Source organism: Perissodus microlepis, chromosome 9 (assembly GCF_051167445.1).
Source record: "Perissodus microlepis isolate ML-2025 ecotype Zambia chromosome 9, ASM5116744v1, whole genome shotgun sequence".
In the NCBI taxonomy this organism is placed as follows: Eukaryota; Metazoa; Chordata; class Actinopteri; order Cichliformes; family Cichlidae; genus Perissodus; species Perissodus microlepis.
In genome coordinates this window covers 29,436,786-29,504,383 of record NC_140469.1, presented here as the reverse complement: position 1 = coordinate 29,504,383, position 67,598 = coordinate 29,436,786, and the positions used below count along the sequence as shown (strand labels likewise).

General features: G+C 40.1%; 3 protein-coding genes, 1 long non-coding RNA gene and 1 pseudogene across 5 annotated transcripts in view; 4 read left to right on the top strand and 1 right to left on the bottom strand.

Moving 5' to 3' along the window:
- Positions 1-10,009: 10,009 nt before the first annotated feature.
- On the top strand, positions 10,010-17,844 carry LOC146380757 (uncharacterized). Its single transcript, XR_014801367.1, has 5 exons — positions 10,010-10,170; positions 13,452-13,604; positions 14,020-14,124; positions 15,535-15,603; positions 15,710-17,844. It is a non-coding gene; the product is annotated as an uncharacterized LOC146380757 (long non-coding RNA).
- Positions 16,785-29,158, bottom strand: LOC146380756 (uncharacterized). Its single transcript, XM_084940117.1, has 4 exons — positions 28,931-29,158; positions 26,764-26,869; positions 22,954-23,634; positions 16,785-21,232 (listed from the first exon to the last, which is right to left on the bottom strand). Exons 2-4 carry the CDS (start codon positions 26,779-26,781, stop codon positions 20,603-20,605), a joined length of 1,329 nt encoding a protein of 442 aa, XP_084796243.1. The 5' UTR covers positions 26,782-26,869; positions 28,931-29,158; the 3' UTR covers positions 16,785-20,602.
- Positions 29,159-44,756: 15,598 nt separating this feature from the next.
- On the top strand, positions 44,757-48,808 carry LOC146380755 (uncharacterized; annotated as a pseudogene). The gene is made up of 3 exons (XR_014801351.1): positions 44,757-45,568; positions 45,839-47,358; positions 47,720-48,808. The product of XR_014801351.1 is annotated as an uncharacterized LOC146380755 (transcript).
- A 5,864-nt stretch (positions 48,809-54,672) lies between these two features.
- On the top strand, positions 54,673-57,633 carry LOC146380754 (uncharacterized). Its single transcript, XM_084939956.1, has 2 exons — positions 54,673-55,347; positions 56,950-57,633. Exons 1-2 carry the CDS (start codon positions 54,673-54,675, stop codon positions 57,631-57,633), a joined length of 1,359 nt encoding a protein of 452 aa, XP_084796082.1.
- A 9,960-nt stretch (positions 57,634-67,593) lies between these two features.
- LOC146380753 (uncharacterized) overlaps positions 67,594-67,598 on the top strand; it is a 3,010-nt gene continuing 3,005 nt past the window's right edge. Inside the window, exon 1 of the mRNA XM_084940121.1 lies at positions 67,594-67,598. This exon is cut by the window's right edge and continues 279 nt beyond it. The gene's annotated coding sequence lies outside the window, so the exon portion shown is untranslated.

Below are 67,598 nucleotides of genomic sequence, written 5' to 3'. Positions count from 1 at the left end.
CAGTAAACTTTGTGCTTCAGCAAAATATTCCATCTTTTATTGTTTGTGTTGCTCAGAATAAATCTATTTAGAAGTCAGTTTATGATGCGAAACACACAGAGAAAGGACTGCTGTGTTTAATGTAATAAGCACACAGGTTTACAGCTGGTTTTGCAGCGTTGCATGTGTTTGGTTGACTTTTAGCTTTCTGTCAGTTCGTGTCATCGGGTTTGTTCTACACACTGCCAATAAAAGCCAGACGCTGGCCTAGATAATTCTGACAGATTGTCAATTTCACGCACATCTTTAAATCCTCCTCTGCTCAGCAGCCTCTGAACACAAGGAAACCTTCCTGTACTTCACACTGCTGTGGATTTTCCACAGTGAATCTGTGTCCTTTTGTTTATGAGATATTCACACCAGAAGCGAATATTCATCACGGCTGCGCAGCGCGTGAGTAACGGGTTAGCGTGACAATGACATCAACCGATTCGGCAGTTTCTTTTCAGGTGAAAGTAGAAAAAAAGAGCGGATGGAGCCCGAGCTGAATATTTCATCCTGTGTTGTTTAAAAGCAGAGGCGTTTTTGTTGAGAGATTTGAATGAATTTACAGCGCAGTGTGTGGCTCTCTCTCCCTCTCTCTGCTGATGGGAGTCAATGGAGCTCACCATGCACTCTTTGTCTCTCGCTTTCTGTCATGTGACAGTAGCCATTCAAATATATTTATATATTATTTATATACCTCTATCATTTTGACTTGATTACGCCAAAAGACATCATTGTGAAGTTTGCAGACGACACTACAGTGGTGGGTCTTATCACCAAAGGTGATGAGACGGCCTACAGGGAGGAGGTCATGGCCCTGACCCACTGGTGTCAAGACAACCATCTCACCTTCAACATCGCAAAGACAAAGGAGCTGATAGTGGACTTCCGGAGGTGAAGAGAAGTACATACCCCCATCACCATCAACGGCGCTGCTGTGGAGAGAGTGAGCAGCTTCCGCTTCCTTGGTGTACCTCTGGCTGAGGATCTTACGTGGTCAGTACACATAAACAAAACAGTGAAGAAGGCGCAACAGCGCCTCTTCTTTCTCAGGAGACTGAAAAGATTCGGCATGAGCCTCCGCATCCTCAGGACCTTATATCGCTGTGCCATTGAGAGCATCCTCACTGGATGCATCACCACCTGGTATGGCAACAGCACCGCTTACAACCGCAAAGCTCTCCAGAGAGTAGTGCGGTGCTCTGAACGGATAATTGGAGGTGAGCTTCCCTCCCTCCAGGACATCTACAGGAAGCGGTGCCTGAGGAAAGCGGGGAGCATCATCAAGGACTCCAGTCACCCCAGCCATAAACTGTTCAGACTACTTCCATCAGGAAGGAGGTTCTGCAGCATCCGGTCCCGTACCAGCAGACTGAGAGACAGCTTTTTCCATCAGGCCATCAGACTGCTGAACACTTCATAGACACCTCACCTTCACTACTGGAACTTCAACATTATGCACTCCATACTGTAAATAAATGCCACTTGTTTTCCACAATATCCAACTACCAACCACTGTATATTTTATATATTTATTTTGTTGTTTTACTCTATTTAATTTGTAAAATATGTATACACACACACATATATACACACACACGTAGACATACATATTTAGTATACACATTCGGTAATATGCATACACTCTTATATCGTACATATATTTATTCATATAATTCTCAGATTTAGCCATTCTTATATTTTGCTTGTTCTTATGTTATTGTATTTTTGCACACCTCTGTTGCTTGTAAAGCTCGCACACAAGAATTTCACTCACATGTACTGTACCAGTTTACCTGCACATGTGATGTGACAATCACAAGTGATTTGATTTGATTTGATATATGACCAGGACAATCTCTGAAAAATATTCAAATAGTTCACAGAATTTCTGCTTGAATTCTCATCTGTACTGAACCTCGCCTTACTGTAAACATTGTTTTTGACAGCCTTGATTTTGTTTCAACCTTCAGGTTTAAAACTAGTTTGAAGGAGTTTGAAGTTTCGGTTTGTTCCATGACTGCATTTCACTCACTGCATCTGTTTGTATCTCTGTCACTGCAGGACCAACATGGACCGAGAATACAGCGCTCTCAGGAGGCCGACAAACCTCACAGAAGAAAGGGAGAGAAAACATACACCTGTGAGGAGTGTGGGAAGGATTTTACTGTAAAGTCTAACCTAAGAAGACATCAATTGATCCACACTGGAGAGAAACCGTTCGGCTGTGACTTGTGTGGAAAATCTTTTAGTTTGAGGAATACCTTAAAGACACACAAACGCCTAGCCTCACAGAGTTCATATGTTCAATGGCTGCAAATTCTTTGGTCTAGCTTGTTTTACCACTTCTTCTCACTAAATTCATAAATGCTTCTGTTTAGCCCCTTTTCCATTAGTACCCACTCGGGTCAGCTCGCCATGGTTGTTATGGGTTTCCATAGCCTTAGTACCTGGTTCTAGGTACTATTTTAGTACCTACTCTTCCGAGGTTCCAAGGAATTCATGGCGATATAAAAATGTGATGTCAACAGACTGTATGCCATTGATTGGCTGCTTAGTGGCATCACTCGATGGACACCATATATAAACCTCCTCATATCCACTAATTGTGTTATTGGAAGCTCAGCAGGGTTGCTATAACGATGACTATGCACTCGATTGTAATGCAAACTAGTAGGCATACCGCCTTGAGTCACATTGAACCATCTCAAGTAGGTACTAATGGAAAAGGGGCTTTTGTGTGTCTGCCTCTAACCGCAGGAACGAAAAGGCAAAAATGAGCCGAGATATGAAACACATCAGGAGGCTGAAAAACCTAATCCAAGGACATCAAAAGGAGAGAAATCACACAGTTGTGGTCAGTGTGGGAAGACTTTTCCTACTGCAAAACAACTCAGAAGTCACCAACAAACCCACAGTGGAGAGAAACCGTTCAGCTGTGAGCAGTGTGGAAAGGCTTTCACATGGATGGTTAACTTTAAAAAACACCAACATATTCATACTGGAATTAAACCATACAAGTGTGACCAGTGTGGGAAGTCTGTCACTCGGGCAGATTACCTGAAGACACATCAGCTCATCCATAGTGGCATTAAACCTTTCAAGTGTGAGCACTGTGGGAAGGCTTTTAATCGTAAGGGAGCCTTGATGGCTTATTGGCGCACCCACTCTGAAAGTAAACCATACCGCTGTGACTTATGTGGAAAAAAGTTCAGCCAGAAACAGACCCTTAGATTACACAAACGCCTGCACACTGGAGAGGATGTGTACTGCTGTGTTCAGTGTGGCAGACTATTTGCACAGTACTCGGGCTTAAAAGCCCACAAAGTTACCCATACTGGGGTTAAATCACACCACTGTGAACAATGTGGAGAGGCCTACAGATATGTGGGAGGATTAATAGCCCACAGACCAGTGTTGGGACTAACGCGTTATTAAGTAACGCGTTACAGCAACTACGTTATTATTGTGGTAATGAGCACGGTAACTAGTTATTATGCCAAAATCGGGAACACGTTACTCGTTACTGGGATTTAGATAGGCCCGTTATTCGTTACTTCGTGTGGTGGCTATCGCGGAGCTTCCACAGATTCAGTAACATTAGCAAGTGGTGGAGGCCAGCAGGTGGATGAGAGAAAGGGGAGGCAGGAGGAGAGACCCGAAGCGGCCGCCCGTCCGAGTATCAGGTGAACTGAACTTCAGGTAAGAAGTTATAACCTGCAGTCCATCTGGGTCAGATATAAACCAAGTTTAGGTGGAGTTTATTTTCGTTGTGCTGACTTTTTCGTACTGCGTGCTAGCTAGCATTATGGGGTTTCTATACAGCTGGGTGGGTGCTATGTTACTGATGTTGAACTTTATTTTGTTCATACGGTTAATTATTAGAGTTGCCAACCGTCCTGTAAAAAACGGAATCGTCTCATATTCAGAGAAATCATTACGCGTTTCGTATTTAGGTGAAAAGGAACAGTTTGTCCCGGACTTCAGCTACAATGAAAAAGACACAAAGCTGGAGTTATTCTGTGTCTTTGCTGCACAGCTGCCTCTTCTTTTCTCATTCTCTCCCCTCCCTCTCCTGTTGCTACTTTAATCATGAAACTGATCAATGATCAGCTGATCGGCTTTTCCCTCTTGTTTATTTATCGTCCGCTTTGCGCCAGAAAGAGGAAACCACCGGATGTCACGTTAAACAACAGCAGCACGTTTGATCAGCTGTTGTTAGAATTTATTTAATATTACTTTCTAGTATCAGCTGATGTTTGCTGGAGCCACAGCTGTAAAGCTGAATATGTGGTGGTTTTGTCCCAGTCCAGCCCTGTATGCAACTCATCTGCAGTCTGGTGTTACCTACATCTTCCTATTCGGAAGGCAGAATTTCTGAGTTCTGAGTACAATCAAAAGCACCACGACTGCAGTTTTTGTGTTGGATGTAAAAAGCACACATGGCGCTGTAACGTAGGCTAGAATCATGGCGGTGGTCAACGACGGTCCAGGCGTGGGATTTCTCTCGTGGAAATATGCACATTATTTTTTCCTTTCTATTGGTAGGTGGCACAGTGCACTTGTGGCAAGTAAGCAAGCTAGAAGACTGGCACTCTTGCTGGGTATCCAGTTAGCAACACATTAACAAGAGAAGTCTGAGTAAAACCAAAGTTACTTTCCCTAGTAACTAGTTACTTTGAAAGTAACGAGTAACTTGAAGTAACTGAGTTACTTTTGATGGAAGTAACTAGTAATGTAACTAAGTTACTAATTTAAAGTGACTTACCCAACACTGCCACAGACCAAGCCACACAGGGGAGAGACCGTACCAATGTGACCAGTGTGAGAAGAGTTTTAAAACGTCAGGTGCTCTACAACAACACCAAGACATTCACAACATAAGTCACTAAACTGCAGTCACTATCAGGTATGTATTGTATTTACTATGGAATCTAATTTAATATTTTAAAGAGGAATAGTTAATGCTGTGAAATTATATTGATTTAATATTTTTGTCCATACTACAGTTTACTTTTAATTTTAGCTCACTAAATACTATTCTACTAGCATGTCAAAAGACGTATTTTTCTTAAGCTTAATAATTCAGTACCAGTGTAGTATGGAAGGCCACAAGTGCCATAATTAATTAAATACTTAATTAAAGTACAGTGGTGTGAAAAACCCACATGGGTCTGTGTGAAAGTGATTGCCCCCTTGAGGTAATAACAGGTTGGGCCACCCCTGGCAGCAACAACTGCAACAAGCGCTTGCGATAACTCTCAATGAGTCTCTTACAGTGCCCACTGTTCTTTGCAGAATTATTGTAATTCAGCCATACTGAAGGGTTTTGAGCATGAACCACATTTTTACATTCAAGCCACAGCATCTCAGACGAATTCAGGTCAGGACTTTTACTAGGCCACTGCAAGTCTTCAGTTCGTTTTTCTTGAGCCATTCAGAGGCGGACTTGCTGGTGTATTTGGATCATTGTCCTGGCACAGAACATGAAGTGCACTTCAGCATGAGGTCACGAACAGATGGTCGGACATTCTCCTTCAGGAATTTATAATAGATGGCAGAATTCATGGCTCCAGGCACGTGCAGACGGGGGGGCTGGAGGGGCTTGAGCACCCGCCCCTTTCCTGATGGGTGTCCAAAGTGCCCTTTTGTTGAATTGAATTGAATTGAATTGAATGAATGCTTTATGGGCCATATGCAGGTTGCCCCGCAGAGGAATAGGACCCCCCCGACTTACACACACAACAAAGACATCACATGGGAATACAGTCGAAGATCGGCAGCGTTGCAGAGAAAACACTGAAAAATTACACAACAATGGGAAAAGTACAAGAGGAAAAAAAGAGACCTCTTCTCACGCTGGGCACCTATGGGAGGACAGCATGAGAACAGGAAACAAAAAAAACTCCTCTGCACAGAGAGTACATTAATGTCCACATCACAACATTAGAGCACGTGACAAGCCACAGGGGTTGGATAGGGGGGTGGGGGGTAATCCGAAGGAACACAGCAGTCGTCCTACACAGCGCTACCATTTCAGCGCGGCACGCAGACCCGCCGTCTTCCCCCATAGGAAACAAGCATCGAAGGCGTTTGGAAAGGGAGGGGGATGAGTGCGTGCTTATCAGTGTAAGTGTATGTGTGTGCGTGTCCAGAGTCCAGCTGAGACAGTGTCCTTCGCTCTATCAGGCTAAGTAAACAGTCTGCCAGCCAACCTAGGTGGCCTTGCATGGGATGGGAAGAATAGTCATCACACAGTCGTTATCAGGGAGTTGTTTTGGTGGGCTCCAGCCTTGGGCCTGAGCAGCTGGCGCCGTGGTGTCCATATGTTGAATATTGTTGATTTCTCCTTTATGCGAACAGCTTCGAATTTAGCACTCTGACACTGGTCTCTCGATCTCCCGTTGGAGAGCCGCGAGCCTCCCCATGATGGTATCAAACTTCTGTTCCGTGGTGTTGTCATTCTTTTGATTCTGAGACCCCACAACTGCAGTGATCCGTTCTGCGATGTGATCCAACTTTCGCTCAAGGGTGTCATTGTGAGCAGGCCCCTCTCTGATGTATCCCATCATACGCTCAATGGTGTTAGTTTGAGTCTTCACGGCAGCTGTAAGCGTCTCCAAGGTGTTAACCATGCTGCGTTCGGTGTGAGAGGTCGCGCCTCGTCCCATCGCTTCAATTCCAGCGGTCAGCCTTGGGGGGGTTTGAACAGCTGGTTCCGCTCTCTTATTTCTCCAATAAGTCAGGGCCAAGCCAGCTCCGATCAGCAAGAACCCTGTTATCATGGTTCCGAATCATGGTTGAGGCAACTTTTAAATTTTTTTTAAATTTGTTTATTTATTTATTTTTATGTGTGTGGGCGTGCGGAGTCCTGTCTGTGCCCCTCAACAATAATATATACTATTAATCACAGTTTTGCTAAATAAAAGGATCTGGCTTGCATCAGTCACATGATCACATTTAACCAATGATCGCCCTTGACGGCAGAACGCGCTGGTTACGAGCTGGGAACGAGCTCACAAAGAGCACGCGCATTTTTTGTAGTCCGGAGCTGTAGGAGAAACACAAGTTAACTCAGAGACAGACTGATGCGACAAAACCAGTAAGTAGGTGAACAGGTAAGTTGTCTTGTGGCAACTGACGAACTGAAACAAATGAGCGTGCTGTGTGTACAACAGCGCGACAAACATTACCTGTCCTTTTATTAACTGCACAAGTAGTGCTGGTCATAGCTGCTGGCTATCTGTGTAAGGCTGTCATGGGTCTGTCCACCGTTTTAGGGAACATTTAGTTTTAAAGTAAGTTACAGAGCTTTTCCTGCCTTTCTGGGGGGCTTATATTTCACTAAAAAACTATCTAATATGCATGTCCACATAATTATGCATTATTATAATATTTTAAAAAAAACACGCTGTGTTTTAAAGAACATACATTAAGAAGCAGATTATATTAGATTTATATTTTAAATAAGACAAAATTAGGATTTTACAGCAGTAAAATTATTGTATCTCTACAGTTTAAAAACGTAATAAGCTTTGCCCCTGCACAGAGTGGATAGTGAAACAAATGGAATCATCATAAATACATTATTTCATATTTATTACTTCCCCCTCCTCATTGCTTTATTATTGTAGCTCTAGTAATAAATAATAATGTAAGGATTCTGGATCAGCACAGTGATGCCCATAGTATATACAGTATTCTGAAGAAGGTCTAAAATGTGTGTGCGTGCATGTGTGTGTTTTATGTATATGGATTTTTTTAATTATTACTCATGATATAACATTGTCCAGACATGCCTGGTAAGGACATGAGGAGGAAACAGTAGGAGCTGTGTGAGGCTACTAAAGGCAGTGCAATAACATTTTTCTGTCATCATTTTATTATAGATTAAGTGCAAGAGTTGTTAGGTGTGGATAATTAGATTATAGCTTATTGCAATAGCAAGTTGTGCCTTGTTGTCAGATAGACAGCAAGTGGAGAGTGATATATGAAAAGATGGGATGGAAGGAAGAAGAGAAGCAAAGAGTGATTCACAGGCAGAGTCTAGTTTATTTCTCACAGTTTTTGTTGCCTTATGGTTCCAAGCGCTGTCACCAATCTTTGCATTTTGTTATTATCTCATGACACTTGTTTAATCAGCTACCATCTCTCCTATGGACTTTTTAATGTCTACAGTCTCAGATCAGCACAGCCCTGCCCTCCAGCACTATCAGCAGCAGGAACAGCAGCAACCCCTCAACAGCAACATTGTACCCATCAGGTAAAACATAGGCTATGTTTGCTTTGCCTTGTCGCCACCTCACAACAGTGATATAGTATGATGCAATGCCATATTAGATTCTTGATGAATGTGTGTTGTTGTTATTCAGCCTGGTTCAATGTGCCCCTTTTTAACTTTGAGCACCCGCCCCTTTAAACGTCTCTGCACGGCCCTGCATGGCTCCATTTACCAGCTCGAGTCTCTTAGTTACTGAGGCAGCAACACAGCTCCAGAACGTCACATTACCACCACAATATTTTACTGTTGGTATCATGTTCATTTTCTGAAATGCTGTGTTACTTTTACACCAGATGTAATGAGACACACATCATCCCAAATCAATTTCTGTCTTGCCAGTCCAATGTAGATTGACAAGTTTTCATGAACTTGAATATAATTTTAACTGTGTGTGTGTGTGTGTGTGTGTGTGTGTGTGTGTGTGTGTGTGTGTGTGTGTGTGTGTGTGTGTGTGAGAGAGAGAGAGAGAGAGAGAAGCAGGATGCTAGTGCTAATGACTTTGAACTGAATGAGACCAGGGCAAATAAATTTGGTGGATCATGAGATGAAATATTTTTTTGTATATTATATCTTATTATTTTACTAATAAATACCAACAAGTAAGGAAAATGTTCCAGTGGAGCCTTATAATTGAAGAGCTCTTTCCAGTGTCTTCCCCACAGTGAGGGGAAGCGGCTCAGTCACAAAAACTTTATTGGTGTGTCCCTGTTTAAAGAAGAAAAAGTATAATATATGTGCCGTGAAATCATAAGAGACAGTTGGAAGCTGAATTTAATGTGCAGCCTTTGAGTGAAGCTGTGAGAGCACTAACTCAGAGCTTTCCTCGGCCACTTTGGCTGTGAGATCACCATTTGGGTTAAACAACAATCTATAGTAATGTTTTGCACTGTTTCTTTATGTACAAAGTTTCTGCAAAGACCCAAACTATGTACGAACTGGGATTTTCCTGTGGACTACAGATTCTCCCGAAGTCACTTCTGCCATGTCGGCAGAACAGATACAGAGGGAAGGGGGCAAGGGCTTGAAGGAAATGCATTATTCTAATTGGATTCCAGCTGTTGGTTATCTAACTCCTTCTCGAAATATTTGTTGCCTGTTTGGACAAATATTTGTGGGTTTTGAAGAATCCTGTATTTGTGTGATTGAAAACACAATGCAATCTTTTGTACAGGCTGTGGGTAAAACAATGTGTGTTGAGTCCAGACTCTGTGACGCACTAAACAGATGAAACGTCAGCACTTCCTGTGACGATGAATAAGATGTTTGATATTCTTGATATAAGTTTCCTTACTTGTTCTTTTTCATTTCCCAGAGAGAAACTGTCCACTGGAATTTCTTATGTTTATTTAATGTATTGATTGATTTATTGTGCATGAGTGTATTGTGTTTTTGTTCCACGTATTTTGGCACAGATTTATGGTTGTATTTTCACATCTGTTGTTTCAAAGTTTCAAAGAAAAGGTTTGGGTCTCCAAAACCTGGAAATTCTACTTTTCATTTTATAAAAAAAGAAAAACAATTCTACAAAGTTTTGTTAGGCGTGTGACAGATCATTTTTCTCTCTCTCTGATGTAACAAATGGAAAGTTCTCTTAACGTCAGCATACCTGTTTTCATTGGCACAGACTGAGGCCTATCAGAGGAGGAGACTTGGCTGATTTCCACATTGAAATTCTACCTTCTGTACAAGCACTGTGGGAGTGGCGTTGAGGCAAAGATAATCTGGCAAATGATCAAGAATCTCAAGTGTCAACAAACCAGTTTTTTCTTAGCTGAGCAGAGCTGATGGCAGTGAAACACTGAAGACATTTCTGATTTCGCTTTGTGATGTCAGAGGAGAAGCTGAAGTCCAGACAACACCAGAGGGTAAGTTGACTTGCTGCAATCCAGATCACAATCAGGCAGAAAGAAGCAGGTTTTGTTGTTATTTTTATTGCGTGTTTTACTGAGGCTGGATTATCAGCAAAACACACCTGGGGCCGAGAAGCTCTGACCTCATGAGTAAGTGTCAGGTATTTTTGGATAATCTGTCAGTACAAATCTACAATGTTGTAGTATGTGAATATCATGTGTGTCAAGGAAAAGCAATAGAGAGAAAAACACGTATAAAACTGGCACACTGCATTGTGTGAGAAATGACCTGATGCAGAGCCCCGTACAACAAAGCACTTTTAACAACCCAGGGTTTGTTTTCCTTATCACGCCTCACTGACTGTAACTTATCCTCGTGTGTTACATGACTGTGGATTCCAGCTCAATACACCAGCTGAGGGCTATGAGTCCATTCACAATACAGAGACAGTGTTGGCAGCAGGTTCCCTGTTTCAGGGCTGTATATTAAGTGGACAACAAACAGGAAAAAATGTGAGAAATAAAGCTCATCTTAAAAATCTGTTTTTCTTGTTAGTTTTTATCAGTTAAAGATAAAAACTTCAGGCTTGTTTTCAAAAATTCAGGTCTTATTATCTTTGCACTAAGATCTTTAAGAACAGTGATGCTATTTTCCAAACATTGATTAGTTGGGACCTGTGTAGGTGTAGCTTCGACTTGCTCAGGCTGCACGAGAGACAACTCAAAAATCAAAAGCAGGGGCTGACCTCTCCAGACAGAACCCCACTATATCTCTGCATGACAAATCTCCAGACTAGAGCTTTAATTTGGTTATTCTTCCTTATGAAACAAGTAGTTGTTTGGTCTTTAAGTGTTAGGAAATAGTAAAGAAGATCAGTCAAAGTTGTGAACAGCTGTCAGGCTTGGATTGGATTTCAAAGTTATTTGGGATTTGTGTGTGTGTGTGTGTGTGTGTGTGTGTGTGTGTGTGTGTGTGTGTGTGTGTGTGTGTGTGTGTGTGTGTGTGTGTGTGTGCGCGCGCGTGGTTCCTATACTATCTTGCCCAAGGACACTTAGTAGGCATAAGAATGGAGACAGCAGCAGCCAAGGATTAGCAGATGACCTGCTCTCCAAAGCACCCCAAGCAGAAAATCCTCACAGCTGAATTACTGTTGCATTTTCTTTTTTCAGTTTTCTTTTGCTTGAAAAACATTCATGTGAAAATAGTCACCCCGTATGCTTTTCCGAAATCACAGTGAGCAAGAGCCACATGTTCAAAATACCCTCATGAAAAATGCTTGTTAACCAGAGGTCATCCATAACCAATACCTAGTTGGTAATATAATACGTTATAAAATACACCTTTTAAAAAGTAGACAGAATATATTTAATTGTTCATCATTTTTTATGCGTGTCATGTGTGTCGGAATGAGATCTCAGATTACTAGTAAAACAAAGTGCTCCCAATATTCGGATCTGTGCACTACGTGGGGACAGTATCTTCTTATCTTTCTAATCCCCACATCTGGCTTCACAGCACAGACTTCTGCTTGATCAGCTCTGTTTTTTTATTTAACTCAGCCTGGAGTGGACTAAATGCAACATTACAGCAGTTTAGAAAATATTCCCCACCAAGGTGACCCATCGTGCATGTTTTATGTTACTATTGTTTATTTCTTCAAAACTAAAGTCGTCAGGGCTGACATTTTCTTTCCCACACAGAACGATGGACACTGGAACACCTGCAAATGTTTCCTTAAGCCTTTTATGTGCATTGTGGAATATATGTAAAAAGTGCTTTAGAGTGTAAAATTTCAAACAGTAGAGGATACGATTACTAAAGCTGGACAAACACAGAGAATTTACATAAAGTCTGAATGACAAAGGAAAAGAAGCTAGGCGTGTTTATTTGTTTAGCGCTTTTTATGTGTTACGTGAGCCGTGGTGGAGAAAGAGCTCCGTTTGCTTGAGTAACCAAACACAGTACAACAAAGTGCAGGCATGCAAAGTACTGGCCTGTAGATAAGAATCAATAAAATGTGCTTCAAGTGTTACAGTGTAAGCATCTTTGTTTATAATATAAAGTGATTAATATTATTACCATAATAACAATAATATAAGGGCAATAAATAAGTGGCATTGCAAGTCTACAAAAGGTTTGGGGTTTTTGTGTTTAGAAGCGATTTAAAGGATGTTGTTGATGACTTAAGCTTTTATATTTAACCCTTAAACAACCAGAAGGACCGACCTGATGATCTAAGACCATTTGAGCGATAGTGGTGTAACAGAAATGCTACCATGTATAGAGGGATTCAGTCTGAGAGCTGGGTTTTGTTAATAACTTAATCAGTGATTTGTGTTTTTGACGCATTTTAGTTCATGATATTTCATCTCATTATTAAATTAAACCAATGTTAGAAGACTTCTCAAACACAAGAGGAAACTGTTGGCATAACTTCAAACAGTATTTACACAAAAAATGTGTACATATATATCTGATTTAACAATCAGGGGGTCATATGATGGTTGGGTTTTTCTTTGTATGTATTATTGTAGGGTCTACCTTACAATATAAAGCAACTTGTGGTGACTGACGTTGAGATTGGTACGCTGACAAACTCTTCTGAGTAAATGAGAAGCTGTTCTTAGAAGTTTCTGCATGAATGCATCACTTAAAAAACTGGCGCTCAGGTTCACTGTACAAATGTTAAAAAAGGAAACCAGCCTCTTAAATGTTAAATCCTCTGCACCGGGTTAATGTGTTCTTGTGTGCCATGTTTGCATGACATCATCCAGGAAGGTAAAAAAAACCCTCCTGAGTCTGTTATTGTAAGATTGAGAGTAGTGAAGTCTTTGTGTTACTATTTATAGAGATGTTCAGTTTCAGTTCAGTTTAAGCACACAGACTTACAAACTGTGTAAGCAAGTGATAAAAGATTTTAAAAAATTATTATGTTGTTATTGAAATGTTATTATCATTAAAATATAAAATATTATTATATTATTAGTATTAAATATTCAAATATTATTATAAAATATTAATCGCTACAGGAAATAGATAAACAAAAGACAACTTTTTTTTAATTGAAATTGTTTATATGAACAGGTAATGGGACATTTTGCACGTATCCACATACTGAGGAGGCAGTGACCCAATGATATTATGTGATTAACATCATCAGTGCAGATCATATGCTTGTAATGACGTGTTTCCACGCTGTGGTATTCTTACTGATTTAAATCATCCGCCTGGCCCTCTGCCAGTGAGCCACAGTTTTACTGAACGCACCTTTGTTCGTCTTGCTGATCTCGTTCAGGTTTTCTGGCTGTGCCAAAATGAGGCCCTGTGATGGATGCCATCTTGGAAGCATCACAGATCAGCACATACCAGAGACGGGAGCGACCAGCTGCTCTAGTTTCACAGAGTGCCTCATCAGTGCAGACTTCAGCCATCACCACAAACCTACAAAGTGAGACCCATGTAACAACTTAATGTTACTGTAACAAGCTTATTGTTCCATGTGTTCTTCCTTAAGGGTGTTTTTATTCAGAGATGGTATCAGGGTAGCTTTGCATGATTCACAGCTCATTATAATCCTTATTTATCTTATAATGGATTTTTGTGTAAATACCAACCAGTCATGTGAATAAATACAGTAATTGTTGAAGTATGTTTGGCATATGAATTCAGATTTACATTTTCTAGCACTTTTGCACTCACTATGTTCATCTTTCAAATCTCCAACTGTTTACACATTGACGCATGGCTGCCGTAAAAGAAATTATAATTTTAAAGAAATGAGGCACACTTCTTCTTTACTTGGCCCGCAGCTACACTACATTTGTCTCTTTAAACCGAACTGACAGACTGACCCTGTCTTTCAGTGATGTCCTGCAGATGGATGCGGTGCAGTTTTCCACGATTCTTTATCTGCTGATGAATCACAACCAAGACCTGATAAACTTTAACTTGGAGAATAAAATCGTCAAGTAAGCTTGATTACCCATAAATACGCAGTGAACAGCAGCTCCTATGCTTAAAGCCCTGTCTCTGAGAGTTTCCTGATCATCTTCGATCTGACTGTACTCCTCTTTGATTGTCTCCCTGGTCTCGATGCTTTCACGTGGCTTCAATGTGCCCCGTTTGTGTATAAAATCTCATCTTCGCTCACATATTGTTAGATCATCTGTTTGTTCTCTCTCTGCGTCTACCTCACATCACCTTATTTGGCCTGCATCTGCATCCTCCCTTTAAGTCCTCTCTCTTACTGTAATATTAAAAACTAGAAGCAAGGAAAAACAGCTGGCCCAACATGTGCACTACTCTTGTACAACCTGACATCCAAAATGTATGAAATGGAAAAAAGTAAAATGGTTTTTTTGGCCTAAAATCATATGTGTTGTTTACACACAAACATTTAGCAGAGATATTCACATTTGAATTAAAGAAACTGCTTCCGGTGCCTCAGCAAGTAGTTCAACATGTTTGATTCAGCAGTTACCCCAAGGCTGGAACTGACCCACATACTGTTTGCTTGCCAAGTGAATTTGTTAACCACTACACCCGACGGACATTTACAAACTAATTTTTTAAACTTTGTCTCCACTATAAATCACAAATGATCTGCCACTACATAACTACGCTGCATACATATTAATACATCTTAACTTTTATTACTTCAAGTACCTTCATTCTGTGTTTTACTCAGGATAAGATTTTATGTTAGTCATCTGCCTCCATTTCACCCTTTCTTTACCATCCTTGTTTGTCACACCAGCCCACTGTCCTCCTTTACGACCTTCATCCATGAGGTGTTACTCCTTTCCTGGCAGCTCCATCTTCAGCATGCTTTGGCCAGTATATTCACTTTCCATCTTCTGCACATGTGCAAACCATCTCAGCCCCACCTCTCTAATTTTTTCTCTGTTTCTCACTCATTTCTAATCCTGTCCATCCTCTTGCCTTTTTGTTACTACCACCATCTGTAAAATACACATCATAGCAGACCGTACTACCATCTTGTAAACCTTCCCTTGCACTGTTGCTGCTTCCTTATTTTACAAATGACCCCTAACACTCATCTCCACTTGCTTCACCCTCCCCACGCTCTCTTCTTCACCTCTCTTGTTCATTGTTTGGTGCTTTGAATGTTTGACCCCAGGTATTTACTCATCCACTTTCAATATCCTTGCTCCATGCATCATCAACTTTCTACCTTGCTCCCCTCTGTCACTTGACTTTTATTATTTTTAATATTTCACAATAGCAATCACATATTAGCCATCTTTACTTTTATTTGTACTTCTGCAAGTGAGATGAGCTGATGGTTTGTGTTTTGTAGCCTTGCACTGTTGAGAGTTCATAAACACTTGGCTTCTTTTTTAAAAATGTATTTTTAGAAATGCTTGCGTGAGAACCAACAGTAAAGGACTGGACGTAAAATTCTAGACTCCACCCTCAGCATTAAAGTAAGATACCTTTTCTTTGATCAGTTTTTACCGTATTCCTTATACCATCAAGTTATACTCATCCTTTTCTTTGGTGACACATGGATAATGGAAGTATATTCCACAGGTTATGACATTATCAGCTGGAGAATAGTCACGAATCCTAGAAAGGTGTTCCCTCGATGGAAAACCTTGGATCCAAACTGAAGTTATTGGACCACAATTCTTCCAACTCACCTGCCTTGAAGTCATGTTAATGATTCAAAGCTCTTCAAACTTTGAAGATTATTATTTAAATCACGTCAGAAAGTGAGGACTGCTGTTGAACCTTATTTTCCAAGGTGCCTTCAGAGCAGATGGATTGATTTAGCACAGCTTTTATGCTGGACCACAACCCAAACTCAGCTGAAACAGTTCAAATGTAACTGTGGGATTCTCTCTTCTGCATATGTCTTTAGGTGTAAGTCATTGCTTTTAAACTGAAGAAAGTACAAATGGCATCCCGGTGTGTTATGTAACATTGTATAGTCTCAACATTAAAGCTTTTTAAGGGTCTGTACAGATACAACTGGAATCAAGTGTAGGTAACTTCTAGTTTGCTAAAGCCCCCGTGTTAACAATTTTTATTGTAGTTATGACTTCTGTCACATATGTAAAGAGCAACAGAGAGAGAGAGTGTGCCGGTGAAAATCTGGGACATCTCTTCCCCGAAAAGCACCAGCTGTGCTTGTAGTCGAGTATTTTTGTCTTCACTTTACACTTTTGCTCATGTTAACAGATTCCACAAACATTTAAACAAACCTGGGGGGTGGGGGTGGGTTTTTTCCATTAACAGCTGGCTGCTGTTGGTTTTCTCAAAAACAAGGGAATTTGTTGGGGATGACTTTCAGTGGTCGAATAATCCGCATTTTTTGCCAGAGAAAAACCATTCTGTTTTTGTTTATACTTCATTTGGAATTAATTTCCAATAAGAAAAATATTTCCTTCCATATTTTTACCTTTTTGTTTCACTGATGTGATTATTTTTCTTCATTAAGTTGTTTTTCCAGTGAAAAATATCCATTAACTTATACACACACATGATACCGGTGTTTGCTTACCACAGGAGTGCACAAAGCAAGTTTGGCATAGCCAGTGTGATAGGTGGCTCAAAATAAGCTAAAACCGTTTAGTTCTAAAATGTAAAAAGTTGAACTAATAGACGCTTTCAGCTGCTCCTTTATTTCCACAGAAGTCCCAAAACAGATGGGTCCACATCACTTGGCACAGAATTTATGATGCAACCTCCCATTTGTCTGAGCTTAAAGTCCACAAACCTGGCCTAATGTTTCATTCACTATGACCTGAAATGAGCAAATCAGCCCATGAACTCACCAGGAAACAATTTACAGAGGTCCAGGCAGACAGATATTTACGCAGGAGCTTAATTTTTTTTTTTGCAACCATAACTATCACCCCCTGGTGGCCAGCGAGAAAAAATATAGGTTTAGGGCACTTTGTATTGGCTTCACCTTTCAGACCTGGAGTTTGAAAAGAGACTAAAGAGGACATTTGAAACACCAGCTGAGTCTCCATCAGCACATAAAGAAACTATTGATTGCCCCCACTTCAGTCAGAGACGTCACAGAGAAGCATGCAGTGAAAGGAAACACTGCAAATACCTGAACTCTGTTACTCACATCAATTCAGGTGTTAATCTATTTGTTTTGTGAAATTACATACAATTCCTTATGATCTTGGGGGATAAAAATCCTACAAGTAATATTTTTTTCTCATTTGTGCTCTGTTAGCTGAAATTCCAGCAATAAACACATTTAGCAACTAATCAGCAGTAATGAAAAGATGAAAGTGTTGCACTCGACATTAATATGGCCTTGTGGCACACCCGTCTGCTGCCACCATCTTTACATCATCAAACACTTCAAAACTAATGCTGGGCACAAAATTTCAACTGTGGAAATCTAATGTGCAGATTTTGTATCTGGAAAAGTATCGACTGAACTGAAGAAATTATCGACGGTGGGACTGAGTATGTGTGTTGTGCATCACAATGTTTTGTTCAATTTTGTTAACACCAGTGAGGTTTTTCTTATGGTAGTGTTTTTTTAAAAACATTTTTTTTTTAACTCTTTCTCTCCTTAAGTTGAAATTTGTAATTTTTTTAAACCTGAGTAAGCTATGAGAGCAGTTGTATGAGCTGTAGTTTTTGTTTTCTGTTATTCAACTGAATGAAACAGCATAAAGAGTTTTTGATTAAAGTAAGACATGTTTTCAACAGTAGATGAGTCGATGAGTCAGGATGTTGGGTTAAATTTGATTTGGAAAATAACTAAAGCTGTCAAACAAATGTAAAGGAGTAAAAAATACTGAATTTTCTGCAATAAATCTTTTAAAATAACAGCTGTAAAAATGCTGTAAAAAGACTATAATCTTAAAATGTGAGTTTAAGGTTCACCATAATCCAGTTTGCATTTGTTCCAGGTTTGCTGTACTGCAACCTTAGAGATCATCATGACTACATTTGACTTGATTCACAGAAAGTCTTAATGAAGGAGGATTTACACCTTTCTTCAACAGGAAGAGGAAATATGTACAGGCACCAACTACTGACAATGTGACACACATTTAATCTCACTTTATAGGATTTCTGTTCCTTTTTCTGTCAAAGACAGAATTATCGATGAACATAATTTAGATAGACGTGTTTGGCAGTTAGCCTCCGATGGTCTGTCTTGGCAGAACGGACCCCAGCTGTGAAAGGGATTAGAGTAGGACCCCCCAGAGCCTAGATCCTGATGGTGGAGACGAAGGTGGTTTATATGGAGCCTGAGTGAAGAGGGGCAAAGAAGAGGAGGGGGTGGGTTGCACAAAGGCGTCTGTAAAGGCCAATGGCAGATGCAAGGTTAGATTTAAAGTATGGGGCATGAATGCTGATTGGTCTGGTGAAGGCGGAACTAGACCAGTGATAACACAAAGAGTTTGACAGCGTGGGAAAGTCAGAGTGATAAAGCTTAGATTTAGCTGGCAGCACACTCCAGGCCTCAAGGGTCAATGACCTGCAGGTTTTAGATCTCACCCTGGGTCAACACACCTGATTCAAATGATTGTTTCATTACCAGGCCTCTGGAGAACTTCAAGAAATATTGAGAAGGTAATTTAGCCATTTAAATCAGCTGTGCTGGATCAAAGATACATCTAAAACCTGCAGGACACCGGCCCTTGAGGCCAGGTTTTGGACACCCCTGGCATAGATCTTGGTTATGGAACTTCGTTTATTTATTTATTTATTTATTTATCTTCACACCACATTATGGCTTTATAAGTTCTACTCTGAGCTCTAGTAAATTTTATTTCACCATCAGTTATTTCATAATTTATGGACTTGAATCTTGCTTTAACTTTGGATTGAACTCTTTTATCTAAGACACAAAAAATGTTTACTGTATGTCAATAGACACCAACAACACATGCATGAGACAGAGTTGGTTTTCAAACCTTTTTCCATCACTTGTCTGTCAGGCTCCTGTTTACAGATCAAAAAGATGAGAAAAAGGCCAAACCTCCTCAACCTGGTGAAACCAAACTACAGATGCTGGACCAAGGGCGGATTAGGACTACATGTTTGATATGGATACATCATAGATTCACAAGGTTTTCACTGTTAACCGTGCTAGTTTCAGTTACTGCATCAAAAGCCCCAATGCACTAATCAATGGAGAATTTTGGATTGACCTCGAGGCGAACCAGACTGCATGAGACACGTTTATAGAGCAAAAGACATTGAAATAGTTTTTCGTTTTAAAGCGAAAGTAAACTTTATTGTCATCTCTGCTATATACAGTACAGTATATAGAGATGAGACGACGAGGCTCCAGTTCCATTCAGTGCAAAAAGAACAACAATTAATATAGGAAGAGTAGGAATAAATATACACTATAAGACTAAGGTAAGGGGAGTAAATATACACTTTGAGGTAAAAAGGGTTAATTTCAGTCTAACTTTACAATTTAGAATTGTGATTTAAAGTGACCTTGAAGCGGTTTAAAATGACCAACGTAGCAGCTTTACAGTTTACAGTATGAGTGATTTAAAGTGACCTTGAGTGAAATAAAGTCACCAACATAAGCAGGATTGAGTGTAGGATTGTAGGATGGCTCTAATGGCTGTAACGATAATATAAGATTATTTCTTTATTTTTCACACCGAAACATTTAATAAGACAAACTTTAAAGTTAATTAAATATAGCTAACAGTTAAACATTCGCTAGATTTAACAGCTGGAGCACAAGATAAAAATGCATTGAATACAAACTAACATGTGGGCAAGGTTACATGAAACGAACTGAGCCTAAATTAGAAACCAAAACTAAAAGATTAAATCATTTGAATTAACTGAAAAAGAAAAAAAATGAGTCAGGAAATGAGTCTCAGTGCTGCCATATTTATCAAAATAAAATATCGAATGGCTTCAGGTTCAGGATAGATTCGATTATTTGTAGGTACATTTGGTTTCCAATGAGCATCTCATCCATCTTAAAATGAAAAACTTTCATTAATCTTTGGTTCTCTTCCACAGCATGTTTATGTCTCTTCTTCATCCCAGCTCCCTTCATAAAAGGGACTTTTTCCTTCCCACTGTGGCCAAAGCACTTGCTCAAAGGGAGTAAACTGATTGTTGGGACAAAGGCTTTTACTTCTGCGGGCCACCACTGTAAATAAGTATTACACAGAAGTACAGCCCAGGTCTAGTTCAAATTTAAAATTATACTGGTCCCATGGTTAGTCATGTATGCCACAGCTCAGAACGCCAGGGCCTCTGACTACCACCTGGTCCAAATAGCACTAAACCCATATGGCACCTCCTGTTGGTGGTGAATGTCTGTAGTTTTCAATGGTTGCTACTTATTAAATACAAAGAGTATCACTGCCAGTCCAAAAGTCATAGCTATGTCATAAGAACCAGGTGTGACATTAGCTGACTCTTTACAGGGGTAAACAGTCAGAACTATGTGGAGCCTGATCAGGTTTCTGATGCAGAAGAGGTTCTTTCTGTCTGTTCAGATTCGTTGTGATCCAATGGCAGCAATGATTTTAGTCCTGCATGATCATGCAGATGTTTGGTCAGAGCAGATAATGAAGTGAATGGTTTTGCACATTGGTCACAATGAAATAGCTTATTTGCAGCGTGCGATCGTTTGTGTTTGGAGTATGAACTGAGATTCTTGAAGCTCTTGTCACACTGGTCACAGCTGAAGTTTCCTTCAATGTGTGTACGTTCGTGATCATTACGAGTATTTGCACGAGAGAAGCTTCTGTCACAGTGTCTGCACTTGTATGGTTTCTCTCCTGTGTGGACTCGTTTATGAGCTTTAAGCTCACCTGCAGTGGTGAAGGATGACCCACACTGGTCACAGAGGTTCGTTTTAATGCCACTGTGAATGAGTTCATGGCGCTTTAATTCGCCTGCTGTGGGGAAGCCTTTACCACATTCTTTGCAGTACTTGAGTTTGTGTCCAGTGTGTCTACGTAGATGTATTTTTGGGCTCCTTTGCCAATTGAAAGTTTTTCCACAAATGTCACAACGAAACGCTTTCCCACCACCACAGTGATGACAGGGTTGAGAACTGGATCCATCTGTGTCGCTCTGCTTCTAAACAAAGACACAAACACAGTCAGAGTCAGGGAATTTCTTCAAAATCTTTTTCCTGAAGGTTGCCTGAATTTAAGAGAATCTCTGCCAATGTCCAGTTACATTTTACTGTGTCAGTGATAACTAAAAAGTAAAATATAGTTATTGTAGGTATACCAAAAAGAATACAACAATAACACTCATGTACTTTCAACTACTGCGTTCACACCGAACGCATTAGAAGCGACCAGAGCTTCAGGTTAACATGTAAAGTCAATGGAGGAGCGTGATGAAGCGCGACTGGGGGTCGCGTGAAGCTTCAGAAGCAGATTTGCGTCGCAAAAAACACTTTTCTGCCTGATTCACGCAAACGAGTAGCCTGACTGATGCATTTGAAGCGCGAAGTAAAATACGCACTGCAGTTTGTGTGGTGCATTTTGTGCATTCCCGCTTATTGCGTCTACCGCTTGAGTTGGAAAAATCTGAACTCCAGCGTCAAGTCGCGCCGCGAAAACCTATCAGGGGCCTCCAGGGCAGAAACAATGTTCTTATTTTTCTCCTCCTTCTCCCTGAGGCTCTTCCACTTTAAGCTGGGTCCTTTTTATTCCTGTCTCTCTGTAAATAGTTATATTTTATATATTCATGTTTAATGTTTTTCAGTTTGAGCATCTTAATATTGTCTCAAATAAATTTTTGTAATGACTAATGTGTAAAGCGTCCTTTACGCCGCTGCTCTGCTCTCCACAGTGAATAGAGAAGGGAGACCCTCTCTTCAAACGCTAGATCGACAGCTGCCATCTTGCAAACATACCGTCTGGCACTACTTCCTCCCACATTTCCGCTTCACGGGTGTGAAAATTGCATATTTTAAAGCGTGACCAGTTCGCTTTGGACGTGCTTCGAGGTGCGAATGCGCACACGACCAGTGAGGGGCGTGAATGCACCGTTACTCTAAAATTGTCACTTGAAATAACAAACTTAATGTTTTTTTGCAATATTAATCTAATATTTTTACAATTATGTAGCAATTTAGTGTTACACTTTTATTTTCTTTATATTTCACCACTTTATCATCATCGGACAATGTCTTCCATAAGATTAGGTGGCACTCATGGGGATCTTTTTATGGTTGACATTTTTTATATGACCTCGTACAGAAGCTGAAGCAGAAAACTTGACTGGATCTCTGACAGTGGTTGAACTTCCCTCATAGTAAATCCCTCAGGTGAGTCAAAGATAACTAAAATGTGTTTTGAACAGAGACAGAAGAATTTGTGCCTCAAAAGTTTAGTTGTGGACAGTTTCTAAGGCCCACTTACCAGCTGTAATGGAAGTGTTATGAAAACATTAATGTTAACAACCAGCAGTGGCATCACAGGCAAACAGCCTACTTGTGAGTAGACTATTTAGTTGTGGTTGTTTTTTTAAGTCTTATATCTTTATAATGACACTACAATTCTTTTTATTCTATGTAGACCAGACAGAAAATGAGTAACTGTAAACTCACATACAGCCACATTTTTACAGAAATAATCTTTTAATACCATGAAAGTGCCATTAAATAATACAGTTACATAAAGGTTTATTTTTTGACCTAATCATGAAAGAAACAAAACAAAAAAATGATATTGAAATGTGATGAATCTCCTGTACATACAGCATAGTTGCTAATATTGTAACAAAATTTAATAAGCAGAATTGTTCAAACACTAAAACTACAAGATAAAAATGTAAATACATACCTCACAGTAACTGCACTTGTAGAGTTTCTTCCTGGTGTGGATCTGTTGGTGCGCTTTGAGGGAACTTGGATCTTTAAAAGCCTTATCGCACACGTCACATTTATAAGGTCTCTCTCCAGTGTGAGTGAATTTGTGGATTTTTAAGTCTCTGTTTGTCATAAACACTTTTCCACACTGTTCACAGTAGTACACATCTTCTTTGGTGTGAATGCGTAGGTGTGCATTTCGGTGCCCTACTTGACTGAAGGTTTTTCCACAAACCTCACAGCTGTATGCCTTAATTCCAGAGTGGGCAACTTGATGAGTCCATAAGCCGCTACGGTGAGCAAAGACTTTACCACACTGATCACAGCTGTACTGTTTAACGCCACTGTGGATACGTTTGTGCTCTTCCAACCCTTCTTTCCGAGAGAAACACTTCCCACACTGATTGCAAGTATGTTCTTTAACTCCACTATGAATGAGCTGGTGTCTTTTTAAACTTCCAGGCTGTCTAAAAGACTTTCCACACAAGTCACAGCTAAACGGTCTCTCTCCAGTGTGAATGACTTGATGTTTTTTTAATGAGACCTTCCAGGTAAAACCTTTCCCACAATCGTCACAGGTGTATGTTTTCTCTCTCTTTCTTCTGTGAGGTTTGTCGGCCTCCTGAGAGCGCTGACTTCTCGCTCCATGTTGGTCCTGCAGTGACAGAGATACAAACACAGGCAGTGAGTGAAATGCAGTCGTGGAATAAGCTGAACCTTCAAACTTCCTCCATTAACACGAGCTTTAAACCTGATGTTGAATCATGGCAGTTGCCAAATACCTTGTGGATTACCCCAACCTTCTGGTGACAGGAGCATACTTTACTATCAATTATTCATTTTTCCATAACTTAACCATTAGAATATTTGTAAATGGCTATACCTAGTGTTTAGATTGAGATATTAATTAAAACTAGAGATGGCACGATACCACTTTTTTATGTCCGATACCGATATCATAAATTTGGATATCTGCCGATACCGATATGAATCCGATAGTGTTTTTTAATCAATAAATGTTTTTTTTAATATCTTGCTGCATTTTGTATAAGTTTATACTCAACTTTAAATAAATAACAACACTAAAGCTATTCTGTTATACCTGTATGTAAAAAATACACTGCGCCCAAAATATTTCATAGTTCAGCAAAACCAATCAATCTAATAAACTTAAACCTACTCCATCCTCCCTATTCTGGTATTTTAAAGAGTACTTAGCAGAAATATTAAGCAACCTAACTAATAGGGTTGCAAACTCCCAGCAAAAAAAAAAAAATAGGGAACCACCCTCCACCTCATGATGCTTAATCGATGTAATCAAATTTAATTTGATGCAGGGGGAAAAATGCACAGAAATAAATTATTTTTCAAGAATAATTAAATAGATTCAACATCTTTCTTCAACAGAATTGCAGACTGCACAGATGGTATCTTCCCAAAGTAGTATAGCTTACTAGGGTATATTAGACTTAACAGTTACTATATACAGTAATGGACTACTATATATTTTACATCAGATTAAAACTTTGGGTGTAAGATTCAGATAATTATTTATTAAAAGCTAGACATTTTAAATGAGAATAAGAAAGAAAAGTATGTCTTTGTGCCCCCTTTTCCCTGTTCATGCCCTATCGGCCCCCCTGGCTAAACTTTGCTAGATCCGCCCCTGCACAGTTACCAGCGTCAGCTACGTAGAAAAAGATCCTGGTGTAGAAAGTAATATTAAATAAATTCTAACAACAGCTTATCAAGCTTAATAGTGCTGCTGTTGTTCAGCCGCTGGTTTCCTCTTTCTGGTGAGAAGTGGGCCAAAAACTAAGAAGAGAGACGGACTCACGACAGAAAAGCCGATCAGCTGATCATTAAGCAGTTTCACGATTGAAGTAGCAGCAGGAGAGAGAGAGAGAGAGGCAGTAGCTCCATATATCGGTTGTTAAGCTTAACGCTAAAATGCTTTACAAACATTCAGAGATGAACTTACACACTTGCTTTACTTCTCTCTGGGATAACTTCCTCGGAGATGAAATGCTGGTTTGGTAGCGAAGCTACAAATACACACAGCTGCTCTATCACGTGATGCATACTGCTGCAACGTGCTACGGTTATGAGCCGAGTTACGCTGTGTAGCAAGTTTTGTGAGGTGCTTTTCTGATATTTAATGGATCGGATTACATTTTTTATTTCTCGCCGATATCCGATCCAGTAATTTGGGTCAGTATCGGACCGATACCGATACGTAATATCGGATCGGTCCATCTCTAATTAAAACTATACCAGACCCCTTATGACAAAGAAGCAGCTAAAAGTGGTAAATATCATCTGTCTTATGTTTCTCATCCCCACCCAGAACAAGCAGTAATTAGTAGAGTGAAGCTGATTAAAGCAGGATTATCACAATGCTACAAACTCAATCTCAATACCCAGAAAATTACCTGACTGCCAGAGGGAGGGGAAAATAGAAAATCAGAACAATACTGGACCATGAAAACGTATCCAGCGACTATCCTGTTTATTTTCTCTACTTCTAGTCATATTTCATTGCTGATCAGTGTGACAAAGTGGAGGAGCAGTTGCAATGCTCTCCATTTGTCCCATATGTGTTTACCTTTTTTTTTTGCACATTGTACACATTATTCTGTTTCTATGTATTTGCTATGATTTGCTATTTGTCAAGTAACATTGCTTCACTCACTATCCCAGGTTTGTTTGTGTAAGCGTTTTGTTGCCGGCAAATCAAACATTCTGCAAATTAAGACAAATACTAAGTTACGTTTCTTTATACTTTATTATGTTACAGATTAAGTCATTTGTTCATACTTACTTTGTTTGTCTTTTCAGTCATCATGAGGGTCAGGTGTGGGGAAACGCCTGCCTGGCATTTCCTCATTTTAAAGTCCTGTTCATGTCACACATGACATCATCAGGTTAAACCAAGTGGAGGGGTTTCTTTTTCCAGAGAGATGCTTCTTTTTGTTTGTGTTAAGGTTTAAAGGGATTTGTTGAATGTTTTTCCTTTTGTTAATACTGCCATTTAGTTGTGTAAATGTGCATATTAGAAGTGTGTAGAGGTTTTGTGTTTTTTGGATAATCTGTGTAGAGTTTTAGATCCCTCAGTTGAGTGAGTGGTACTGGCTGGGCAATTGGAGGAAAATTGATAGCCCTATTTAAAGCCAGTCTCTACCAGACGCAGGAGAGAGGAGAGGTGAGCTGTGTTACCAGATCCATGTTATGTTGAGGTGTTAATAGAGTTTATTGGGGGGGGGGGGGAAGTTTTGTTAAGTTACATTAAATTAAGTTCACTGTAAATAAATTGCTCACCTTGGAAACCTAAAATGTCTGCATAGTCTGCTTCCCTACCACCTTCCTTGACGTTCGAGTCTGACTACTTCACAATCAGCTGAGAGCTGTTGGGTGGCGCTCCACTGTTTTAATCCTATGATATTGTCGAAATGGGAGCTTTAATGACTTCACAATATTTCTCATAAAGACCAGGGCTGTCACTCTGAGATGTTTGTAGATCAGATTATGTTTAAATGGGAAATTATTACATTTAAAATTTGGGGGTTTAATATGAATTTCAATTTTCTTAATCTGCTATTTTAGTGTCCTGTTAATGTGTGATCTTCTTATTTCATCTATTAACTTGATTCTTGTTTGTATAGGTATGAATGTGTAGCCTGGGGCTAACACACAGCAGCCGATGTGGAACCAGCTCCCAGTTTAGATTTGGGAGCCGATGAAGTGCACCCAGATTCAACAACAGAGAAACTGATATTTTTCTCACCTTTTCTGTGAAACTCATTGTTTCCTTTGTAGTGAGTCAGCTGAGACCAAATAGCTGAAAATCTTTCTCTGCTGCTCCGTCAGACTCTTCTCCTCCTGCTGATCAGCTGGGACAAAGAACAGATTTTTATTAGACAACGAGACTACTGAGAGGGACTACAAAGAGAGAGAATACTACACTGGCTTCCCTTCACTGACGCTCTGTTAAATCAAGAAGTGAATTTTAAATCTTCCTCCTCGCATACAAGGTCTTGAATAATCCGGCCCCATCTTAATGACCTCAAAATACCATGTTTCCACTGCAGACCACTTTGCTATCAGACTGCATGTTTACTTGTCGTTCTTATGATATTTGAAAGTAGAATGGGAGGCAGAGACTTCAGCTTTCAACCTCCTGTTGCCCCTCTCTGCTGCAGAACTAGCTCCCAGTTGTATTTGGTAGGCAGATTCTACTTTTGAGATAAGCTTCACAACACTCATCTTTGATCAAGATGGATGTCAGTGTAAACTTTTTACATCACATTTAGCCCGAGATTGAATTTTGTGTCATTTCTATACAAAACCTAACACAAGTATAAAAAAGTGCTTTTCATAGGTTTTTTTGAACCATAGAACTTTTTAGCCTGAAACAGTTTTTTGCAAGTCAAACTTTAGTGTACCCATTGTACGACAAGGCACAGACATTTCTTTCCTTCTCGGTTTTGTTACTTTAAAATGATGAACCAAAAGTGCATTCATGCCTGTATTTCCCAAATAAAAACTCGAATAACAAAAAACTTACTTAAAAATAAAATTCTCCTGTTTAATAAAACTTATAGTTAATGTTGGATCAAGTGACCCTGAATGCTTCATTAGTTATGCTGCAACAGGCTCATGCTGCTAAGGCCTTCCTATGATGCAATGAGCACGTCTTTACAGACCTCTTTTTTTAATCCACATGTGTTAATGTGTCACTGCTGCATTCTTTGTTATTATTAAACTCGGTGTGTCTTCTGTCCCATCTCACCCCTCCCATAGCACATTGGTGCATCTCCCTGAGTCTGGCGGACATGCACAAACACATGCACATGCTCAGTGGAGTTGCAGCTTCTATGTGAGGCTTTATTAATTGCTCCTTGGGGATAAATAAAGTCGTTCTGATTCTGATATAGCCTAAAAGACAGCATGTTTGCAAACATTAACCACATTTGTGTAGCTAGCTACATAGAAACAGTGAATATCAGCTTCCTCTGTTAAGCTGGGCTTTTACTCCAAGCTCTGTACATGCTCACAAAAACAGGCATGTCGGGCATCACGTGACTCTGTCTTTGCACAAAATGACCACTATGAGTGCACAATACTCTAATAAGAGACCTTATCAGATGATGATACAATGCAGATGACAAGTCTGTAAAGAGAATCAAAGTGTAACAGTAAAATTGCTACATTGTTGCACATAACACGCTCTTCATTTGTAACCTCACAGCTGTCCAGTAGAGCTCTGAAACTTTAAAATGGACACATTTAAACATTTAATGTTATTTAGGCATCCTGCCACAAAATATGACCAATAATTTTAACACCTGCTGCTGTCAAGTAAAAATATGATATTTCCAAGTTGGCTTTTAAAAATTTAGTAACTCCCCTGCAAACAACCTCCCTGGCTTTTGGAGTATAGATAGCCGAGTTCCCCAATTTCAGCTTAAGCCTAATTTTCTCCTGGCCTCAACACACAGACCGCAGTCACCGGTGCATGTCTTTCTTTTTGTCTCCAGCAGGTTGTGTTTTGTCCTATGTGTTGTTGCTGGTATCTCTATTCTCCTCTTTTCTCTCCTCATCACTCTCACTGCTGTCTGCAGATCATTTTAGGAGTTCACTTCCTCTCATGTGTTCATCCACAGCAGCTGGACAATAAAGTTTATTGTGACCCTGATACTGCAGCAGATCACTCTCATCCATTTCCTGTTATCACTTCAAATAGAAATGAGCCTGTGGAGGTTTGGTGCATGCAGAAAAACAGCTGCAGGGACAATGAAAAGACTTTTCTGCTCCAAGCTTCTGCGAGCAAACGCGCAGTCAAACAATAAACTTCGAACAGACACCGAGGAGAGCAGCAGAAGACCTCATTCGGGAGCTAAACTCAACATGAACTGAACTCACAGTAAAGTTAGCTCGGGCTCGGTGCTTACCTTTAGATGAGCCCACAAACCGAGAGAAACTCCGTGATGAAGCTGGAACTCTTTCCAAACACAGGAAACGGAGCAGAGACCCACGTGGTTCACGCGGTTGTCTGGTGCGATCGTAGCTACAGGTGACGCCATGCGCTGTTTTCTGAAGCCGTTTGAAAGCATCGGGATGAGCGTTTTCGCGGTCGCCATCTTGGTGATAGAAAACCCACGTAACTTTGGAAGCACGGATCTGGCTGTGAAACGGCTTGCTCATTGGCTAATAATTTGTGATTGACAGGCTCCTATCCAATGAGCATGCAGAGAATATCAAATCCGATTCTTCTTATTAAAATACGGTATGACCAAGAGGATCCCTCAGGGATGGAGAAGTGAACTTGATTGAACTGTGATTAGCAGAGCCGTAACAGCTTTGGTATCTGTAAGAGCCAAAGTCAATGTTTATGTTTTGCTTATTTGTTATGGTGGAATTCCAATCAAATTGATTCATGATTGTGGCTGTAATGTGACAAAATGTGGAAAAGTTTAAGGGGGCCGAATACTTTTGCAAGCCACTGTATAAAATATCCTTGCTCTTATACACAGCGACTTTACCATTTCTGGTTCGGGACCACTGTCTTCTAAAGGCTGGTAAATCTTCTGGTACAAAATGTGAAGAAGTAAATGTGATGCATTCAGCTAGAAATGGAGCGGACAATGTACACTCCAATAGTGGATTTAGTGATCAGTGGTCATGACACTTTGCATGCTAAAGATTAACAGCCTTCATTATTCATTATGCAAATGTAGTGTTTATAAGATTGGAGAAACCTGCAGTCAGCTGAGACTGAAGAAGTCTGTTGGATGAGTGACGAAACGTTTGTCCCACTGAAAACGCTACGTCCAGATGAACAGAATCATCTTCTGGGATTTCCTTACCTGGATGATTGAGCATGCATCAAGACATTACCCACAATTACTTAGGTACACGAGAACAAAGGGACAGAAAGTCAGTTTCTTACAGAGGAAGAAATAAATAAATAATTATACTGCAATTAATTTTAAGCAGTGTGTAATTATTCAGAAAAAACAAAGACACATCACATCTTTCTACATTTTATTTTTCATAGGATTCAGTTAATCTTTAACATACTGCCTGGATAAAATGACTAAAATATATGACTTACAATAAAAATATTTTTACTGCAACATAAAAAAAAAATGAAGGTTTGTGTCTTCATGGAGCAAAACACACTCACATCCTGTAAGAAAACAGACAACTGAAAACTTTACACGTGGGTAATAATGTATTTAATTTTCTAAATACTGCCTGTTTAAAAATGACAAATTTATCAATTTACCCTTTTTTTACTGTAACATTAAAAATTGCAGGAAGGGTTGTGTCCTTCTGGAGCTATTGTAAGACAATAGAGCCCATTTAAAACACATTTCATGTGAGTTACAACAGAAGTGGCACAGCACTGACACTGATAATTACCTCACGATGAACAGCCAAATAAACAGTAACAGGTCTGACAGTTTGACCCAGAAGGTGAACTCTTCTGACATTTTGCTTTTCTTGTGATCAGATGATGGGAGTAATGTTTGCTCTGTATGCTGTTTGTGGACACAGCCAGTGAAGTTTAACTTGCTAAACTTGTGTTGGGATAACTAACTCCATAAGCTAAGATTTTGTAATCGCGGCTCGATCGCTTCACAACATTCATGATCTTCTCTTAAACTCTTTTTCTTTCCATCCTGTCTTGCAGCTCTATTGTCATCATCCTTTCCTGAGTATTGCCCTCTCTTTGACGTGGCATCCAGACTCTGGAATAACCTCCCCATTCACATTCGCACTGCCGAGTCTATCCAGTCTTTTAAATTACGTCTTAAAACTTATTTTTTTACTTTGGCTTTTGATTCTGTCTAGTTGGCTGTTTTAGCTTGTTGCGTTGTTACCTATTGTTTGTTGTCCTCTTTTATTGTTTGTTTTAACTGTCTCGTGTTTTTATTGACTGTGAAGCACTATGGTCAACACTGTTGTTTTAATATGTGCTATATAAATAAATTTTGATTTGATTTGATTTGATTTTGATTTGAAAAAGAAAGAAGGGGCTCAGAATTGATGTAATCCTCCCCCCACCTTCAACCCAAGCATGTGTGGTAGTCACTGCTACCACACATACATGTCCTGAACCACACTCACATACTTCTCTGTCACTTCTGACTTCATCATGCAGTACCACAGTGCCTCTTTTTGCACCCTTTCATGTTTTCACTAGATCTACAAAGACATAGTGAAGCTCTGACTTTCTCAGGAAATTAAAGCTGAATTCTGTGAAGCCTGATCTCAAGCTTTTTAAGTTTGACGCAGCATCCAGAAGAACTTTTGTTCAGATCTCTTGTTTCTCCCACTGTGTTCAAATGAACCCTGTAAGGGTAATGTCCCATTGGTCTGCCACTTTTCTCACAGGAGGACACTTTGTGGGTCTTTTGATGCCTCCATAGACTTTTGTAATGGATGAAAGACTTTCCACACTGACCACATACAAATGATTTAACTCCAGAGTGGGTGCGCTGATGTGATTTTAAGCCAGTCATACGAGTAAAAGCCTTTCCACAGTCACCACATACAAATGATTTAACTCCAGAGTGGGTGCGCTGATGTGATTTTAAGCTAGTCATACAAGTAAAAGCCTTTCCACACTGATCAAAGCTGAAAGGTTTCTCTCCACTGTGGATGAGCTGATGCCTTTTTAAGTCAATAACGTAAGCAAAAGCCTTTCCACACTGCTCACAGCTGAACGGTTTATATCCACTGTGGATGAGCTGATGTGTTTTTAAGGTGCTCTTCTGAGGAAAAGCCTTTCCACACTGACTACAGCTGAATGGTTTCTCTCCACTGTGGATGAGCTGATGTGTTTTTAAGTTGCTCTTCTGAGTAAAAGAATTTCCACACTGATCACAGGTGAAAGGTTTAACTTCACTGTGGATGCCCTGATGTCTCTCTAAGTGATGTCTATCCATAAAAGACTTTCCACACAGATCACAGACAAATGATTTAACTCCAACATGGATCATATAATGTCTCTTTAAGTGACCTTTTCGAGTAAAAGACATCCCACACTGATCACAGTTGAAAGCTTTAAATTTCGTGTGGACGTCCTGATGTTGTTTTAAGCTCCATCTATGAGTAAAGGTCTTTCCACATTGATCACAGCTGAATGGTTTCACACTGGTGTGGAGTAGCGGATGTTTTTTTAAGCTCCATCTATGAGTAAAGGTCTTTCCACACTGATCACAGCTGAATGGTTTCACACTGGTGTGGAGTAGCTGATGTTTTTTTAAGGTGCATCTCTGAGTAAAGGTCTTTCCACATTGATCACAGCTGAATGGTTTCACACTGGTGTGGAGTAGCTGATGTTTTTTTAAGGTGCATCTCTGAGTAAAGGTCTTTCCACACTGATCACAGCTGAATGGTTTCACACCGGTGTGGATACGCTGATGTGATTTTAAGCTACCAATCTGAGTAAAGGTCTTTCCACATTGATCACAGCTGAATGGTTTCACACCGGTGTGGATTAGCTGATGTCTTTTTAAGTTGCTACTCAGAGTAAAAGACTTTCCACACTGATCACAGGTGAATGGTTTCACATCGGTGTGGATACGCTGATGTGATTTTAAGTTACAAATCTGAGTAAAGGTCTTCCCACACTGATCACAGCTCAAGCTTCTGTCCTCCCCGTTGGCGCGCTTGCGTCTTCTGAGCTGCTTCATAGCAGGAAAAGTCTTTTCCACAGGGATCGCCGCTGGCTCATCTTTACTTGCTGGTGCTGGATGTTTTTGGTTGATATCATCCATGTGCTGAGGTTTCGGCCTGCTTTCACTTCTTTCTCCTGTAATGACAAAGAACCCAAACAGTGACATCAGGTCTATACCTTCAGCTCATCCACAAGTGCCCCATCTTACCTCACAAAGCCGGTCCATGAAAATATTGTCAGGCATAAACCGGTCCGTGGTGCAAAAAAGGTTGGGGACCGCTGGTCTACAGCATTCTACCCCCCAAGGACACGTAGTCTAATGTCTTTATTTTTCAGGGCCATGTCCACTTAATACTACACTATACGGTTATATGGCATTTTAGTTCATATAAAGCATAGAATTGAGGCACTTCAAATATTTTCATCTCAACACCTCCTTCCTGGAGATAAGGAGAAGGAGTCTCACTATCTGCCTAATAGGGGTGGGGGAAAAAAATCGATACTGTGTAGTATCGTGATATTTTGTTTGCTAATAATGTATCGATACAGGGACAGCAGAAATCGATATTTTGATACAAAAAAAGTTTTTGTGGACTGGAACATGCTCTGACTTCAGAGCATGTTGATCAGCTCCTTTTTCTGAGCAAGAATCCTGACATTCCTTCACTGTCCAAATGTGTTTAACTTTTTTTTTGGCAGCAATAAACATGACAGTTTACTTATTTTAATTTAAGACATGTTTTATTTTAATTAAGTTTAAAACGTTTTTATTTAATGTAAAATTATATATTTTTTTAATTTACTTTCAAATTCTTCAGTTGCTGAATGGGCTGCATAGTTTTCACAAATTGCATAGTTCAGAATAGCTATAATTGTACCAGATGGTTGCATTCAGTTAAGTTGGACTAGACTGTAATACAAACCGTTCAAGTTTGTCAACAATAAAACTGACTGAAATGAGAGAAAGAGTGCGAGACTTTGATATTAGATAAAATGAATATTGATAAAGTTTACCTTTATGTAGAGAATCTGAATATTGCAAAATATTTAAAAAAATTGCAATAATATCGTATCGTGAGTTGTATGGTGATTCCCACCTCTACTGCCTAATGTCTCATGGTGCCTGGGAGTGTCAGTCCAACTCACTCACAATACCCATCTGTGTGTGTGGAATAACCTGTGAAATACATATTTGATGTTTTCCTACATTTAGAACAAAGTCGCACAAAATGTGATATTGTCAAAACATATGATCAACACATAAAATAAAGAAATCTCCATCACAAGAGTTAGCAGCTTACACAAGAAAAGACGTCAGAAAGAATATGAAAGAAGAGAAGTGGAAAAGGAAAACAGAGCATTTTAAATGAGGTTATGCTGAGCCTCTTGTCCCGATTGTTTTATGTTGGGCTGAGAACAAACAACCAATACTCAGATCAGGTCCAGTACACAACAATTATGTATTAAGCACATAGGTGGGAGACGTACACAATACCACCCTCAGTGTAGTCCGGCAGATCTCAAAGAGGAAGCACAAGAACTTCTTTATTTAAAGGGTTGTACACGCTAAAGATGCATGAGCAAGTTACATATCATGCATCAGCAACAGTTAGCTGCATCTCCTTTTTACAACACTTAGAATGCAGTTTCGAGACCCTTTCACCCCCAGCTGTCTCCTGTTGATCGTTATGAGGCCCGTGATCGTGTATGCCACATCCTGAGTACATCCTGTTCTAACCGCCCCTGTGCAGGAACGTATGCAGTTACAAGCAAAACACTTCTTTTAATGTGTTTAAGTTCAAAAATTCTTTTGCTTCTTCACTGACTGACACTTATTGAAATACTGCTACATGTATATTTCCCACAATCTCCACATAGATCACTCCACAGACATCACCTTCATATCAACGGAAACAAAGAGTTTAACTCAAATGATAAAACATTAAGGTACTGAGGCAGACAAACAGAGAGGCTAAACAGAAGGCAGAAATCAAACCAAAATGAGCTAAGAGAGAGAGACCCTGTAGAAAATGATAAAGTTAAGCAACCAATGTAGTTATAATTGACTTACTCTGGATCTCCTCTCAGACTCAGGAGGGGGCGAGCGGCCGGCTTTGTAGTTGGAGTCGGACCAGCAGAGACAATGGGCTCACTGACCTCCACTCCCCAAGTCAGTCACCACGAGGACAAGTTCTTTGTTTCGAGATGATTTAATCCAAGCTCACCAACAACATCACTCAGCTGTCCTCGTCAGAACTGATAAAATAAAAGCAGTTACATTTAGAAACGTCAGTTTACTAAACATAAAAATATTGCTCTTTTAGCCCCGCTCACATGTTCTGTAAAGATTAAATGACTTAAATCATCACGTGGTTTACAAAAACACATTGTTACCAAACTCAGCAAACAATTGCGCATCCAGAAATAACTGTTTTATCTCGTTTGACATGGAAACTTAAACTTACAAAGACACACTGAACGCACCTTCCTACCAGCTGTAACCTAAAGCTGGGCATACACTGTGCGATTTTTTTCAGTCGCATTATTCAGCTTCTGCTCGAATTGCACGATTGACTCGCAGGGGTTAGAAGTTCGTAGGTCACGATGCAGAGTCTCACACTATACGGCCCGATGCTCTGATGCGACCCGAGTGCTCACACTGTGCGTCCATAAAATGAAGGTTATAACAGAAATTCTGTCGCTCGCTCTCCCTCTCTGTCTTTCACTCACTCACACAGACACGCACACCACCACCATCAACTTTGCTAAATTGCTAATGAAAAACACTGATCAGGCAGCTGTGATTGAGCAGCAATGTCCATCCAACTATTTTCACGGTTGTGTTTGCGCGTGCGCAGTGTGAGAAGCTGCGGTGACACCCTCCCGACCAAGCGATTGATGATCGGGAGCTGCTCATGAGGTGTTAATCGCTTCTCGTTACCCCACGTATACTACACGATGCACGACTCACGATGAAGGCCAAAACCGGGCCGATCGCCAAAACGGTCGCCCGACTCAAAAATTGGCTCAAAATGGGCCAAAAATCGCACAGTGTAAGCCCAGCATAACAGGAGAACGAACGTTCGTCTTCACAGCTGCAATACATACCTCACAACAAGCCGTTCATCAATTACATTAAACACGAGGCTTCGCCACAATACTTTGATGCGGGTTCTTCAAAAAGTGCCCTATTTTTAAAACTGCGGCAAGACACAGCAAAGAGCACAGTACGCACACCTCTTCTTCTTCGTCTCCTCCCCTGCTTCTTCTTCTTCTTAAGTTTTATTGGCGGTTTGCAAACAATAAAATGGTGCGTTACCGCCACCAACTGGTATGGAGTGTCGACCCTCAAGCCCTCCCCAAATGTTTACTCTCTTTTAAAAAGTGGAATAGGGCCTGATAACTCTCACGTCTTGAGTCCTTTTGCAGTAAATCAATAAGATCCAGTTTAATTTTTATGTTACTGAGGTTTTGGATCAGTTACCTTCTCTCCACCTGATATTTCTGACAGTGTAATCTAACATGTTCTATAGTTCACCCTTCTCTGCAGTGATCACGTTTCCCTGCATCATGTTTCCCTGTCATGAATAGTTTTGTGTTCAAACCAGTATGTCCAAACCTTATTCTAGACATGACCACCTCCTCGCTCCTACTCCAAACTGTGCTCCTCATTTCTCCTGCTCTCCTTTGAATTTTATTACAAGCATCGTCCCCTCCTTTCTTTATCCATTGTATTCCTCCCTCTTCTGAAACCACTTTGATGTTTAGATATGTATCCTTTATTTTCTATATAACACATTAATTTGTCATTTATTATTCGCTCCGTGATTTTAAAGATGTCAGATGTTAAAGCTATGAGACTGTAATTTCCTGGATTTGTATCATCCTTTCCTGGTTCATGTATGGGCACAACCACAACCTCATTTTTAAGGTGATTTAATAAATCATCCGTATCTTCTATCTGTTTCAGTAAAGCCCTATTCTCTATGATGGCATTACTCTTCCTCTTCACCCTTCTTCACTAATATTGCCTGAACTGTGGATTTTAACAAACGTTTTTGCCAACACATTTGCCTTCTCCTCATTTTTTACTGCTCTTGCCTCTCCATTCCTCAAGATTGGACATCCATACTCCTCTTTTATTCCATCCATCTGACCGTACCAGCTTTATTTATATGGTTTTATGTTAAAGTTTATATAGCGCTTTACAAAGTACTGTATATATACAGGTAGATTTAAACAAATAAACAAATAAATAAAATAAAATAATTTAATTAAAAATGTTTTTAAAGAAAGTTGAGTCAACCCCTTAAAATAGTGCCAAAGGCTTCAGCAAATCAATATGTTTTCAGATAAGTTTTAAACTCAGAAAGAAAAAAGACCTGCCTAACGTGCAAGGACAGATTATTCCACAACAACGGATGCATCACTAACCCCACAATAAAGTGTGTTACAATATTCCAGCCTAGATGTAACAAAGGCATGTATTACTGTCTCATAACACTCCTTTGATAAGATGGGCTTTATTTTGGCTAATTGCCTCAAATATAAAAGCTTGATCTTAAGATCTTATCGCCCGATTTGCCACCTCTGAGACTACATTACAAGTAGAAGAATTTAATCAGCAACCTCAACATTTATATCAATCTTTTGTATTTCCTGGTCACTGACTAATCTAAATGTTTACCAATCAGCAGTACTGCAACACCACTTCTAAACACCCCCTTTGTCATGTTTCTCTACATTCAGTTCTATCGCAGTCATAGGATAGCGGTCTTTACCTACGGTCGGTACCTGCCATGAACAAATACCTGCCAATGAGTCTGACACTATTGTGAGGTCAGTTGCTGATTCTGAACTTGTTCTAACATTCACTCTAGGACAGAGGTGGGTAGTAACGAGTTACATTTACTCCATTACATTTACTTGAGTAAGTTTTTGAAAAAAATGCACTTTTAAAGTATCTTTTTTGCACCATACTTTTTACTTTTACTTGAGTATATTTGTGAAGAAGAAACGGTACTTTTACTCCGCTACATTTGCAAAATTCGACTCGTTACTTTTTTAAAAAAATAATTAGTTTAACACATTAGATAACATGCCGCCAGTGGAGTTTCCGGTAACTTTTTTTTACCAATGAGATGTGGCCATGCAGTCACATGACCAGTTTGAAACTGTGGTGGGCAGAGCGGCCCAAGCGTTTCAAAGTAGCGACACACGAAAAGAAGAAATATGAAAACATTGCAGAGTCTATGCTAGAGCTGAAGAGGATGAACACCTATGGCCTCACATGCAAAGAATGTTTCGTTTAAAAGCAGTACAAAAGAACAGCTATGTCTGCAGTGTCGGTGTCTTCGGTGAGAGCCAAAACAAACCAACTTTTCAGCGTGAAAAAACTCAGCTCATGTAACCTGAGGAAATGGTACGTTTTCTCTAAATATCTTTTTAGCTGTGGCTAGCTGGATGTCAGCAGCTGTGTCGTGCTGGAGCTGCAAGTCATATTTTCGGCTAAGTTTGTAGGTGTTTTGTGCAGCTTCGGCTGTCCTGTTAAAAGGGAGATTTTCCTGCCGTTTTCATCAGATTCCACTACACTGCATTTTCGCAGGAAATGCAACCTTTTCTAGTTTTTATTTAACATTTAATTAACAATATATATTTTTGAATTTAATCTAGAACAAGACTTGGCATTATTTAAATGATATGCTTATGTCTGTGACGTTACCCCAAATAAATTGGACTCACGTCTTGAAAGTTGGTCTGCTAAAGGATTACCTACATTTGATAGTCTGATTAAAGATGGGAATTTAATTAGTGTTGATACATTGAAACAAAAATACAATCTGGAAAGACAGGATTTATGCCGATACTTGCAAATAAGGCACTATATAAAGACGACAATTAGTGTGGCGTCGGACACTAATGTAGATTTGATAGCAATGCTCAAAAAGGCATAGAGTGGCGAAGTCAACAAAAAACACATTTCCTCTTTGTATACATTTTTTACAAATAAGATATTATGGGAGAAGGAGGGAGGAGTGTGCATAACACAGGATGAATGGACTCAAATATGGAAACAACAATGGAAATGCACTACCTCACAAAGATGGAGGGAATTTGGATGGAAAATTTTGATTAGGTTCTTTATCACCTCTTACCAAAAGACTCATTATGATGGGAATCCCCCGTATGCTGGAGAAAATATGGACACAGACAAGTACACCTCTGACATTTGCAGGCAGAATTTTAAACCTTGGGTGAAATGGGGTCAATGCAGTTTTTAAGCATGCATGCAAATGTTCATTAGTCAGCTGTGAGCGAGTTTTTCCCATTCATCTTTAAATGCCAGATTTTCACTTCAGGAAGCACACAGCCCCACTCCACTGACGACTTGTTGGCCAACACCCACAACGACTTTTACTGCCGGTTTGATGATCCATCAAGCAGCTTTCACACCTCAATAGAGACTTCCCCAACAATAGAGACACTTTGGTCCATCATCCCCCCCACCTTCCCCACTCCCCCCACAACAGAGCCATCTACACTATCAAAGACTTCACCCACAGGAGCCCCCTCCTCACTTCACAACTACGAGGATTTCAAACCACCTTCTCCCACTACAGCCCTTCATATTCATGAAGCAGATGTGAGGACGCAGTTTAACCCCTCTAGACCTACTAAAGGACCAATTTAATTCAATTGAATTTTATCTATATAGCGCCAAATCACAACAAAAGTAAAGCTTTCCCTTTTACTAAGTCATATAGTTAGAGCTGGTTCAGGTGACTCTGAACCCTCCCTTATTTATGCTGCAATAGGTGTAGGTTGCCAGGGTTTCCCATGATGTGTTGAGTATTTCTTCCTCAGTCATCTTTCTCACTCACTATGTGTTAATAGACCTCTCTGCATTGAATCATACTTGTTATTAATCTCTTGTTCTTTTCCACAGCATGTCTGTTATCCTGTCTTCCTTCTCTCATTCTACCCGGTTGTGGCAGATGGCCTCCCCTCCCTGAGCCTGGTTCTGCAAGAGTTCTGCTTTCTTGTCAAAAGGGAGATTTACCCCAAATAAATTGGACTCAAGTCTTAAAAGCTGGTCTGCTGAAGGATTACCTACATTTGATAGGCGGATTAAAGATGGGAATTTAATTAGTGTTGATACATTGAAAAAAAAATACGATCTGGAAAAGATCGCAGGATTTCTATTGATACTTACAAATAAGACACTATATAAAGATGACAATTACAGTGGTGTCGGACACTAATGTAGATTTGATAGTGTTAAGAGAAAATTGTACATAGTGTGATCAGTTTTATGAAATGTGCCCTTGTAAGGATAGTTAAGCAAACCTCATGTCTACGTGACTTTTCATATAACAACTTTTGTGTGATAAACTTATTTAGCAACTAACAGCTTCCTCTGTTCTGAGAACATACAGATGCAGAAAAGGGGAACCTCAGCTCTGAGTTCTTGGAATAACTTTGTTATCTTTGTACACACGTGTAACCAGCTTGTATAAATAAAGAACGCAGACAGTGACAGAACACGAATCCGTGAGCGTCTTTCTGCGAGTACGAGCGCTCTGGCTGCCCTCAGGAGTAAAGACAACTGCAGTGTTTGTGTTTTCTAACTCAGGTCTCTCAGCTGAAGAACTGTTGGGAGATTCTTAGAAATTCCCTGATAGATAGAAATGCTCAAAAAGGCATATAGTTCAATTCAATTCAATTCAATTTTATTTATATAGCGCCAAATCACAACAAAAGTCGCCTCAAGGTGCTTCAACAATCATATGACCCCGGGGCCTGGCGCCTGTTGCTCGGTCGGGCCTCTTCCGGGGTGCGGGGGGCCCTCAGGCCTCCGGCCTCTGGGCCTGCGGCTCGGTTCACTCTGGCACAGCTGGCTGGGTGACGCCTCGTCTGGGGATCCTCAGCCCTTCCCATGAGGGTGGCACGGATGCCTCTCTGGTGGTCCTCCTTGGGCTCTCGCACTCTGGGGCCTCTGGATGTCTGGGGCCTGGATCTCCTCCATGCCTACTTCATGCCCTGGGGGACAGGGCTATGGCTCTCTACATCCTCTTGCAGACCATTACATGGGGAAACCGTTTGAATATAAGCGCGCTGATCCACACAGGTGTGCACACGGGTGTTCACAGTTCGTAGACTTAAATCACACCTTTCTTGGCTGCTACGTCAAAGCACATTGTGCGCTGTCTGTCCTGCGTGCTGCACAACAACATTCAATATTTAGTATTTACTGCTGTTTACACTTAGCTAGATTAATGCGATGCTAGAATAATGTGTTGTGTTTAGTATGTTGCTTTGGTTTTTTTTGCTTGTTTTCTATTCTTTTTCTCTCAACAGGTGATCCAGGAGATTTTTTTTCCCTTTCTCACTGTCCCTCTCCCCTTCTGTTTTTCTTTTCCTTCCTCTTTCTTTCTCCCTTTCCTGTCCCTCACTCATGTCTGTCCCGTGTGTAACAACTGAAAATAAAATAAAATAAATAATAAAAACAAAGGTCGATCAAATGGACCAATACGGCAATGCCATGATGACCCATTTGGCAAAGTAAATCCATTGGGTATCCTTGTTGGTCTTCAGACAACAATTCTGACGGCTAAAGAACCAAATGGGACAGGCAAAAAAAAAAAAAAAGAAATTCCCTGACAGATAGCAATGCTCAAAAAGGCATATAGTTCAATTCAATTCAATTTTATTTATATAGCGCCAAATCACAACAAAAGTCGCCTCAAGGTGCTTCAACAATCATATGACCCCCTATGAGCAGCACTTTGGCAACAGCGGGAAGGAAAAACTCCCTTTTAACAGGAAGAACCCTCCGGCAGAACCAGGCTCAGGGAGGGGCGGCCATCTGCTGCGACCGGTTGGGGTGAGAGAAGGAAGACAGGATGAAAGACATGCTGTGGAAGAGAGACAGAGATTAATAACAGATATGATTCAATGCAGGTCTATTAACACATACTGAGTGAGAAAGGTGACTGGAAAGGAAAAACTCAATGCATCATGGGAATCCCCGGCAGCCTACGTCTATTGCAGCATAACTAAAGGAGGATTCAGGGTCACCTGGTCCAGCCCTAACTATATGCTTTAGCAAAAAGGAAAGTTTTAAGCCTAATCTTAAAAGTAGAGATAGTGTCTGTCTCCCGAATCCAAACTGGAAGCTGGTTCCACAGAAGAGGGGCCTGAAAACTGAAGGCTCTGCCTCCCATTCTACTTTTAAATACTCTAGGAACAACAAGTAGGCCTGCAGAGCGAGAGCGAAGTGCTCTAATAGGGTGATATGGTACTACAAGGTCATTAAGATAAGATGGGGCCTGATTATTTAAGACCTTGTATGTGAGAAGCAGGATTTTGAATTCAATTCTGGATTTAACAGGAAGCCAATGAAGGGAAGACAATACAGGAGAAATCTGCTCTCTCTTTCTAGTCCCTGTCAGTACTCTTGCTGCAGCATTTTGGATTAGCTGAAGGCTTTTCAGCGAGTTTTTTGGACTTCCTGATAATAATGAATTACAGTAGTCCAGCCTGGAAGTAATAAATGCATGAACTAGTTTTTCAGCGTCACTCTGAGACAGGATATTTCTAACTTTAGACATGTTGCGCAAATGAAAGAACGCAGTCTTACATAATTGTTTAATATATGCGTTGAAGGACATATCCTGGTCAAAAATGACTCCAAGGTTCCTCACAGCGTTACTGAAGGCCAAGGTAATGCCATCCAGAGTAAGAATCTAGTTAGATACCATATTTCTAAGATTTTCAGGGCCAAGTACAATAACCTCAGTTTTATCTGAATTAAGAAGCAGAAAGTTAGCGGCCATCCAGGTCTTTATGTCTTTAAGACATTCCTGCAGTTTAACTAATTGGTGTGTGTTATCTGGCTTCATGGACAGATAGAGCTGGGTGTCATCTGCATAGCAGTGAAAATTTATGCTATGTCTTCTAATGATGCTGCCTAAGGGAAGCATGTATAATGTAAGCAGAATTGGTCCTAGCACTGAACCCTGTGGAACTCCATAATTGACCTTAGTGTGTGAGGAGGACTCTCCATTTACATGTACGAATTGGAGTCTATTAGATAGATATGATACAAACCACTGCAGTGCAGTACCTGTAATACCTACAGCATGTTCTAATCGCTCTAATAGGATATTATGGTCAATAGTATCGAATGCTGCACTGAGGTCTAGCAGGACAAGCACAGAGATGAGTCCACTGTCAGAGGCCATAAGAAGATCATTTGGAGCCTTCACTAAAGCTGTTGAAACCTGACTGAAACTCTTAAAATAAACCATTCCTCTGCAGATGATCTGTTAGCTGTTTGACAACTACTCTTTCAAAGATTTTTGATATGAAAGGAAGGTTGGAGATTGGCCTATAATTAGCTAAGACTACTGGATCTACAGATGGCTTTTTGAGTAAAGGTTTAACTACAGCCACCTTGAAGGCCTGTGGTACATAGAGGATTATTAGAGATAGGTTGATCATGTTGAGGCTGTCATTTTTAGCATCTACATCAGGGGTCAGCAACCCTAGGCACGCGTGCCACAGTTTGCACGCGAAGGGTTAACTGTTGGCACAACCAATGCTGGACTGGCCATCAGGCATTTCCTCGGTGGCCCGGTAACTTTTTTTCCCCTCTGTACACAAATATTAAAATAAACAATAAAAACAATAGACATTATATACAATGTAAAAGATCAAATGTAAATAATGTAAAAAAAATAAAATAAAATATGTAGATCAACAAAAGGCTTGTTTGAACAGAAAAGATTTTAACTGTTTTTTAAAAGAATCCACAGAGTCAAGCAAACGTAATTGTAGTGGTAAACTGTTCTACAGGGTTGGTGCAACTGACTGAAAGGCTCTGTCCCCTTTTGTCTTCAGTCGTGTACGGGGAAGAACTAACAGACTCAGTCTGTGAGCGGAGACGACAAGCAGCAGTGTATTTTATAAGAAGCTTGGATAAATAATCTGGGGCCTGGCCATTTAGTGCTCTGTATGTTAAAACAAGAATTTTAAAGCAAATTCTAAACTGTATTGGGAGCCAATGTAAAGAATATAAGATGGGAGTGATGTGAACACGCTTGGTAGAGCGAGTTAGTAGTCTGGCTGCTGCGTTTTGTATTGCCTGTATTGTATTGCTGACATGCCTTCCATCTGTTCTCCAGCATTTTCATTTACAGCCATAAAATATCTCCACATGATGCTCCTCTTTCTCTCTCTCTGCAGCTCAAATGCGTTTTCTGTGCGTAGCTGAGTCACGTGACAGCACAGTTACAAATCCCAGCAGGGCAGGAAGAAGGGGGCGGAGCAAAGTGAGTCTGCCGCATAAGAGCATAAGAAGAGGTGTTCAAACAGACAGAGCTGCTTTTTCATCCAAAGGGAGTAAAGTTCTAAACTTAGAGGAGAGAGACGAACTAAAGTATCGATCATAAACCACTACCAACGTTTGGCTCGATATCTGCATCGATCTGCCCACCCTTGTCTCCTGGATCGTACCTGAGATCAGCGTGAACCACGTGGGTCTCTGCTCCCTGATCTGTTTCCTGTGTTTGGAAAGAGTTTCAGCTTCATCACGGAGTTTCTCTCGGTTTGTGGGCTCATCTAAAGGTAAGCACCGAGCTAACTTTACTGTGAGTTCAGTTCATGTTGAGTTTAGCTCCTGAATAAGGTCTTCTGCTGCTCTCCTCGGTGTCTGTTCACAGTTTATTGTGAACACGTTGAGAGAAGAGTGAGAGAGTGTTTGGAGAAAAACACCAACTAATCATTAGCTCAGCATGCTGGGAGAAGTTGGAGCAGAAAAGTCTTTTCATTGTCCCTGCAGCTGTTTTTCTGCCTGCACCAAACCTCTACAGCCTCATTTCTATTTGAAGTGATAACAGGAAATGGATGAGAGCGATCTGCTGCAGTATCAGGGTCACAATAAACTTTATTGTCCAGCTGCTGTGGATGAACACATGAGAGGAAGTGAACTTTTTTTTTAAATTAGCAAAAGAAAAACGCCAACTAATCATTAGCTCAGCACGCTGGGAGAAGTTGAGCGTTTGCTGGCAGAAAGTTGGAGCAGAAAAGTCTTTTCACTGATAAAAGCTCATTGATCAATGGCCATGAGTACCTTTCACGAAGAGTTTGGGGAATGGCTGCAATCACATGGTCATGAGAATTTGCATATTAATGGTCGAGGAGCTGACCTCCCAGCCCATTGTTCCTTCGGTGGTGCTAGTTTCAGTCATTATGTAGGTGGGAGTGGGGGGCTGAAGGTGTGGAAAGTGTGGGGTGGGGGAGTAACAGGTCTGTCCCTGTTTGTGGAAACCACAGGAGGAGCTGTTCAGGCTGTTGCTGGGTGTGAATTGTTGATGGAGTGTTTAAACTTGTAGTTGCTGTTTTCCAGACTGAAGCAGAGTCGTTAGCTGAAAACTGGTTTTAGAGGTTCATTCAGGACACCTTCTCAGGCTCTTACAGCCTTACCTGTATCATAACAAAGTGTATAAACCCCAATCCACCTTTAACATGGTCCTTCTCCCAAACCTTCAAATAGGACTTTCTGGCCCTGTCATAGTAAAGGGCTGCTTAGAATATTAGAGCCAATGTGACAAAGTTCCTCCTGAAGTATAAGTGAGTGAGAGAGTTTCCTCACTTTGCAGCACAACACGTCTCACAAGATTTCTACAAGCAATCAGAGTGAAATTTGTACTTTGTGTTGTCAGATGAACATATGAGACACTTTGACTCTTCAGTGCAGTGTGGAGCCTAACAAAGATCTGTTTTGTGTCCCAGCTGATCAGCAGGAGGAGAAGAGTCTGACGGAGCAGCAGAGGAACATTTTCAGCCATCTGGACTCAGCTGAGTCACTACAGAGGAAACAATGAGCTCAACACAGAATGTATATATAGTGTGTGTGTGTGTGTGTGTGTGTGTGTGTGTGTGGTCCACACTCGGTGGTCCAAGTGTGCTATAGAGATTATTTGAGATTATTTTACCCACACACACACACACACACACACACACACACACACACACACACACACACACACACACACAAATAATCTCTATAGCACACTCGGACCGCCCATAAATGGTTAATGGAGGGAGTTCAGTTTGTTCCACGACTGCATTTCACTCACTGCCTCTGTTTGTATCTCTGTCACTGCAGGACCAACATGGGCCGAGAAGTCAGCGCTCTCAGGAGGCCGACAAACCTCACAGAAGAAAGGGAGAGAAAAAATACAGCTGTGACGAGTGTGGGAAGGATTTTACCGTAAAAGCTTCCCTAAAAATGCATCAGGTCATCCACACTGGAGAGAGATCATTCAGCTGTGGAGACTGTGGAAAGTCTTTCACCCAGTCTGGACACTTAAAAAACCACCAACTCATCCACACTGGAGAGAGATCGTTCAGCTGTGGAGACTGTGGAAAGTCTTTTACCCAGTCTGGAAGCTTAAAAAACCACCAACTCATCCACACTGGAGAGAGACCATTCAGCTGTGACGACTGTGGAAAGTCTTTTATCCAGTCTGGAAGCTTAAAAAAACACCAACTCATCCACACTGGAGAGAGACCATTCAGCTGTGACGACTGTGGAAAGTCTTTTACCGAGTCTGGAAGCTTAAAAACACACCAACTCATCCACACTGGAGAGAGACCGTTCAGCTGTGGAGACTGTGGAAAGTCGTTTACTGAGTCTCGAAGCTTAAAAAAAACACCAACTCATCCACACTGGAGAGAGACCGTTCAGCTGTGGAGACTGTGGAAAGTCGTTTACTGAGTCTGGAAGCTTAAAAAAACACCAACTCATCCACACTGGAGAGAGACCATTCAGCTGTGGAGACTGTGGAAAGTCTTTTATCCAATCTGGAAAATTAAAAAGACACAAAGTCATCCACACTGGAGAGAGACCGTTCAGCTGTGGAGACTGTGGAAAGTCTTTTACCCAGTCTGGAAGCTTAAAAAAACACCAACTCATCCACACTGGAGAGAGACCGTTCAGCTGTGATGAGTGCGGAAAGTTTTTTATCCAGTCTGGACACTTAAAAAAACACCAACTCATCCACACCGGAGAGAGACCATTCAGCTGTGGAGACTGTGGAAAGTCTTTTACCGAGTCTGGAAGCTTAAAAAAACACCAACTCATCCACACTGGAGAGAGACCGTTCAGCTGTGGAGACTGTGGAAAGTCGTTTACTGAGTCTCGAAGCTTAAAAAACCACCAACTCATCCACACTGGAGAGAGACCGTTCAGCTGTGGAGACTGTGGAAAGTCGTTTACTGTGTCTGGAAGCTTAAAAAAACATCAACTCATCCACAGTGGAGTTAAAGCATACACATGTGATCAGTGTGGCAGAGCTTTTACTCACAGTAGCAGCTTACAGAGTCATCTACTTACCCACTCTGGAATTAAAGCATACAGCTGTGACATTTGTGGAAAAACCTTCAGCCTGAAACAGAGCCGAAATACACACCTACGCATTCACACCAGACATGATGTGTACTGCTGTGAACAGTGTGGTAAACTATGTTTAACAGGCACACAGTTACAACGCCACATGTTTACCCACTCTAAGGAGAGACCTTATAAATGTGACCTGTGTGAGAAGACTTTTAAATCTCCATATGACCTGATAGCACACCAAAAGATCCACACCAGAAAGACTCTACAAGTGCAGTTACTGTGAGGTATGTATTTATATTTTTATCTTGTCAACCCGACTGTTTGAAACAACTCTGCCTATCAAGTTGTTTTAGCATGTTAGCAATTTTACTGCATGGATAAACACCCCTGAGTGATTATTCAGACTCTAATCACAGGTTTTTAGTGATAGTGTTTGAAGATTGTATTACTGTTATTGTAGCATTAAACTAGTATTAATTTAATGTTTTTACTCTTAACCTTTTTAGCACATTAAATTGAGCTGAGTGTGATAATGTAAACAGTAAAATGTAATTTGACTTTGGCAGAGATGCTCTTTATTTCAGGCGACGTTCAGGGTGAAAATGTTGAAGGACTGACTTACACTGTGTTTGTGTCTTTGTTTAGAAGCAGAGCGACACAGATGGATCCAGTTCTCAACCCTGTCATCACTGTAGCAAAGAGTTTTTTTGTGACCTTTGTGGAAAAACTTTCAGTCATCGAAGGACTCTGAAAATACATCAACGTAGACACACTGGAGAAAAAAATGAACTACTGTAAAGAATGTGGGAGAAGCTTCACCACTTCAAAGGACTTCAAACAATATGAACTCCTTCACAGTGGGGTTAAAAAGCACGTCTACGATCAGTGTTGGTCATCCTTCATCAGTGCACATCAGCTTCAAAAGCGAGTCCACACATGAGAGAAACCATACAAGTGCAGAAACTGTGACAAAACCTTTTCACAATCATGTGATCATACTAAGCATGAACGCAGACACATGAAAGAGAACTTCATCTGTAAGAGAGTTTGAGTAATCTCAGTTCATACTCCACTCACAAACGATTCCATGTTACGAATAACCTGTTACGTCTTCATTCCCGCTTTTAAATAAATCTTGTAAACAGTACATTTGCATAACGACTGAAACCAGTCCAATGAATGAACAATGGGCTGTGAGGTCAATTTTTTGGTTGTTAATAAGCAAATTCTTATGACCATTGATCAGCAAACCCGGGGTTAATAGCCATGAGTACCATTCACCGAGTAAAGATTTGCATAATGATTATGAAGGAACTTGTTTTACTGTTACCAATGTTCAAAAACATTTACTAAATTATCTCCTCTGTGCAAACATCAGCCTAATCATGCAGGACTGAAATCATTGCCATCTCTGGATCACAGTGAATCTGAAGAGACAGAAAGATCCTCTTCTGGTTTCAGGGTCAGACTTAAACCCTTGAGATCAGGCTCCACAGAGTTCAGGTAGAGTCCCCTGTAAAGATCTGATGAGGCAGCTATGAATGAAAATGTGCCTCGTTACATTTTAAGCTTTCTAAACTCTTCTACTGTAGTGTTCATGTTGAGTGGTTAGCTTTGTTCCAGCAGTTGAATCAAAAAATCTGTTTCCTGTTATCATGTTTTTAATGAATGCATCAATCCATGTTTTCTGCAGGTTTTTTTTTCCAGCTTGTTTGTGTTATGAGATCCTGCAACAGTTAAACCAAAATTTTACATGTTAAATAAAGAAATGGTTTACTGACAAAGAGTTTGAGCCGTGATGTCATTTCCTGTATATCAGAGCAACACCTGAAGTTACCAATGTTTAAAGTCATAGTCAAATTATGTGTCAGCATGACCTTGTGAAAACTGCTTGGCGCTGCTTCACTATGTTATCTGCTAACTGTTAGGGCGTAGAAGGACGAAACTCCCAGGATGACCAGTGCCAGGACCTTCCTGATGCAGAGAGTTGTGTGTGTGTGGCTGGCATAACTGAACTTTAATGTTTGATGTGTGTTGTGGTTCTCCTGCGCGCAGTAATTAATAGCTTGAACACAGCAGAGCTTGATATAAAGACCTGGGTGACAACTAGCTTTCTGCTGCTGATTATACTTGGCCCTAAAATACCTAGAAATATGGTATCTAACCAGATACTTGCTCTGGATGCCATTACCTTGGCCTCCAGTAACACCTTGGAGTAATATTTGACCAGGACATTAAACAAATATTTAGGGCTGTGTGATAGACCGAGTTGAAAAAGCAGGAGTCACAGGAATTATTAGAAAAACAGGGTTTTCATTCATTTAACCCAAAAATTATATTTACAAAAGTAATTAATGTTGAGCTCATAAAAAAGGTCAAACAAACAAAACTGAACTCAGGCAAAGAACTGCAAACTTAACAAACCAAATGACTGCACAAAGAAATATAACTGACCTAAACAAACATAACTGACCTAAACATGAAATGACACAGAAGGGTATATATAAAGTCTGATCAGACCACTATGACACACGAAGAGTAACTAAACAAAACACAATTGTAAACAACAAACATGGCAGTACAGTCTGGTTTGTTAGTAAACTAAAAACCAAAGAAGGAAATCAAAACTACTAAACCCTAAACTCAAACATTAAGTACAAATACTTTGTTTTAAAAGTAGAATGGGAGGGAGAGCCTCTGTCTCTCTTCCACAGCATGTCTTTATCCTGTTTTCCTTCTCTCACCCCAACCGGTCGCAGCAGATGGCCCCGCCACTCCCTGAGCCTTGTTCTGCCGGAGGATTCTTCCTGTTAAAAGGGAGTTTTTCCTTCCCACTGTCGCCAAAGTGCTTGCTCATAGGGGGTCATGTGATTGTTGGGCTTTTTCTGTATCTACTGTACAATATAAAGCGCCTTGAGGCAACTTTTGTTGTGATTTGGCGCTATATAGATAAAATTCAATTGAATTGAATTAAATTGGTTCTTTAGTAGGTCTAGAGGGGTTAAACTGCGTCCTCACATCTGCTTCATGAATATGAAGGGCTGTAGTGGGAGAAGGTGGTTTGAAATCCTCATAGTTGTGAAGTGAGGAGGGGGCTCCTGTGGGTGAAGTCTTTGATAGTGTAGATGGCTCTGTTGTGGGGGGAGCGGGGAAGGTGGGGGGATGATGGACCAAAGTGTCTCTATTGTTGGGGAAGTCTCTATTGAGGTGTGAAAGCTGCTTGATGGATCATCAAACCGACAGTAAAAGTCGTCGTGGGTGTTGGCCAACAGCAAGTTGTCAGTGGAGTGGGGCTGTGTGCTTCCTGAAGTGAAAATCTGGCATTTAAAGATGAATGGGAAAAACTCGCTCACAGCTGACTAATGAACATTTGCATGCATGCTTAAAAACTGCATTGACCCCATTTCACCCAAGGTTTAAAATTCTGCCTGCAAATGTCAGAGGTGTACTCGTCTGTGTCCATATTTTCTCCAGCATACGGGGGATTCCCATCATAATGAGTCTTTTGGTAAGAGGTGATAAAGAACCTAATCAAAGTTTTCCATCCAAATTCCCTCCATCTTTGTGAGGTAGTGCATTTCCATTGTTGTTTCCATATTTGAGTCCATTCATCCTGTGTTATGCACACTCCTCCCTCCTTCTCCCATAATATCTTATTTGTAAAAAATGTATACAAAGAGGAAATGTGTTTTTTGTTGACTTCGCCACTCTATGCCTTTTGAGCGTTGCTATCAAATCTACATTAGTGTCCGACGCCACTCTAATTGTCGTCTTTATATAGTGCCTTATTTGCAAGTATCGGCATGAATCCTGTCTTTCCAGATTGTATTTTTGTTTCAATGTATCAACACTAATTAAATTCCCATCTTTAATCAGACTATCAAATGTAGGTAATCCTTTAGCAGACCAACTTTCAAGATGTGAGTCCAATTTATTTGGGGTAACGTCAGAGACATAAGCATACCATTTAAATAATGCCAAGTCTTGTTCTAGCTTAAATTCAAAAATATATATTGTTAATTAAATGTTAAATAAAAACTAGAAAAGGTTGCATTTCCTGCGAAAATGCAGTGTAGTGGAATCTGATGAAAACGGCAGGAAAATCTCCCTTTTAACAGGACAGCCGAAGCTGCTCAAAGAACCAGGCTCAGGCAGGGGCGACCATCTGCCACAACCGGGCAGGGGTGAGAGAAGGAAGACAGGATAACAGACATGCTGTGGAAGGGAACCAGAGATTAATAACAAGTATGATTCAATGCAGAGAGGTCTATTAACACATAGTGAGTGAGAAAGATGACTGAGGAAGAAATACTCAACACATCATGGGAAATTCCCCTGCTGCCTACACCTAATGCAGCATAAATAAGGAAAAATTCAGAGCCACCTGATCCAGCCCTAACTGTATGTTTTACCAAAAGGGAAAGTTTCAATCCTAATCTTAAAATTAGAGATAGTGTCTGCCTCGCCAATCCCAACTATGAGCTGGTTCTGTGGTAGAGGGCCCTGAAAACTCAAGGCTCTTCCTCCCATTCTACTTTTAAATACTCAAGGAACAAGAAGAAAGCCCTGTCAGTACTCTTGCTGCAGCATTTTGGATTAACTGAAGGCGTCTCAGGAAGTTTTTAAGACATCTTGATAATAGCAAATTACAGTAGTCCAGTCTAGAAGTAATAAATTAATGAACAGCATCACTCTGAGACGGGATATTTTGAGATGTTTAGAGATATTGCACATATGAAATAAAGCAGCTCTACATATTTGTATAATGTCCTGGTCAAATATTACTCAAAGATTCTGACAGTGTTACTGGAGGCCAAGGTAATTCCATCCAGAGCAAGTATCTGGTTAGATATTATATTTCTAGGAATTCTAGGGCCACGTACAATCATCAGCAGAAAGTTAGACATCACCCAGGTCTTTGTATCTTTAAAACATTTCAGCAATTTAATTAATTGGTGTGTGTTACCTGGTTTTATGGATAGACAAAGCTCAGTGTCATCTGCATAGCATCTACTGCAGGGGTCCCCAATCTCAGTCCAGTGTCCCTGCAGGTTTTAGATCTCACCCTGGGTCAACACACCTGTATCACATGATTAGCTCATTACCAGGCCTCTGGAAAACTTCGGCTGTGTCCCAATTAAGAGACCGCTCGCTTGAAGTACGTGCACTACGCGTACTACGTACAGTGCGTACTATAAGTACGAGAAGTGCGGAAGTGAGAGGCTTGTGAAATGGGACGTTCTAGCCTTTGTTGCGCTGTTCAGGTTGCCTAGCAACCATGATACTAACTGCGAGAAACGTTACATACAGCTTTGTGTGACAGAAATGAAGGAGAAAAAATGTTTTGTTGGTCATTCATTTTTGTCATGACATCACTTTGATTAGTTGAGTATCTGAGGCTGAGACCACGGGACTGTAAAACATGATTGTTGGGCTTCATTTCTGTGCTGAACAGTCATTTCAAGATTAGTTAGTAAATAACAATTAGCTAATGTTGTTCATGAGACTGAAATCATCTCACTGTGGTAATGTAAATATAATATAGCCAATATTATATGTATTGTCAGATCATTATGATATATCTATATAGATAGATAGATAGATAGATATCAGAGCCTTAAACAGGCTGACTTCTGCTAAATAGGTCAAACTGGGCAGAAAGTATACAAACACATAACATCCTTATAGAATATGATGTAACACTATAGATCAACTTACCTCAGAATATATGAAGCATATAAACAATTACAGCAATATGATGCAACAAACACAGCAGTGCTCCTAATCCAAAATACTCAAAGCTTCATAGAACTGAAACAAACATTTATTTTTAGCTCCATTCTGCTGCTGATACATACTTTAGGTTTCTGAATATGAAACTTGTTGCTGCCTTTCATAGTGTGTAACTTGAAGGCCCTGAGTACTTTCTCCCACACTGAAAACACTGGAATGATAAAATTATTTGAACATTACCTAATAAGACTGATTCAGGACAGACAATTAGCTATGTTAAACTTTTCTAGCAGTCCTTCACAAACAGGGAACAGTCTGTCTATTCTCTCCATCTGTCAGCTGCTGCTGGCTCTTCCTCCTCCTCTTCCTCACACACTGCTCAGTTTGTCCTGGTGGATCATCAGGGGTGCAAAGCCTCACAGATGATGTGCAGCAGTGGGTCCCTCAGTCTGTCCTCACTCTGGACACTTGCAGTTGTCACAGATGGAAATCAAATGTGTGATAAGCTGCAGGATTCAAACACAAGTGTAACTTATAAATACATGTTCATACTTTTATTCCACAATCAGAGAGAAAGAAACAGAGAGAGAGTGCAGGACAGACAGACAGGTGACAGTCTCAGGTGTACACACTGCTACACAACAGCATGAGAGAAGGAGGATTTAGTGTTTGTGTTATTACGAGTGCTAAACAAGAAGAGTTCCCAGATGGTACAGTGGACACGTGTGTGACTCCTGTGATTAAAGCATCTTTCTTTCAGCTTAACGAGTGAACCGTCAGCTCGTTCAAACACACGTTAAAGTCCGTTTGGCTCGACACCACCGAACAGAGGCAGCAATATAACATAGCTAACATTAACAGTGCAGTGAATCCTGCTTGTGCCGTGATATTCAGGACTGCAAACCGAGCAGCATCACTGACTTTCAGTTTGTTGTGTTTGTGGATATATGACTGACTTTAATTATCCACAAAATCATCACATTCTCTTTAAGATTAAGGTCGACTATTGAACGGAGTATATTTTAAAGTAAAGGCTTTAAAACCAAGTTAGTACAAACATCACTAATCGCACATGTGGCCAACAGTAATTTTTTAATGTTCTTCATTAGTAAACATTTGCACATAAATAAGTGACATATTATTCAGTACTTACTTTTGACAGTTTACTCTTCGCTTCTGCCGTCTGCGGCAAAATTATCCACACCGACTGCCGTGCTATGAATTGTGGGATATGTTGGGCCACGAAGTCTACACCGCCACAGCCTTAAAATTCAGGGGAACGAAGGACGAATTTGAAGGCCGCATTTCGAGCAGCCTTTGAATTGGGACAGCCTTCATCGCGTCGCTGTGACGTAGTCTAGTCTAGAAATAATAAATGCATTAACTAGATTTTCAGCGTCAGTCTGAGACAGGATATTTTGAGATGTTTAGGCCAAGGTAGCCATCCAGAGCTGGTTAGATACCATATTTCTAGAATTTTAAGGGCAAACTACAATCAGCAGCAGAAAGTTAGACATCACCCAGGTCTTTATATCTTTAAGACATTTCAGCAATTTAATTAATTGGTGTGTGTTACCTGGCTTCTTTCCATTATTGTAAATTTAAATGTTATAGTTTAACTTTCCCACATTTTGTCACATTACAGCCACAAACATGAATCAATTTTATTGGAATTCCACGTGAAAGAGCAACACAAAGTGGTGCACACGTGAGAAGTGGAACGAAAATCATACATGATTCCAAACATTTTTTACAAATAAACAACACATATATATATATATATATATATATATATATATATATATATATATATATATATATATATATATATATATATATATATATCACACTCGGACCGCCCATAAATGGTTAATGGAGGGAGTTCTGTTTGTTCCACGACTGCATTTCACTCACTGCCTCTGTTTGTTTCTCTGTCACTGCAGGACCAACATGGGCCGAGAAGTCAGTGCTCTCAGGAGGCCGACAAACCTCACAGAAGAAAGGGAGAGAAAAAATACAGCTGTGACGATTGTGGGAAGGATTTTATTTCGAAGGCTAATCTAGAAATCCATCAAGTCATCCACACTAGAGAAAGACCTTTTAGCTGTGACTTGTGTGGAAAGTCTTTTTCCTGGAGGGGTTCCCTAAGAGCACACAAACTAATCCACAGTGGAGTTAAAACGTACACCTGTGATCACTGTGGCAAAACTTTTACTCACAGTTCCAACTTAAAAAGTCATCTACTTACCCACTCTGGAATTAAGGCATACAGCTGTGACATTTGTGGGAAGACTTTCAGACATATATCGAGCCGAAATGCACACCTACTCATTCACACCGGACATGATGTGCACTGCTGTAATCAGTGTGGTAAAGTGTGTTTAACAGGAAAAGCCTTAAAACAGCACATGTTTATTCACTCTGATGATAGACCTTATAAATGTGACCTCTGTGAGAAGACTTTTAAATCTATGCATTACTTGAGACTACACCAACAGATCCACACCAGAAAGAGACTCTACAAGTGCAGTTACTGTGAGGTATGTGTTTATATTTTTATCGTGTCATTTTAGCCTGACTGTCTGAAACCACTCTGCTCATTACATTGTGTTAGCATGTTAGCAATTCTACTGAATGGAAAGATGGCACAGAGTGATTAAGATTTTCATTTCAGTTATAATTTTTGTGTACATGATCATGAAAAACTAAAAGTGCTGAAAATGATATGATGGTGTTGTTTAATATTCAGGCAGTTTCATGGAATATGGTATTGTTATTATTTCTGCATAAATGGCCTTTGTTTACAGCGGCTCATTCCTCTGTCAGGTGTACATGGAATAAAATACAACATAAATGAAAATAAGTACAAAACCAAACCATTCAGTAATCTTCTCTTATGGTTAACAAGGTTGTATCGTTACTTAATTGTATTGTAGTATTGTAGCAGTAGTATCATTGTCTCCTTATAGCGTTCATACTTTTAGACACAAGTGTTAAAATACTCATTTAATTTTGTACCTGCAGTGTCATGAGGTAGTATCATCTTTTCTGCAATATAAGGCACTTAAAATCCTTTAATTTTCTCAAAAATTGTCAGTGCACCTTACAATCCAGTGCGCCTTACGTATGAATTCTGGTTATGCTTACTGACCTTGATGATGTTGTAAAAATGTTTTAGCATGACTTTGGTAAGCTATGGTAGCTTTATGGCTACCATAGTCCGGAGCCTCACGGAGCAATCTGAGTCCAAAACTCCGTCTGCTACACGTTCCAAAGTCAAACGAACACTGCGGCACACTGAGAGTTAAAAACTGTCTAAATTATTTTATCTTTAATAAAATGATCAGCATTGCTGCTTTACCAGGTGTAACATTTACATTTAACATCCAGGCATCTATGAAAACAGAATTTTTAAATTTAATGGAGTTAGCAAAAAGTTAGTGGAAGTTAGCTCGCTAGTTTCGCTAGTTACATAAACTTAATATAGCATGGTCTGACTGAGAGATTTCTGAAAAAAAATAAATGAAGACAGAAAACTACACAGCAGTGACGCTTGTCGGGTTATTGAAGTTGGGCTAGCTGGTATATGCAATCGCAGGCAACACAGCTATGTTAGCATAACATAAAGCATAACACAGTGAAGCTGGAGGATGAACGCTAACTTTTTGAGTTGAATAAAGTTTGACTTATCTGACTTTTTTTTTCCCGCTTAATGCGCCTTATAATCCGGTGCACCTTATGATCAGAAAAATGTGGTAATGTTTTTCTTGTCTTCCAATCAGCTGTGTTATAACTGCACAGTTACAGTGTTATTAATGCAGTATTAAATTAGTAATATTGCAGTGTTACATTAGTAGTTAGCACTGTGTTGGTAGCCTATTAGTATTACAGTGATATTCTACTAATATTATGGTATTATTCACATTATTACCATGTACTTACACAGATGTTACTGTAACAATGAGTATTACTGTAGTATTATGGTGGTAGTATTGTAGTTATTACAGCCCAGTAAATTTGTTGTTTTTAACTGAAACTGTAAAATGTAATCTGAAGTTGACAGAGTTGCTCTTTCTTTCAGGCGACGTTCAGGATAAAAATGTTGAAGGACTGACTTACACTGTGTTTGTGTCTTTGTTTAGAAGCAGAGCGACACAGATGGATCCAGTTCTCAACCCTGTCATCACTGTGGGAAAGCGTTTCGTTGTGACATTTGTGGAAAAACATTCAGTCGACAAGACTACCTCAAAGTACATCAACGTATACACACTGGAGACAAAATTAAATGCTGCAGAGAATGTGGTAGAGGCTTCCCCACATCACATGACTTAGAACGACATGAACTCATTCACAGTGGGGTTAAAATGCACGTCTGTGACCAGTGTGGGTCATCCTTCACCCTTGCAAGTGGCCTTAAATCACACAAACGTGTCCACACAGGAGAGAAACCATACAAGTGCAGACACTGTGACAAAAGCTTCTCACAAACCGGTAGTCGTAACAAGCATGAACGTACACACATGGAAGAGAACTTCAGCTGTGACCAGTGTGATAAAAGCTTCAGAAGTCTCAGTTCATACTCCAAACACAAACGATCCCACACTGCAAATAAAGTGTTTCACTGTTACCAATGTGCCAAAACATTCACTTCGTTATCTGCTCTGTGCAAACATCAGTGTGATCATCCAGGAGTGAAATCACTCCCATCTCTGGATCACAGTGAATCTGCAGAGACAGAAAGATCCTCTTCTGGTTTCAGGGTCAGACTTCAAACCCTTGAGATCAGGCTCCACAGAGTTCAGGTGGAATCTCCTGTAAAGATCTGATGAGGCAGCTATGAACGAAAATGTGCCTCTCATTACATTTTAAACTTTCTAAACTGTTCTACTGTAGTGTTCGTGTTGAGTGGTTAGCTTTGTTCCAGCAGTTGGATGAAGAAATTTCTTTCCTGTTATCATGTTTTTACTTAATGCATTTTGATCCACGTTTTCTGCAGAGGTTTTTTTTTTCAGGTTGTTTTTATGAAATCCTGCAACAGTTAAATACAATTTTTAAATTTTAAATAAAGAAATCATTTAATGACAGAGTTTGAGCCATGATGTCATTTCCTGTATGTCAGAGCAAAAACTGAACATCTTCACAGTCAGAGTCAAATTAACTGTTTTCAGTGACACAGATGAAGGTTTATCAGAGGACGAGACTTGGCTGTTCTCACAGGGTTCCTGCAGCTTATTGCAAACTCTGACCTAAAATTCATGAAAAATAAGATGTTTTTTTTTTTTAAATATTTGATCAAACTTTCTGTAGCTATTAAAACATCTGATTTTGTGTTTATCAGCGTTTCCATAGTTGGCACTGCCTCTCTTCAGAAGTTGTTGATGACAACATCACACAGTTGCTGCAGATTTTTCAGCTAACAAGATGTTGTATCGGTCAGTAATAACAAAAAATATGTATTTGGCCATGAGACCAAATATATACACACAGAAGCAGCTCAACTTATATAAACTGATAATATCTGTGGAATTAAACCCACACATCCATCTAAATATATCCATGACCTAATATATGATAACTCAAATTAAGCACAGTGGTAATGCAGTACTATAAACAGAATAATTTGCTCTAACTCTGCCCCCTTTTGTTTTACAAGAAAAATGTTATCTCCACACGTAAAATACCCTATATGGGTATTTTTGAAAATGCAACTGTTTCTATGCGTTTGGGCCTTTTGTCCACGCATAAACGGCGTTTCGAATCACCGAAAACAGAGTTGTTGTTTTTTTACACACAGTTACTGTCCCTCCATATAGAAAGGCAGAGGCGTCACGGTGTAAAAACAGGAAAAAAACAACTACACATAAAATAATTATAATTATTTTATGTGTAGTTGTTTTTTTCCTGTGTAATAATATTTAACATTGCTATCAATACATTTCTCAAAAATGCCTCTCTGTGCAAAATGGGTTCAAAAGCATAAACAACTGCGGGACACTGTTTGTCTGTGATTTAAACCAAGGGAACAAATAGTGGCAGGATCAGCCTGATATTATCCCGCTGTAACATTACTGCATAAAGAGCTAACATTTCCAAAATGTCAGGAGTAGTTAGTCTTAATAAGAAGTGTTTGTGAACTAAAAATCAAGAATGTGGGATACTCCGTGATTTGGAGAGCCCAGCGCTGCTCCCAACGAAGGGAAAACCAATTCTGCAGGGGAGACCTACCTCGGCACTTGTGCAGGTGAAGCCAAAGGGAAGATATGCTTCACCATATTTTCTAGTCTTTGTCTTAGAATGAAGTTGGTTTGGAAACATATTCAGCGATGCTTCATCTCCTGCTTTGCGTTTGTGTGGGCGCCCCGTCCTGTCCATTATGCTAAAAGTGTCCAAGTGTTTTTTTTTCCCTTTTATTCTCACAAGAAGATAAATATTCTCCGCTACCCCACCCGTTCCAACATCTTCAGCCCCAGTAGTCCCACCACCTCCACCATTCAAAATAGCTTGGACCTGATCACCACTTCACAAGCATCTCCACCCCCCATGATGCCTCCATACTGGAGAGTAGAGATGCAAAAAGAGTCTTTAACAGAGAGAACCCAACAAAGCAGCTGAACCAGACTCAGTGTTTCCATCATAAACCATACAGTGGATCACAATATGAAGCAGTTTAAGATGATTGTTGCTGTGAACTTTCACTATAGAAAGAAAACTGAACAGAACATCTGAATTCACTCGATGCTGAACATTCATTTCATAGAATGAAGAATTGTAATTATACTCAGATCTACCTGTGCTTTAATGATGGGGCCTTTAAACTTACACATTCAACAGTTTTAACCAGCTTTCCTTCCTGGCTTTGACTGCAGCTGTGTTTGACACAGGAAGACATTATTACATTCTTCAATATTATAGTTTATTCTTTCTGGGGGAAGTGCAGCTTTAAACCTTCACATGATTCAAGTCAACCCAACAAATCAATCTGAACAATCACAGGTGGACAAAATTTGTGTAGATAAAATGAAATAAAACCCAACATTCAATCCACAACATGATTAAAACATGATTATACCAACTCACCAAGAGCTGCACATTAACCACCACAATATATTTTTATTCTCTGTGCTTTCAAATATGAACACTGTTTACTTTCATCTCTGTTTCATTAGTTTTTGTTAATATCTTCCTGTGCATCACTTTACAGCAGCCAGACTCATTAAAATGACACTTTGTAGGAGTTCACTTCCTCTCATGTGTTCATCCACAGCAGCTGGACAATAAAGTTTTATGTGACCCTGATACTGCAGCAGATCGCTCTCGTCCATTTCCTGTTTTCACTTCAAATAGAAATGAGGCTGTAGAGGTTTGGTGCAGGCAGAAAAACAGCTGCAGGGACAATGAAAAGACTTTTCTGCTCCAACTTCTCCCAGCATGCTGAGCTAATGATTAGTTGGTGTTTTTCTCCAAACACTCTCTCACTCTTCTCTCAACGTGTTCACAATAAACTGTGAACAGACACTGAGGAGAGCAACAGAAGACCTCATTCAGGAGCTAAACTCAACATGAACTGAACTCACAGTAAAGTTAGCTCGGTGCTTACCTTTAGATGAGCCCACAAACCGAGAGAAACTCCGTGATGAAGCCTGAACTCTTTCCAAACACAGGAAACAGATCAGGGAGCAGAGACCCACGTGGTTCACGCTGATCGCAGCTACGATCCAGGAGACAAGGGTGGGCACATCGATGCAGATATCGATCCAAACGGTGGTAGTGGTTTATGATCGATACTTTGTTTGTTTCTCTCCTCTGAGTTCACTATTTTACTCGCAGCTCTGTCTGTGCGAACACCTCTTCTTTTGCGGCAGACTGCAGATGGCAGAATCTGAAGAGGCAGAAAGATCCTCTTCTGATTTCAGGGTCAGAGTTAAATGTATTACATTAACTTTAATGTATTTTGATCCATGTGTTCTGCAGTTTTTGTTTTTTGTTTTTTTGTCAGGTTGTTTGTGCTATGAAATCCTGCAACAGTTAAACCAAAATTTGAAATGTTAAATAAATAAATAGTTTGAGCCATGATGTCATTTCCTGTATATCAAACCAAAAACTGAAGTGACAACTTTTTTTCAGTGACACAGATGGAGGTTTATCAGAGGAGACTTGGCTGTTCTGACACGGAACAGGGTTCCTGCAGCTTACTGAAAATTCTGACCTGAACTTTATGAAAAAATAAGATCTTTAAAATCTTTTATATTTTAACAAAGTTGCTGTAGGTATCAAAAATTCTGATTTTTTGTTTAAGATATAAAAAAGATTAATTTTGGAAAATAATCACTTAAAATTGTGGTTTGATTTGCTCAGTTTATCAGCGCTTCCTTTGTTGGCACTGCCTCTCTTCAGAAGTTGTTGGTCTATATTGACATTTTTCGGCTGGACGTCCATGATGTGAATCTTATTTCACCACATCCCAAAGGTGCTCTATTGGACTGAGACTCAGGTAGGCTGTGGTCTGTAAATGATGTCAGTTGGTACTAAGGGACCCAAATTGTGGCAACCAAACATCTCCACGCTATTACACCAGCAGCAGGATGGATCCATGCTTTATGTTGTTTAAGACAAATTCTGCCCCTAAAATCTGAATGTTGCAGAGATTGAAAAATCTTGCCTGGACTGATGGGTCTCAATCTTTTCTTGTCCACTTTTGTTGATCTCGAATGTAAAGTAACCCACCCATCACGTTAATCACACTCTAGAATTTGTTTTAACATATGACATAGAAACTGAACATTTAACACTGTTTTCTGTAAACTCTCTCTTGTCTGATCGTTTGATAATAACATTTAAATTTACAATAATGGAATGAAGCCAGATAACACACATATAAAGACCTGGGTGACCTCTAACTTTCTGCTGCTGATTATACTTGGCCCTACAATACCTAGAAATATGGTATCGAACCAGATACTTGCTCTGGATGGCATTACCTTGGCCTCCAGTGACACCTTGGAGTAATATTTGACCAGGACAGTAAACAAATATTTAGGGCTGTGTAATGGACCGAGTTGAAAAAGAAGGAGTCACAAGAATTATTAGAAAAATAGGGTTTTCATTCATCTAACCCAAAAATTATAATTTCTAAAGTAATTAATGTTGAGCTCATAAAAAAGGTCAAAGAAACAAAACTGAACTCAGACAAAGAACTGCAAACTTCACAAACATAACTGACCTAAACATGAAATGGCACAGAAGGGTAAATATAATGTCTGATCAGACCACTATGACACACGAGGAGTAACAAAACACAATCGTAAACAACAAACAATGCAGTATAGTCTGGTTTGTTAATAAACTAAACACCAAAAAAGGAAGTCAAAACTACTAAACCCTAAACTCAAACATTAAGTACAAGTAGTTTGTTTTAAATTAAAGAAAACACCCTTCATCAGGAAGTGGTGGTACAGTCCAATTATCGCTCTTTGTATTTAAGGGCTTTAAACCCAGGCCACCACCTTTTGTCTGGCAACTCCCCAGATCAATGTTAGTCAAAAATCCAACTAAGTAATGAAATGGTATGAATACATAAGTATTCGTGTACGTCCACACGTACACGGGTATTTTTGAAAACGGAGATTTTCCGTTTCCGTTTTAAAAAATAATCCCGTCCACACGTTAAGTCAGAAATGAAGGAAAACGCTGCTAGGAACATGCCAAAGCAGCAGGTGGCGATATATTCCTAACCTGTAGAAATGTTGGCCAATCAGAAGTCTAGAAGCCTCGGTGGGAAATAGTAAACAAGGATGGGGCATAGAAGCAGAACCTAGTCGTATGTGTGGAGGGACAGTAACTGTGTGTGTATATGTAAGCATTTAAACACTGCAGAGAGTACAAGTAACAGTAACAGTATTGTAGAAATTCATTTCACCGAAACAATAACGTGGCGCACAGTGTGACGTCAAAAAAGGCGCACACCTTTGACGCTGCGTTTTCTGCGTTTTCTCCGTTTTTGTCGTCCACACGTAAATGCAAAAACTGAGTTTTCAAAAATATCCACCCTGGCAGGCGTTTTTAGAAATCTCCGTTTTCAGTGACCGAAAACGCCGTTTACGTGTGGACGAAAGGTGCAAACGCATAGAAAAATCTGCGTTTTCAAAAATACCCGGGTACGTGTGGAAGTAGCCTAAATGTGCGTGCTTACAAATAGAACTAAAGTATCCAAACCAATCAGTAGTGATGGCCAAATGAAGCTTTCTGAAGCTTGTATTGAAAAACGGTTCATTACTCACAGCTTTTCAACACAGTCCTCTCTGGTGACATCTGGTGGCCAAAAATATGAAGAGCAGCTTGAATCCACAAAATAAAACCAACTGCTTCATTATGACTGCCCACTACGGAGTGGAATTCTGTCTGATATTGGGCCACTGTTGTGTTGCTTTGAACGTGTATTTTTGGGGGGTTAAAAAATGTGTTTTGTTTGTTTAATAAATAATTTTGACCAGTAAACTCTCCTTGTTTAAATATGCACCTTGGTGTGGTCTTTCTTTGCTTGTGACTTCGTTACATATAATATACATATAATAATGTACAACACATTATGGAGTATGCTTCTGCTGTGAGGTCCTGCTTCCATTACTTATGCAATTAATCGCTAGACGGATGTATTTATAAAGAATATTATATTGGGGAAATTTTCCTATACATATTTTTGATCTGGGGGTAGAATTGATTGTGAACTGGAAAGAGAAAATGCTTATGAACTTGCAAATTAAAAACATGATGCATTTAAGGTAACCCTTTTTTATTTTTATTTAAGAAGAGAATTTGTTCCACTGTGCGATGGCCGAACCTGTTCCTTTTTGTAGAGATCATTTCTACTGCATTAAGGAAAATCCCTTCACGTGGAACAGAAGAGGCTGGAGTGCAGAGAAACTGGTGGAGATGCAAGTATACAGTCTACCTGGGCCCCACAAACTATCAGCTAAAGAGAATAAATACATTAAATTGCTGCACATTTGGCAGACTAACATTTTAAGATTAATTACACAATAAAATATATATTTTTATAACATTAAATGTAAAGAGTCAAACAGAAGTCTTTCTAAAGTTATTTAATGGTATTTATATTTTTGACATTTTAAGTTTTTCCCGTTTCCAGATAAAATAAACACGCACAAAACAAAAGCAAACAGCCAGAACACAAAGCTGGAAAACCCACCCGAATGACCAAAATCTACTCAAAATACTCCCACACAACAGAACCTCCTCTCTTCCTCGCTGGCTCCATGTCTCTCAGTAGAAATATCAGTGGTTTGCTATCTGTCACCATCAAAACACCGCAAATCCTGCGAATGATTCACTTCCTTATAAACCATTGAATGAGACACCGAAGTAGTCACGTTCTAAATGAAGCTTCGGATGTCACTGATCACGTGACTCTGGCCAAACGAATCAACCTTCGACACAGTGCTTCTGAAGCAGTGTGTTTATTTTTTTGACACACGCACCGTCAGCTTCAAGGAAGCCATCACTACCAATCAGTAAACTTATTAGAAACTAAAGTGTGTGATTGTGTTCAAATGAAGGAATTAAAATACACAAGAGTTACCGACTTTAGAGTGTGGCCATGGTTTTAGCCATCACAGGCTACTTTATTTCATATGTGCAATATCTCTAAACATCTCAAAATATCCTGTCAGAGTGACACTCAAAAACTACTCCATGCATTTATTATTTCTAGACTGGACTACTGTAATTTGCTATTATCAGGATGTCCTAAAAACTCCCACAGAAGCCTGCAGGTAATCCAAAATGCTGCAGCAAGAGTACTGACAGGGCTTACTTGTTGTTTAAAAGTAGAGTGAGAGGCAGAGCCTTGAGTTTTCAGGTCCCTCTTCTGTGGAACCAGCTTCCAGTTGGGATTGGTGAGGCAGACACTATGTCTACTTTTAAGATTAGGCTTCAAACTTTCCCTTTTACTAAAATATATAGTTAGGGCTAGATCAGGTGACCCTGAATTCTCCCTTATTTATGCTGCAATAGGTGTAGGCTGCTGGGGGATTCCCATGATGTATTGAGTATTTCTTCCTCAGTCAGCTTTCTCACTCACTATGTGTTAATAGACCTCTCTGCATTGAATCATACTTGTTATTAATCTCTGTCTGTCTTCCACAGCATGTCTTTTCTCCTGTTTTCCTTCTCTCACCCCAACCGCCTGTGGCAGATGGCCGCTCCTCCCTGAGCCTGGTTCTGCTGGAGGTTTCTTCCTATTAAAAGGGAGTTTTTCCTTCCCACTGTCACCAAAGGGATTGTTGGGTTTTGTATGTATTATTGCAGGGCAGGGGGTCCACTACCTCCATGATCCAATCTGGAGCCACTAACCCTAAGGGTACATGTCAAAGGAGCTTGCAAAGAAAAGCGTCTGGACTTCTTTAAGTTGCTTGAAGACGTTTCACCTCTCATCCGAGAAGCTTCTTCAGTTCTAAGGTCAAATGGTGGAGAGTCCCAGATATAAACCTAGTGGGAGTATCCCCCCACAGAGGGACAAAAGGACCCCCTGATGATCCTCTAATCGCCTGAGCCAAGGTGTGAAACTGGGTGTGGGTCCCAATCAGCCAGAGTTTCGGGTGTGTTCATTGTGAAACCTGGCCCCACCTTATCATGCGAATTCCTGAGGTCAGATGGCCCAGGATGTGAGTGGGCGTTAAGGCGTCTGGGAAGGGATCTCAAAACTGGATTATAGATGGCAGAGAGTTGGTGTCGTAAACCCCCGCCTCTGTTCAAAGATGGTCGCTCACAGTGGACATAGATGGCTTCTTTCACTCCTCTTTCAAACCATCTGTCCTCTCTAAGGGTACATCTTTCACCATCTTACAAAGCTGGGATTGCAGCCATTCCCCAACTCTCTGTGAATGGTACTCATGGAATTTGATCAGTGGCTGTTGATCAATGGTCATGATTTGCATATTAATGATGAAGAAACTTATCTTACAGCTCATTGTTCATTCAGTGGGATGTTTTCGTCATTGTGCAAATGTACTGTTTACTAGGTTTGGGAAACCTGCAGTCAGCTGAGTTTGAAGAAGTCACTTGGAACACTGAAAACGCCACGTCCAGATGAACAGAATCAATTATTTTGGTACAAACAATTCACCACAAAAAGACTCAAACTGTGCAGTAAATATGTATGACAAACTCAAAACAATGTAATTTAAAACATACTGCAAAACAGTGCTGGCTCTCATTTCAGTGGGAGAAATTTTCATGGGCATGTGCAGCTAGAATTTTACTTTGGAGGAAATGGGGTCAATGCAATTCTTAAGCATGTGTGCAAATGTCCGATGGATGGATGGAACTTTATTAATCCCTTGGGTCGGTTCCTCCGGGAAATTCAGTTTCCAGTAGCACAGCACCGACAGAAGTTGCATGTTACAGATACGCTAAGGGAAATGAGAGTAAGGATATAAGCACACAGCCCCACTCCACTGACGACTTGCTGTTGGCCAACACCCTCAACGACTTTTATTGCTGGTTTGATGAGACATCAAGCAGCCTTGACATCTCCAGCTTCCCCAACAATAGAGACACTTTAGTCCATCATCCCCCCACCTCCCCACTCCCACTAGCACAGAGCCATCACCACCATCAGAGACTTCACTCACAGGAGTCCCCTCCTCCCTCCACAGCTATGAGGATTTCACACCACCATCTTCCACTACAACCCTTCATATTCATGAAGCAGATGTGAGGAAGCAGTTTAACCCTTTAGACCTACCACAGAACCAAGTCTGCCTGAGCTTATCTTTATATTTTTACATGTTGTACTTCCATTTTTGGGAGCATTTCAAGTTGCTATACATCAATACAACCATTATATCCCAAATTTTAATCATATGTATGCATTAAGTCAACAGTAACTACATAAATTGCAAAAGTGGTATTTTTACACACATTTCTAGTTAAAGAAATTTCAGAGGTTCATCCCTCAAAATTGTAAATGTAAAAAAGTTGCATAAAACAGTTTCCAACCAGACGAAATTAATTTTGAGTGTCTTCATAGTTTTATTTTTAAGATACACCAATTTGTTTATACTGCAGCCACCAACTTTGTAATTCTCATTTACATGACTTATTTAAACATTCTCCTCTTGAATGCAAAATTCTTAAAAACATCTTTTATCCTTTTAAGAGTAAATAAATGCAAAACCTGTCCATCCTAAAAGAGTACAACAATGTGTAGTTTATGATGTTCCAAAGGTTTCAGCATCTTTTTGAATTTGTCACATCTGGAAAGGTATGAGTGAGCTTTCGTAACGTACTGTGAGTGATGCTCGTCAGCACACAAACCCAGAGTTTCTCTACAGGAACACACAGAGAGTTATTCCCTGTACTGTAAGGACACATTCAGCATTGCGCAGTAAATCCAGATCATCCCAGTTAAATGATTACATGGATGTGATTGTGATTGTCAGAGCAGCATTGATCAGTGTCAGGTTATAATGTCCACAGTGTATACAAACACTAAGTTTGGGTGTGCAGTGAGAATTCAGTCAAAGCATTTAACTGGGGTGTGAAAAAATAAGCTGAACTCTGCAGCTTGTTGTGGTCTCCTGTGGCTTTAGGTGCTGACAAGCCTTCCAGCTGTTCTCCAGCATTTTCATTTACAGCCGTAAAATATCTCCACGTGTTGTTCCTGTATCTCACTCTCTGCAGCTCAAATGCGTTTTTTGTGCGTAGCTGAGTCACGTGACAGCACAGTATCAAATCCCAGCTGGGCAGAAGAAGGGGGCGGAGCAAAGTGAGT

What these genes read in the sequence shown, in the direction of transcription:
- LOC146380756 (XM_084940117.1), bottom strand. An exon ending in ACAAGTGCAGTTACTGTGAG is followed by an intron (nt 21,233 to 22,953) that starts GTATGTATTTAC and finishes GTCTTTGTTTAG; the next exon opens with AAGCAGAGCGACACAGATGG.
- LOC146380754 (XM_084939956.1), top strand. Translation starts at nt 54,673, where the DNA reads ATGGTTAATGGAGGGAGTTCTGTTTGTTCCACGACTGCATTTCACTCA. An exon ending in ACAAGTGCAGTTACTGTGAG is followed by an intron (nt 55,348 to 56,949) that starts GTATGTGTTTAT and finishes GTCTTTGTTTAG; the next exon opens with AAGCAGAGCGACACAGATGG.